The 72,089-nt window shown below is 37.5% G+C and overlaps 3 protein-coding genes across 3 annotated transcripts; 2 read left to right on the forward strand and 1 right to left on the reverse strand.

The window, feature by feature from the left end:
• The first annotated feature begins 4,978 nt into the window (after positions 1 to 4,978).
• On the forward strand, positions 4,979 to 6,541 carry LOC136229697 (uncharacterized). The gene is made up of 4 exons (XM_066018603.1): positions 4,979 to 5,250; positions 5,315 to 5,543; positions 5,648 to 5,800; positions 5,882 to 6,541. Exons 1-4 carry the CDS (start codon positions 4,979 to 4,981, stop codon positions 6,539 to 6,541), a joined length of 1,314 nt encoding a protein of 437 aa, XP_065874675.1.
• A 16,922-nt stretch (positions 6,542 to 23,463) lies between these two features.
• Positions 23,464 to 24,277, forward strand: LOC136229698 (uncharacterized). Its single transcript, XM_066018605.1, has 2 exons — positions 23,464 to 23,675; positions 23,759 to 24,277. Exons 1-2 carry the CDS (start codon positions 23,464 to 23,466, stop codon positions 24,207 to 24,209), a joined length of 663 nt encoding a protein of 220 aa, XP_065874677.1. The 3' UTR covers positions 24,210 to 24,277.
• Positions 24,278 to 24,282: 5 nt separating this feature from the next.
• Positions 24,283 to 37,457, reverse strand: LOC136228919 (alpha-glucan water dikinase, chloroplastic). Its single transcript, XM_066017416.1, has 34 exons — positions 37,272 to 37,457; positions 36,706 to 36,989; positions 35,888 to 35,932; positions 35,643 to 35,752; positions 35,443 to 35,521; positions 35,225 to 35,316; positions 34,972 to 35,128; positions 34,527 to 34,751; positions 34,037 to 34,375; positions 33,816 to 33,926; positions 33,592 to 33,693; positions 33,295 to 33,435; positions 33,031 to 33,119; positions 31,489 to 31,623; positions 31,084 to 31,246; positions 30,893 to 30,982; positions 30,627 to 30,812; positions 30,179 to 30,241; positions 30,031 to 30,093; positions 29,874 to 29,933; positions 29,622 to 29,774; positions 29,399 to 29,482; positions 29,133 to 29,309; positions 28,936 to 29,042; positions 28,567 to 28,780; positions 28,398 to 28,501; positions 28,140 to 28,275; positions 27,626 to 27,751; positions 26,727 to 26,837; positions 26,012 to 26,110; positions 25,470 to 25,643; positions 25,275 to 25,367; positions 24,954 to 25,069; positions 24,283 to 24,704 (listed from the first exon to the last, which is right to left on the reverse strand). The coding sequence occupies exons 2-34, from the start codon at positions 36,964 to 36,966 to the stop codon at positions 24,500 to 24,502; spliced, it is 4,410 nt and encodes a 1,469-aa protein (XP_065873488.1). The 5' UTR covers positions 36,967 to 36,989; positions 37,272 to 37,457; the 3' UTR covers positions 24,283 to 24,499.
• Between the last annotated feature and the right edge of the window lie 34,632 nt (positions 37,458 to 72,089).

Below are 72,089 nucleotides of genomic sequence, written 5' to 3' on the forward strand. Positions count from 1 at the left end.
TCAGAGACAATATATATGGAACAACCGCAGGGTTTTCGGGATAGTGACCGGCCAGATCATGTCTGTCTTCTCAAAAAGAGTCTTTATGGATTAAAGCAAGCACCACGAGAATGGTTCACACGCCTTCGAACATTCCTCCTCTCCCTTGGGTACAAAATGTCACAGGCTGATAACTCTCTGTTCATCAGACGCACCGAAACTGAAAAGACTTACATTTTGTGCTATGTTGATGATATACTCATAACAGGCAACCACCCTGCACACATCACCAACACCATTACAGCCATTGAACATGAGTTTCCCATTCACAACCTTGGCAAGGCAGAATACTTTCTCGGCATTGAGATCAAATATGAGAAAGATGGCATTCACATGTGTCAGGCCAAGTATGTGGCTGACATCCTAGACAGAGTAAAGATGATTGACTCCAAGCCCACACTAACGCCCATGGCCATCACGCCAACACTTTCAAAGGAGCTAGGCACCAGCTTAACCTCTGGAGATGAATATCGAAGCATTGTGGGAGCACTTCAATATCTAACATTCACTCGTCCTGACATTGCATTTGCAGTTAACAAATTATGTCAGTTTCTACACTGTCCGACTGATGAGCACTGGAAAGGAGTTAAGAGGGTCTTACGCTATATTCAGGGTACATCAGACTTTGGCATAGTCATGTCTGTCCAACCAATACAGCACATTCATTGTTACTCAGATAGTGATTGGGGTGGGTGCCCTGATGACCGACGATCCACGGGTGCCTTCTGTGTCTACCTTGGATCCAGCATTGTATCATGGCAGACCCGCAAGACACCCATAATAGCCAGATCCTCAACAAAAAGTGAATACAAGGCAGTGGCAAATGCCACAGCAGAACTTCTATGGCTCAAATCTCTTCTCTCGGATCTTGGATTTCCCTTACCCACCCCGGTTCAGCTATGGTCTGACAATGTTGGAGCAATTTATCTCACCTCCAATCCAGTCTTTCATGCCCGAACGAAGCACATTGAGCTAGATTATCATTTTGTTCATGAACAAGTTCACAAAGGTTTTCTCAGTGTCAGATTCATTCCCACCGATGATCAGGTTGCAGACATACTCACCAAGCCGCTAGCTCCGGCTCGCTTCACGATGTTACGCTCCCGCCTCTTTGTTCGTGCCCGCCATCGGCTTGAGGGGGGGTGTTAGAGATAATGTTCCTATTATCTCTGTAAATAGATTCTTATCTAGTTAGAGTTTCAATTTGTCTATAACCCTAGCTAGGTAGAGTTCTAATACGATTATACTTGTGTATTGTATTCCTATACAAACTACTATTGGCTCACTATAAATACAAGGCCTCTTAGCCATAATCACTAAGGTGATTTAAACCATTAATTGTGTTATTACTTATCTCTCTCTATCTCCATAATCCTCCATATATCAAACTATACATTCAACACATTGGTCATTGCTCTTCTAGATTTGTATTATATTAAGTAATTAAGATATAGATGTGAAGATTTTTATTTTTATTTTTTGGTGTAAAAAATGTTAGTCATTATTAACATTTTGTGAGAACAAGTCCTTAGAAGCTTGATTGATGGGTCCTTTGTCCTCCCTCAATAATATTGGTCCAAATTGACCAAAACCCAGATTTAAGTTTGGTGAATTCTGAAGCCAGTTGACCATATAATTATCTATAGGATCCATAAAACCCCACAAACAACCAAACATTAGCTTTTTAGGATTATGCCTCCAAACAAACCTCGAAAGACATATGAGAATATATATGTCATTCATTTTTGGGTCTTTTACATAAAAGACATGAATAGTAATAATATTTATATTTATAGTTTACTCATTAATGGTAATTTAATTCATAATATATAAAAAATATTAAAACTATTTCAAAAATATCAGCAGTTAAAGAAAATATGAATTTCGAAATTCCTAGCTTTTAGGGATGATTTACTTGTAGAAATGGTGGTTTATTTAATTTGATAAAATTCAAATTATTACCTGACATTGTTGTAAATACTTTTTCAAACCTGAATTTCTGTGTAAATTTCCCTTCATTTTAATGGGTTCTTCTTATCTTCTTATATATGCATGATCTATATCCATCCAACATTTGTTTCGTGCAACAAAAATATTTTTAACACACAAGTAATTCAAACATCCAAAATATAATATATGATTGGTTTAATTTAGAGGGTGTTTGGTTACCTACAGTTCACTTTCTGCTTGTCTTTTCACTTAAAAGGCAGAGTTTGAAGTTTTTTGTTAGACGCCTCCTGTTTGCCTTTTTACAACTGAAAAATAGTTTTTTTACAAAAGCATGAAATCACTGCTTTTTTGGAAAAAACAGTCTTTTCCAAAAGCAAACAACAAACATCAAGTAGTCAAACGGACCCTTAAGTTTACTAGACATATTTACCATTTTTAAAGGAGAACGTTTTAGAAAACTTTTGACTTTTTTTTTATAATGTTATCTTGGTATATCATTTTTTTTTATGCATGTCACTTTCAGTGGTTTATCTTTTTTAGTGTAGCGTTTACTTAATTTTTCTAGAATGAACCTTAGTTTCCCTAATCATGAGTGAGACCTAGCGAAAACATCTCGAGTGAATCCAGGGAAAACATCTTAAGGGAAAGTATGAGAATTAGGGGAATTATTTTGAGGGAAACCAAGGGAACCATTTTGAGTGAGACTTTAGGGGATATATCTTGAGGGAAACCGGGGAAGATCTAAAGTAAACTTCGTAAGAAATCATTTTGGGAGGCCATTTAATGTTGTACACATTTTGTGAGCCAATCGAGAAGCATGAAAGTAAAAAATGTAAAAGTCATGAAACTTAATAAAAAAAATAACTTTATAGAATACTTTACTTTGATCTCTAAGAAGATTTAATTAGAAGGTCAAAAGAAGTAATTAGAAGCCCCAAAGTTCCATCAAATAATTTGAGATTAGAGATAAGGAATTATTTATTATTCTAAAACATTTTTTTTTCTTCCATCAAACAAGGAACCAACCTATATATATAATAAAGTAAAAGTAAAAATATGAAAGGGAGAACTTATATCCAAAGGATTTAATATTTATTTTTCTTTAGAATAATAATATGCATCAAAGCATCTCTCTCTATATTATGTAGCTTTTTTTATATATATTATAGAATATTATATAGCTTTTGAACAGTAGTTAAAAGTTGGAATAATAATAAAGGGAATTCCACTTGAACCTACATCAAAAGAAGAGAATATAATCATTATAGTAGCTAGGAATTAGATTAATGTACGTATGGACCTTAAAATTATGAATTTACAATCACTTGACATAACTTAATTACTAGATTTGTCAATTTTCTACATTATTCCCTTTCTCTTTTATATTTTTCCTTCTTATAAGAGGAAAGATATTAGCATGTTTCACTAAAAATGTACTCAACTATAGAAAATAACATGGGAAAAATGCAAATATTGTAAATTTCTAGAAATTTTTGTTATGATTAGTAATGATAACAAGGGAGAAACTTCTGATCGGAGCTCGTCCCTGTGGGGGGCGTCGTTGGGTTCGACGGGGGAAACTCCGATGCCAAAGTCAGTAGAGAATATGAAGGATAAACCGTATTGACAAAGCTTAGAGAATATAGAAAAGTCTGAGTACCTTGATAGCCTAGAATGGTAGGCTATATATAGTTGAGAAGTTCGTAACCTCTAGGTAGCTAGAAAGTCCCCATTAATGCTCACTTAATGGCGGTTACAAGTTACTCTTAACCTGGCGGGTAAGACAGTTAATGATCCATTTAATGATCCTTTATGACCGAGCCGGCGGCCAGCCGTTACCAAGGTGAATGGAGAGATTCGCCTTAGAGATCCGCCAACGGATCTCTTAGAGCTAGTCCAGGGAGATCCGCCAGCTGACTTCCTTTGCTACGTGGCATACTTAAAGGCAGATATCTCTTTTGGTCCTCATGATAATATCTCGATGTTATCAGAAGCCCCCCCTAAAATGCCTTTAAAGTCCTTTAGGGCTTTTAGACTTCCGCGCGCCGTCATATGCTCCATCATTAATGTGCGCTCTGTTCAACGCCATTTGATGGTTGACACGTGTGGTGGCACACTGTCCTAGGCAAGTTCAAAAGAAACCTTTTTCTCCTTCTAATTTCTCTTCCTTCTTCGTTTCTTCATCTCTCTCCGTTTTCGAAGCTTTTCCTAGAAGTTTTCCAGAGCTCTTCTTCAAACTTCTACGTTTCCATGTAAGTGCCCTTTCTTTTTATCTTGAATGTTTAGAAGTTCATCCTCGTCTTCTGGGTCGACTTCTGAACTTTTTAACTCGTCATCTCCTCCTAAGATTGAAGTAGATTTTAGTTGGACCACTTCATCGTCGGAGGACTCCCAATCTTCCGTAGGTGCGATTAATTCCGGTTTAGCTGAGTTTAATAACTCGGCGCGTAACCATTACTAGACTCGTTCAACCAGAAATCCCTCTTTCTTTTTTCCTGTTTCCGGTGCCGTTCCGGCCGGTGCTCGTAACCGGTTTCTGGGTTCCATGGCCACTTCTTCCCTCCCTGCTAAGAAAAAGAATCCTCGAGCGGAGTCCACTCCATCCCGTATGAATGCCGCGTATTTGGCGAATCTGGCGGATCGCTTTCCGTGGATCAAAAATTACGAAACCCAACTTGCTGCTTCTCATCAACGCCCCTCCAATCCGCCTAACGGCTTCTTTACTGTATTCTGTAGTCATGTAGAGAGAGGGTTTCGCCTTCCTCTTCCCAAGATGATGGCGGATATCCTCTCATACTTTGACATTGCCGTCAGTCAGCTACATCCTAATGGCTGGCTCGACATGGCCCTAGACTGCTATCTCGCTTCAAATTTAGGCGTTGTTTATACGGGCCGTATTTTTAGGGCCTTTCATAAACCTTCCAAGAGGAAGTCAGAATCCTACCTTACATTCGCCAAATTTGGTGTCTATTCGCCCTTTTACGATAAAATGTCCAACGTTCATAGCTGGGATGAGAGTTTCTTCTATGTGAAGATAAAAGAGGATGAACCGTTAGGTTTCCCTTCAGTTTGGAATTCTCGTCCGCTACATATGGCGGGTGACATGCGCATCTTAACAAGCAGTGATGAAGAGGTGGCAGATCTCATGAAGCAGATCAAGGCGGATGCATGGACTTATGCAGATGCCTTAGCCTTCATGATGAGTGACATTCCATTGATTCAACGAGAAGGGGATCAATTTATTTATTCGAAAATTACTCAGTTTGATCAAGGTACCTTTCCGTTACTTCAAAAGTCTTGATTATCTTGATGTCTTCTTTGGCAGGGGTGTATCTAAGGCCAATCACGCTCTTGCAGAGACACGCATGAAGCTTTTGGAAGATGAAGCACGCAAGAAAAGTCAAGCGGCTAATCCTCAAGCCGATACGGGCAAACGTCCTGCAGAGATAGTTGTTGATCCGCCACTGAAGAAGAGGCGGCCCAACACTATGGGTAGTACCAAGATTATGGCGAACGCGATACGATCCGCCAAACCTGCTGAGAAGATTGTTCAGGTAATCCATCTTTTGATTTCCTCTATTGCTCATCCGATTCTAAAGTGATGTATGGATCTTCTCTGTTTGTGCAGATGGCGAAGCCCGATATTGGAGGATACTAGTCCGCCAAATTGGGGGCCCAAGGTTCTTTTGAGAATGAATCCCTTCTGAATGATCTGGATGAGGCCTTGGGTCAGGTGGGAGAGGTACAAAGGAACTATAACCAAATCCCTGGGCCAACTCATGTCCAGAAGGGGAAATCAGAGCTTCTTTCGGTGAGTTCAAAAAGAATGTAGATAATGATAATTCCTTCACCTCTTTTTCGCCCTTGGACTAAATCATTTTGTCTTTTATAGCTGTATGCCCGTCTGCGTACTTTGGAAAATGGACTCCTTCAGAACGTGGCGGACAGGGCAACCATTGAAAGGTTAGAAAAAGATATAGCGAATGCCAATTCCACCATTGCCTCTGCAAACGCGGATCTTGCTTCCGCCGCAGCGGCTTTAGTTCTTCGGGATGAAGAGATTAAAAGTTTAAAGGCAACGATGGCTTCTGATGCCAAAAGCCATGAGGATGCTCTCGGAGAAGTTGAATACACGGCGGGTGTACAGGCGTTTTACTATGGCGAGATGCTTATGGCGTACTTCTCCCTGGCCCATCCCGAAGTTGACTTCACAGATCCTCTGCTCGCCGTCCCCGAGCCAGAAGACGTGGCGAGGTTCAACAAAATGCCAGATGTCAGGGAATACCTTCGCAATTATGTACGGAAATGGATGAAAGGACCCCCGCAGGAGACCAAACCTTCTACCACAGTTGTGGCGGACAATTCTGAAGAGATGTCGCCCAAAGTAGGTACAGAGCCCATTCTTGATTCTGTCCTTCCACTGGGTCCTACTTCTTCGAAGGATAAGGAGGTATCTCCTGGTGGCGGATCTGTGACTGTGGAGAAAAAGGATCCTCAAGCAAGCATCATAGGCGAAGGAAGCAAAAAAGAGGATGCCCCTATTATTATTTAGTTTTTGTTTAAAGATCTTTTTGTAAAAAATCTTCTAAGTACAATCTGGTTAATCCTTTACGCTGTTATTTATTTATTTTACTCTTACATTTACGTAGAGAGGTACTTTGAACATAAGCATGTTTAGGATTTATGTTTGGAGTAGGTGGCCAGCCATACTCCATGGTATGAACCTTTGTGAAGGTTTGAAGCTGTTTTATTCCTTCTTGGAGGAAGTAAAGCTGCCCAGGGGTTCAATTTGCTACCTATCTTTGAGGTGAAATGATCCGCCCATAGGACTTATGAATCCCTCTCTGGGAGGGATAAGAGAGTGTAAAGACCTTGCGTCCAAGGATCGTTTTAACTCAATCGGTGATCAGGATCCGCCAAGTGGCGGATCTACATTGAATGTGGAGAGCGTTGGATGCCCCCCTTCTTTTTAAGACTGGAATATTGATATTGCAGCAGTAAACTATAAAAAGAACATAGATGATAAAACCAACAATGTTTACTAATGGGAGAAACACCTTATTACAGCAAATAGGTCTTTATAAATGAGCCTCGTTAAAACCTTTAACAAGAAAAACCACATGGGAAAAAGCTTGTTAAAGGAAAAAGAGTGCTCAAGACCATGAACATACTTCATTTTTTAACAAAGTATTTGCGGAGGTTTTGGAGATTCCACGTGCGTGGCAGTGTATTGCCCTCCATATCTTGTATTTTGAATGTGGCCGGTCCAACCTTGTCTACTATCTGGTATGGACCTGTCCAGTTGAGCCCCAACTTGCCCTTGCCTTCTCGAGATTGGACTTTGTCAGTTTTGCGAAGCACGAGATCTCCTATCTTTATATCTATAAGCTTGGCATTTTTATCATGGTAAGCCGCGATCCGCTGTTTGTATGCTGCCATGCGTACATAAGATTGGTTCCTGCGATCCTCAACCTGATCCAAACGCTCCCTTAGTCGTTTGTTGTTGTCCTCTTCACAATAAAAGGCTACCTGATCACTGGGGACTTGTATCTCAACTGGGATCACGGCCTCCACTCCATGAGAAAGGGCGAATGGTGTTTCCCCAGTAGCTGTTCTTGGGGTGGTACGATAAGCCCATAAAACACTTGTAAGCTGATCCGCCCACTTCTTGTCATGCTCTACCAACCTCTTCTTTATCCCCTTAACAATTGTCCGATTGGTAACTTCGGTCATTCCATTGGACTGAGGATAATAAACGGAGGCGAATCTGTTCAGGATGCCCAACCCTTCACAGAAAGCCTTGAATTTGTCACAGTTAAACTGTGTTCCGTTGTCAGTGATGATGGTATGTGGAATGCCATATCTTCCCACGATGTTGTCCTTGATAAACTCCACCATCTGTTCTACTGTAATAGAGGAAACAGCCTCGGCTTCTACCCATTTGGTGAAATGGTCTACTGCCACTATTACGTACCTTTTTTGCCGGCGAGTTGGGGGAAATGGGCCAACGATGTCTATTCCCCAGAGGGCGAATGGACGTCCCTCAATGATTGGCTTTTGGATATGTTTGATAGTATGTGACTCATTTGCGTGAATCTGACAATTGTGACAAGATTCTACCAAACTCTGGGCATCTAATTCAGCTGTGGGCCAGTAGAAACCTGCTAACCTGGATTTCTTCAAGATCATGGTGGAAGCTTCATGTGACCCACAGGATCCCTCGTGTAGCTCCTTGAGGATCTGCTGCCCTTCTTCTGGTAGAATGCATTTCAGCCAAGGATGACTAAAGGATTTTCTGTAAAGACCATCATTGATCAAGGAGAAATAGGCTGATCTCCTAACTATCCTCTGTGCCTCTTCCTTGTCTCCAGGTAATGATCCATTCAGCAGATATTGGTGGATGACCGATCTCCAATCACCCTCCACCGTTGTGAGTAGGGACACTTCTTCAAAGGCAAATGCTGGAGCCATTTTTACTTCAAAGGGACAATCCGGGTCCGCCCATTTTTCCTCACAGGAAGCCATTTTGGCCAATTGATCAGCCTCTGTATTGGATTCCCTTGGTATGTGAATCAATTCCCACTTCGTTTCTTTAACTTCAAGGTGATCCAGCAACTTTTTGACTTCTGCTACATATTTGGCCAGAACCTCGTCTTTCACCTCGTAATTCTTGATTACTTGGTTGACCATTAGTTTTGAATCGCTATATATCACGATCCGCTCTGGGGTGATTTCTTGAAGTAGACGTAATCCCAGTATCAGAGCTTCGTACTCAGCAGCATTATTAGTGGCATGGAAATTTAATTTTGCTGCGTATCGCAATCTTATGTAGTGGAGACCTTTGATCACAACTCCCACACCTGCTCCATCCGCCGAGGAAGCTCCATCAGTGTACATCGACCATTCTTCTAATGGAGGCTTGGGATGAGATATCCCTTCGTCAGTGAATTCATTCACGAAGTCCGCCAGGACCTAACTTTTCAAAGATGATCTGCTTTCATATCTTACATCAAATTCGCCCAGGCGAATCGCCCATTCCATCAACCTTCCTGAAGTGTCCGGCTTCTGCAATACCTTTCTCATTGGTATATTGGTTCGAACTATTACAGTATGCGCCTGAAAATATGGCCTAAGGCGAACTGCCGTGGTTACAACAGCTAGTGCCATTTTATCCAGCTTTGAATATCTGGTTTCAGCGTCTTTCAAAACTTTACTCACGTAATAAATTGGGAATTGTTGGCCATCTTCTTCTCGTATCATGACTGTGTATACGGCTTTATCCGTGACCGATACGTACATGTAAAGATCCTCCCCTTTCAAAGGTCGGCTCATCATGGGTGGCTCTGTGAGGAACCGCTTGATTCCTTCAAAGGCATTTTGACAATCCTCATTCCACTCGAATGCTTTTTGTTTCTTGATGACTTCGAAAAAAGGCTGACATCTACGAGCTGAGCAAGAGATAAACCTGCCCAAGGCTATGATATGTCCGTTGAGGCGCTGTACTTCTCTGATATTCTGGGGCGCTTGCATTTTTAGGACTGCTTTGACCTTGTCAGGATTTGGGCTGACTCCTTTTTCGCTGATCATGAATCCTAAAAACTTCCCATATGTTGCCCCGAAAGTGCATTTCTCTGGATTCAACTTGATGTTGTGGTTCCGAAGTACGCCCAATACCTCCTTTATATCTTCTGCATGCCTTTCTACAGTTGTGCTTTTAATGATCATATCGTCTACATAGACAGAATAATTACCGCTCTTATTGTCCGCAAATATCTTGTTCATCATCCTCTGATAGGTAGCACCTGCGTTCTTAAGCCCAAAGGGCATGACTTTAAAACAATAAGTAGCTTGATGCGTCACGAACGAGGTCTTAATTCTATCTGAGGGCTCCATAGGGATTTGATGATAGCTTGACTTCACGTCAGTAAAGGAGTACATTGCGTGACCGGCAGTTCCATCTACAAGCATGTCTATGCATGGCAAAGGATAATTATCCTTGGGGCAAGCTTTATTGAGATCTGTAAAGTCAATGCACATGCGGTAAGATCCGCCAGCTTTCTTGACTAGCACGACGTTCGCCAACCACTGTGTGTAGAGTACCTCCTCAATGGCATCCGCCTTCTGGAGCTTGGCGATCTCTTCCTCTATCACCTTTTGCCTTTCCGGACCATGGTTTCTCCGCTTCTGAGCCACAGGAACTGCATCTTTATCGATGTTGAGCTTATGGGTGATCACATCTGGGCTAATTCCTGGGAGAACTTCGTCCTTCCATGCAAAGACATCTTCAGCTTCACAAAGTACTTTGGTGATTGCATCTCTGATCTTGCCCCGTAGCCCCTTAGCTATTCGTACCTGCTTCTCCTCTGCCATAAAGTACATTTCGGTTTCGCCTAAGGCCATTGTGACACGCTCCTCTTCATCTTCTTCCTTAGATTGAGGGCGAATCATTAAGGATGCCGAATATGTTTCTTGGGCCACCTTTTGACAACCTTTGACCATCACACCTCCCTTGACTGTGGGAATGTAAAGTGTCAAATGGCGAATAGAGATAAGAGCTGCAACTTCGGAGATAAAAGGTCATCCGAGGATAATGTTATAAGCTAATTGTCCATCCAAGATCGAGAACTCCAAATCTCCTCTCCAAACTTGATCATTATCAACAAGCTCACAATCCAAAGTAACTTGGCCTTTCGTCTGAATGGTATGACCTGTCACTCCCAAAATGTCAACCACCGTCGGCTCCACCTGGACGGGATCAATTCGGAGTCTAGCGAATGCTCCTCGGGTAATGACATTACATGAACTTCCCGTATCAATCATTACCCTCTTCATTTCCCAACCTTCGACCATCATGGTGACGACCAGTGCATCCGCATGGGGTGGAATCTCAGGACCTGCGTCTGAGAAAGGGCGATTTAATGATGTCCTATCAAGGGCGGTCGTCTTCGCCTTTTTCGATTCTGGCTGATAACCAGGTCCTCCTGCTATGACATTGATGGTACCCTTTCCTTTCTTCTTTGGGTCCTCCTTGGATCTATCCTCTTCTTTTCCTTCAGCTTGGATGAACCGATCCAATTTACCTCTTTCAATGAGTCGTTCAATTTCTCGAGCTAACTCCCAGCAAGCATCCGTATCATGGCCATTTTTCCTGTGATACTTACAATAATTTTTAGGATTTTTACCTTTATTGGTGTACTCCCCCCTTTTGGCTCGGGGTATGAAATGCTTCGCTTGTGCTGGCTGTTCTCAATCCACATAAGAACTTCACTTTTAGAGGCATTGAGAGGTGTGAAGGAGGTGACAAACGTTGATTTATTCCGAGAATCCCTTCGTTTGTTCCGAGAAGAAGAATCCTGACGTTTGTCCTTGTCCCGGTCCCGAGGGCGAGATTCGCCTCTGTCCTTTTTTGGTGATGATGGCGAACCTCGGCGAATGTCATCCACTTCTATAAAGTCTTTACAACGCTCCATTAACTCTGCCATGCTGATGGGCTTTTTACGAATGAGATCCTCTTGCAAACTTTTACAAGTAGTGTTTCTCACAAAACACTCCACAGCTACGGAGATATCTACATCAACGATTTGTATACACAATTGGTTGAAAGTGTCCACATAGTCTCGGAGGGGTTCATTCGCCTTCTGCTTTAATTCAAAAAGCTTTCCAGATTTCACCACTGCAGGAATACAACCAGCAAATTTAGAACAAAATTCCCTGCTTAATTGATCAAAGCTGTTTATTGATCCTGGAGGTAGAGATTGAAACCACAAATAAGCTGGACCTCCCAGCGTGGTGACAAACATTTTGCAGAGCATGGGTTCGGTGGCTCGGTTGAGCCTGGCCAAGATTCGATACTTTCGAACATGAGCTTCCGGATTATCTTTGCCTGTGTATATTGCAAGATTAGGAATCTTGAAAGCTCTGTCGGTTTCCTCTGCCTCAATCCAGGCTGCAAAAGGCGAATCCCTATTGGCGAATGGATTGTGCCTAGCATTTTCTTCGTTCATTTGGAGTACTAGGGCCCTCACTCTATCATCAAAATTCTCCGGATCCGCCCTGGGGCGACCCCTTCGTGGCGATCTACTTGGAGAAGAAGAAGAAGAAGAACTTGAATCAGATGATGGATCCGATGGCGAATGTCTTCCTGCATTACCACGTCCGCTCCCTCCTCTTCCTCCACCATCTCCTCCACCACTTCCTCTACCTGGGGGAGTTGGACCATTTCCTCCTTGCTGGCCTCCAGACGAGGTGCGTCCAACAGTTCCTGAAGATGGATGTGGCAGTGGTCCACCTATATGAGATGTTTTTTCTGGCCTTTTACTTCTTCTACGACCAGTAGATGGAGGTGATCTGCCACGGCGTGGGGATCCTGCTTGCTTATTTTTATCCTTTTTATGCTTTTTACGAGTGGGCTCCTTAAATCCGCCAATAGATGAATTTGTCCGCGAACGCCTAGGTACATTTGGTCCATCAAGATTAAACCTTGGAATCTCTGATCCGCCATGAGGGATCGTATCATTCCTTCGACTTCCCTCGCCAGGAAATAACTCTCTGATAACCGGTCGTCCGCCACCCGATGCCGTAGTAGTTATCATGGAATCAATGTTGTGAGCTTGAAGGAATGAAGAGCTATGGGCACCTGGTCCCAGACCAAAGTTTAATGGAGGTAAAGATGAGACAGCTGACGTAGATACCGTACTCCAACGAGGAGGAAGAGTCATGAACGCCCGGAGGCGGTTCCCAATTTCAAGCCCATATCGTGCCTCGATATCCCGAGCACACATATCGATGAAAGAAGCAGTGGGCATGTTTCCATCGATATTTGTTACAGGAGCAGTTGTGTTAGTGCGATCAGCACTAGATGGTGTAATTATCGGTGATTCAATCCCAGAGGAGGGATTTTGTCCTCCATCGGTCATGATGTTTCAGTGTGAACGAAAAACCCTTTATTTGATCAAGGATTCCACGTTCACCGCACCAATTGATAACAAGGGAGAAACTTCTGATCGGAGCTCGTCCCTGTGGGGGGCGTCGCTGGGTTCGACGGGGGAAACTCCGATGCCAAAGTCAGTAGAGAATATGAAGGATAAACCGTATTGACAAAGCTTAGAGAATATAGAAAAGTCTGAGTACCTTGATAGCCTAGAATGGTAGGCTATATATAGTTGAGAAGTTCGTAACCTCTAGGTAGCTAGAAAGTCCCCATTAATGCTCACTTAATGGTGGTTACAAGTTACTCTTAACCTGGCGGGTAAGACAGTTAATGATCCATTTAATGATCCTTTATGGCCGAGCCGGCGGCCAGCCGTTACCAAAGTGAATGGAGAGATTCGCCTTAGAGATCCGCCAGCGGATCTCTTAGAGCTAGTCCAGGGAGATCCGTCAGCTGACTTCCTTTGCTACGTGGCATACTTAAAGGCAGATATCTCTTTTGGTCCTCATGATAATATCTCGATGTTATCAAGTAATTTGATGATGCATTTAGTGTACTCTTAGTATATTCTAAGTGATAATATATCTTAAACTTAGTCTTATTCGCTTCTAAAAGAAATAACCTAGTTAACACGCTCCCTCATGCTGAGAGTTAGATATATGGAGCGTGAAGTTTATAGGATTAGATATCTACCTGCATGTGACCTAATAATTAATGACAATCCTATCATTGAATTAGGAGAGCTTGAAACCATATAACAAATGTACCTTCAGAACAGATCCAGAATTCAGTGATAGGAAATGATTGGGATGCTCTATGGTGATCTGTGAGTGCTCAATTGATATTTATTGAGGGTTCATTTGTTTTAACTACTGTTTGTTGTTATTATTTGCTGTTACGGTTTGATGTTTGCTATTGGAAAAAAACTGCTTTTCCAATTCGTTGTTTTTGTAAAATACTACTTTTAAGGGGTAAAAGACAAACATGAGGTCACTAACCAAACACCTAAAACTCTCATTTTTGAAGTGAAAAGGCAAAAGGGAGCATGAAAATGAGCTACCAAACACCCCCTGAGTGTTTTGCATAAAAAAAAGGGATTTAAGTTTCATACACATGTTTCATATAATTTTTTAGAAAATTATGGGGAGTAGTAGGCGTTTAAGCTATTTAATGTGTTACTAATACAGTTGCAAAAACAAAAATATTAAAATGCTAACAACAAAGTATGCCACATATAAAGTTAAACACAATTTTTTTTGGGGGTCAAATGTCTAAAATGTTTACTCTGTATTAATGTAATATAGTTATAAATAACTAACTAAAAATATACGAAATTGCTTCAGTTTATCGACAAACTTGTTTGGAAAGTCTAATGTGACAGTTAAATAACAATCAAACCAACTTTTTCAAATTTTCAGTAAATAGGACTAAAATTGATCTTACTTTGAAACATTAAGGTTAAATTTGTATCCTTTCTTACATTAGAGCTAAATTTATACTTCTTTAAAAATATTAAAATCAAATTTGATCTTTATCTCTATAATTAAAGAGGCAAATCCTAATTAAATAATGTGAGATACTTAACATATCCCATCACTTCAAAATCATTTGAAACGTGAAACAAATACTAATGCACAATAGATCCAACATTGAAACATATCTCTCATACTATATAAACATGACTCACCCTAGTAGGCACCTTGAATGAGAAAGGAGATTACTCACACTTATAAATAGTTCATTACCTTTATAGCTAGTCAATTTGGAATACTTTATAAGATATAAAGGTTGTTTTTGGATTTTATCCATCAGCTTAAGCTGAACTTTAAATCAATTGGTTTCTTGATATGATATAAGAGCCTTTGGACCTAATATAACAATATACTCTTCAATATACAGACGTGTTTTAAAATGGTAATGTCGAAGAACTGAAATTTGAGTTAATATAAACAATATTTACATAGTATTGAATCATTGTATATATACATTCAAATGGTGACCTAGCATAATTTATTGTTGAATTTCAAAATATAATACACGAGACTTTCTACTATACTTTTGAAGCAATACACTCAACTAATCAAAAGAAGAATGCATACCACCTCATTGGAAGATGATTGATGTTAAGAATAAAAGTGTACAAATGACACTAATTAATTGGTCAGGTGTATTGCTCTTCGGATGTAGATGTTATTAAATCGTATCATTAAGTGTCAGCTTAAGCTTTTAGAATGTATTATATATATACAGATCGGCGGTGGCAGCAGCTTGATATTCAGTGTACGAAGTTGATTGCGGATTATCAGAGGATTCAGAAGAGGTGGAAGTTGAGACTACTGATACCATGTTGAATGTATAGTTTGATATACAAGAATAATATGGAGATAGAGAGAGATAAGTAATAGACACAATAATGTTTTGAATCACCTTAATGATTATGGCTCTGAGGCCTTGTATTTATAGTGAGACAATTGTAGTTTGTATAGGAATACAATACATAAGTATAAAAGTATTGAAATTCTACCTAGCTAGTGATATAGACAAATTGAGACTCTAACTATATAGGAATCTATTTACAAGATAATAGGAACATTATCTCTAACAATAAAGGTTGATAAAAGAAGACAGAAAAAGTAAGTAGGGAAGTTTGAAGTTAAGGAATGATTTTGTCCATATCAAAATTCAAATAAAGATTTCCTAAAAGGGACATAAAAACTGAAAAATGTGAGCAACCCCTGGCTGATATTACAAACAATGATTTAAGAAGGTGGGTAACGTTAAATAAGAAGAAAAAAGCAGATTGAAATGGGTGTTTAAGCATGCTTAAGCCATCATTTTCAGGGTCCATCTTCCCTTGATGTATGCATTGCATTTGAACATATATATAATGATGATGTTGCTCTAAAAAGTACAACCCTCGTTCTAATGCTGCCTATTTACACTACATTTTATTTATCTCTTATGTCCTTTGTGTTTTCATTCATTTTATTACTACAAAATCATCTCAAATACACATTTATAATAGGCTTTTTACATGTGAATGCTTAATCTGCACCTCCGACAGATAAATTAGTGGACAAGGGTTCACACAGGTGGTTCCCAGCGATTAGAAGTGCTCTACTATCCTGTTTACCTCTAACCTCATTCTAAGTTTAATTAATATATGGAATTGATTAGATTTGGAGGGATTATCAAACAAATAAACCGAATATAAATACAGATTTACAATGTATCTCTTGTAGAGCAGAATCCGTTGCGAAGAATATCGTGGAAGAATCGGATCAACATGATCCTGTATCACTGGTCCTGAATCATCCACATAAATGTTAATCACGATGTGAAAACAAAGAATCCATGAACTAAAGCGGACATCAAGACAAAGAGGGAGAGGCACAGAGAGTGTGGAGGCTCAGGGGAGAATATGCATCAACCGATTATGGTTAGATAGCTATCAATATATGTCCTCTTTTTAGATTAAAAATCCTAACCATGATCCTCCACTTTTAGATGGGCTTGGCCCGATTCCATTTCAAGCGGATTAATTTATTCGACTCATTACCAGAATAATTCTACCATCTCGCGCTCACATGTAATGGAACATATTCCTAACCTCATCTCAATCTCAGCCATACTATTGCAAATAGTTCGTGCGACTAACATACTATCGAGAGCTTTAGTGCTATATACTCGTTGGAACATATAGTTGCTCGATGTGCATGTATCAAACTTAGGACTAGACACTCATTGGAGATAATATGGTCTTTAGATTTGAACTTGATATGATTTATCCAAGATTCACATCACATTAACATTGATCTCTATAGTTCCTCTGTTTTCACAAATATGCACATGTGCATAAGTGTCCCGATAGTAAAATACTAAAACTCTTATATGTGAACTTCATGGATATCTTTTCCTTCTACTTTACTCCTTCCATCATAATCTAACTCGCTTATCCAGTCAGATTCTTTTTGTTGGAATTATAACATCAACTTAAAGATGATCCTCCCAATGTAGCCACATCAGACTATACTTCTAGAATAAGTTAAGGGTCTTTAGAATAAAGAATGTCGAGATATCATGATTTCACGATGTAAGTCTCATGCTAGGAAAATGTGAGATCGTGTCTTTTACATTCTTGTGGTCGTTAAAGTGCACATGTTATGAAACATGAGTTATGGTGCTCAATTATTTCTTCAAAAGATGAGCATGTCTCTCATCTTAACACCATATAAAAGCATAGATTCAGATGTAATAAAACATCTAACTTTAGTTCACTGCATATAGTGACTACTCTCGACTATAAAGATAGAAGACTTTAAGTTGTTTCAAACTAGCCTTTCAGATTGCAATTAATCTGTTTCATACACATGTAGTGTATGTCATCATCTTGCACCATGATGAAATTGCTTTTATACTTTTTGCAAAACGGCTTTTGGTATTGAACATGCTTTCGAGTTTGTTGAAAAATAGCCTCATCCTTCTATTTGGCATCATGTGACAAAACAAGGGTAAACACTTGTATGAGTGAGCTACTTTTCTATTTGACATGCATTGTAACATATAACAGAACATTAAGAAAAAATATTTGTACTTGTATATTGGAAAAATTCATGAAACGTTTACTAATAAATCATGTTCACAAAATGCATGAAAAATAGAATTATCCCTAGATGTTTAATATGAACATCTCTTTTGACATATTTGGTAAGGGGATCCACACCCATGTCATGAGTCGACACATACTTCATCCTAACTTCTTTGCGTGTAATTAAGTCCCTGAAAAAGTGGTACTTAATCTCTATGTGCTTTATTTTGCTATGGTATCTCTGATCCTTAGCAAAAGCAATATCAGATTGACTATCACTATTAACTACGACCAAAGTATTAGAGGTAGTAACATTTAGATGCTTTAGGAACCTATTCAACCAAACTGCCTCTTGAACTGTTGATGAGTGCGATATGTACTCAGCTTCTATGGTGGATAAAGCTACACACCTCTATTTCTTGTTACTCCATGAGATGACACCATTCCCTAGAAAGAATACGTAGCTTGATATGGACTTTCTCTTGTCCAAATCTCCTTCCTAATCATTATCTATCTATATATCCTCTCATATTGATATCTTTGCCTTGATAATATAGAGAATGGTTTGCAGATGCTTTAAGATACCTTAATATCCTTTTAACAGTTTCCCAATGTGCTTTTTCTGAATTGGACTGATATCTGCTTACCATCCCAATAGCATGACAGATATCGAGTCTCATACACAACATAGCGTACACCAGAATACCAACGATACTAGCATAACGAACATTTTTCATCTGTTCTTTCTGCTTTTGTGTTTGTGGACACATATCAATACTGAGGGTAATGTCCTTAGTCATCAGGCTATCTATAGGCTTGTAAATATGTAGGGGTGAGCAAAATAACCGGTAACCGATTACCAAACCGAAATTTTAGTTTGGTTCGGTTATTTTAACATTCTGGTTCGGTTCGGTTTTCATTTTAGCTCAATTTGGTAATCGGTTATCGGTTCGGTTATTGAAAAAAATATCGGTATAACCGATAACCGAACCGAACTTCATATATAAATATAAAAAATATAATTTTATCTTTATATATATATAAATAAAAAGTCCAACCCTAAAAAATACACTTTTATCTTTGTATATATATATTTTGGTTTAGTAGCCTTTAATTTATTCAATTGTAACTTTTGTACAAGGATATTATTTGAAAACTAATTAAATAAAAATGTAGAAAAAATTAAATATTTTATGTTTTCGGTTATTCGGTCGGTAACCGAACCGAACCGAACCGAAAATTTTTGGTTAAATAAAATTCGGTTACCAAACTTGTTCGGTTCGGTTATGAAAATAGGGAAAATTTCGGTTCGGTTAGTAACCGAACCGAATCGATGCTCACCCCTACAAATATGCTTACTGAATCAATCGATGACCTTATTGACATAGATCTCTTAACATAGAACCAACATGTTCTTCGAACAATCGCTTGAAATCTTAACTCTAAGAATATATATGGCTTCAACCATATCTTTCATCTCAAAACTCGTATTAAGCCAAGCTTTGATCTGGCTCACAAATCCAATGGAATTTCTTGCTATCATGATGTCATCAACATATAATGGCAGAATGATAAATTTTCGACCTAAGCATTTCATGTAGACGCAATGGTCTTCTTCAATTAACTTGAAGTCATTCGAGATCATCTGATTATGAAATTGAATATACCATTGTCTAGAAGACTATTTAAGTCCATAAATTGATTAATTCAACTTACAAACCATTTGCTCACAGCCTGGTATAATAAAACCAATAGGTTGTTCCATATAGATATCTTCGTAAATTTCTACATTGAGAAAAGAAGTCTTCACATCCATCTAATGTAGCTCTAGGTCTAAACTTGCTACATTAGCCAAGATTAACCTAGTAGATGTAAACCTTACAACATGTGAGAATGTCTCATCAAAGTTTATCCATTCTTATTGTGTATAGCCTTTAGCGACAAGTCACGCTCGTGCATTTCAATACTGTTGTCAGCCTTTTTGCTTCACTTTGCGAAGCCACTTGCTCCCAATAGCTTTTCTTCCTTCTAGTAGATCAACTAGTTCCCAAACTTGGTTAGATCTCATAGAGTATATTTCATCTTGCATCACTTTAATCCACTTGTTTTTTCTCGGCAAGAGATAGTGCCTTTGACATTTTCAGGCTTCGCATCATCGCTTGAGGTGATTAAAAAGGCCGTGCCTTTGATACCAAAACGTCGGTGTTTGACTTTTTGCCTTTTAATATGACACGGTTCTTAATCCTGATAGATATATCTCAAGTATTCACCTAATCTAAAACCATTCCTTTAGATTTGTTCTATATTCTCATTTGAGTCAGGAATCATGCTCCCACTTAAATTTGGATCTATCTCATTCGAAATATTTTGAGGTTCAGGATCAAGTTCTTGTACTTGATCATGGTCTTGATCAACTAGGTCAAGTCCTAGTTCCTCCAAATTCCTCCCACTCGAATGGAGAGGTTCATTTGAATCAAGTTCCTCATAGAAAGCCAAATCATGGTCTACTTGCCCTAGTTTAGGGAATAAGTTCTTTAAAAAGACGTCTCTTGAGTCAATTTTCATTACATGGCCTTCCTCATTTTCTCACACTAGGACATATTCTTTTGACACTTATGATATCTTATAAAGATGCATTTTTTTATCTCTCGGGACTAGTTTACCAAACTTGTTCGAGGTATGGTGGGCAAAAGTGGTGCAACCCCACAGTTTTAGCATACTTAAATGTGCTTGGTTCAATAAATTCGTCCCATTATACAAATAATTCAAGCAAGATTCAAGCTCCAAACTTTAATCTAAGAGGCTCTGTAATACAAAATACCATCCAATCCAAAAATTTATTGGCCAATATTTTTTTTGGTAAAAATTGGGACGAGACAGATTATTGGCCAATATATAAAAGATTGGTAGAAAAAAAATCCGGATATTTATTTAATTATTATTTATTACAAAAAAAAAGGAACAAAAGGGTGAAATGAGGATGAGCCATCAAAATACTAAGACATTTTGGATCAACTATTATATATATATATATATATATATATATATATATAAAGACATTTTGGATCAAGGCTTAATCTCCATATTAATCTAGGGAAAATTACATAGAAATTCATCTTTTAAAAACTATTTACAACTATGTCAAATCATAATTTTGAATTATGTCAAACCAATATAATCAGCACTTTTAATATATTTTAAGGATTATAATTTATAAATTAGAAGTCTAGAATATATTTTCTAGGGTCTATAATTTATGAATTGGAGTCTAAATTTTTTAAATTATAATGTAAAATCATAATATATAGAGAATAATAATATCTTAAGAATTAAGTTTGGTGATATAACTTAATTATAATTTTGTACTTAATTATGATATTCATGTAATTGACCCATTAATCTAGTAAATACATGAATATCATAAATAAATAAGTACTAAGTAATCACCAAACTTAATTTCTCTTTAGTATAAGAACTTAAGTGCAACATCAATAATTCGTCAGCAGCCCAGCCCAGCCCAGCCCATTGATGCTCCAACCTTGTTTCATGTTCAAAGTCCATAATTTGTGTTTTTTTCACCTTCAAGCAAAAGCAACATAGCACATTCCAGTCATCTAAGACCATCACATTAAATGATTTAAATGCCAAAAATATTGAGGTATAATTTTTCCATATAACAAATCATTTTTATCGTCTTATATAAATGGCTAAATGTGTATGGTCTACCACTGTAAATCATGAGTTACTCGTGGTTCGGGTCGATAGGTTGGATTTATAAACGAGTCGAACTTGAGCATAGCGAAAGCTCACGAACGGGCTCAGTTATAGGTTCATGACCAAGCTCGATTATAATTTTCATAAACACGTTCGTGAGCAAAAACAAATGCTTCCTGAAGCCAACGCTTTCTCATCCTAGAGAATGATAAGCTAGACCCGGAAGGGATATCTGATATCCAATTAATATATCTCTTCCATGTGGCGCTTAAAGAACCTGAAACAACACACGGGGAAAGAAAGCATGTGGTGCCTCCTCAGTGAAATAAAGTAGTACGACTATATATTATGAACTTTGATCCGGAAAGTCTCACTAAACCCAGTCAAGGATCCAGTTGTTACCATGATCACGCTCGATCCCGAGAATCATAGGCCTAGTGGGCTTGAGGAATATCGGAGCCCAATATCTGGGTGCGCGTACTCTTATCAATAGGAGACACGTGGCCCACCTCGCTTCTCAATTCATAAACGTCTTCCACAGCTCGACAACATTATAAATAGATTAAGTTCAGCTCAAGTACACTCACTGTTTCGCACCGATTTTCTCTTATTAGCCTCTCTTAGCGTTTTCTGTCCACCAATGCGATTTTTAGCCGCATGGGCTCCGCCTAGACCGTATAGATGCCAACTAAGCCGCCTAGGTGTCGCCTAAGTGACGATGAACAAAAGCGTTTTTTATTATTAATTTTATTACAATTCATTTTTTAACATTCTCACATGGTTATTCGTTAATTGTATTTATTATTTTTGGATATTTTAGTTTAATTGCGTTCTCTACTTGTTTAATGATATAGTTTAAGACTTTAAGGATATTGTTTAATAACTTTTGGTGAATTATATTACTTGTGAGCATTATATTTTAGTTGTTTAAATTGTTTCAGTTATATTGTTGTTTTTAACTATATATGTTACAAATATACGTGTTTTTAGATAGTATAATACATATTTTAATTGAATTTATATAACACTTTATTGATTTACAAATACAAAAATAGAAAGTCGATAATTCCCAACTAATCTCTCAAAGGCACTGCCCGTCCGACTAGCTCCTAACGTTTTTTACAACATTGGGTATACTAGATCATTCATTCTATTAAGCTTATATTACGTGATCATCCTCTTAGCTTTTCATAAATTAACTTAGGTATCGGAGCGGAGTAGTTGGACAACCGCGTCCTTTGATCTTGTTTTTGTGAACGTAACCTTTTTAACCTATTAATCGGTTGATATCAATCAGTTAATAAAAATTCAATCTTATTAAACTCTCTTTCGTAGTGTTTAATTGGGAGCTTAAGAAGCTCTCACTAACCCCATAAAAGATACAGATACTTTTAGATCTGCTCTGCATATAGCTTTGTTTGTGATTCCATAGAATTGTTTAAGCATCTCTTCATCCAACAAAAGATGATGGCAAAATTCTTTTAATATGAAAGTGGGAATCAACAAAGTGAAGTTGATGTAAGTGCAGCCACTAATCATATTTTATAATACTCTAAAAATCACAACCTCAATCTTTATTTTTGTCCTTTACTCACAAATTATATTAATATTACAATTTGAATATACTAAACCTATATGTTTTCTGCATACAATGGGCCTAGTCATCTATTCTTTTCATAACTTGAGTTTAAATCTACGGATAAAAATGACTTCAAGTTTTTTTTTTTTTTTTGAGAAGGGTCAATCCAATCCAAATGTATATGGTTTATGAAATGATATCAATTTAACTCCGATTAATATATCATGGTATCTTAATATTTGTAAAATGGTACCAATTTATCATCAAGTTTCATTACCTATGACTAAATTAGTACTATTGCACAGACATTAAGGTTTAAATAGTACTACTTTTTTGACGTTGATGCTAAATTAGTACTTCTTCAAAAATCTAAAGCATCTCCAATAGCTTTTTAGTCCACTATCTAAACATATTATTTATTTATTTATTACATCATCCGGTTCGATCAATCCGAGCCATCCGATCCGACCAAATTACCCGTGACCCAGCTATCAATCCGATTTAATGTCCGGTTCCGTTGTGAAAACATTGAGAAAATGTGATTTTATACAAAATTAATCAAACACCCTTTATTATAATCTTTCCTATTTAATAATTAAAAATGACACTTAGGCTGAGTTGTTTATAAGAGCGCCAAGCCACTTCAATGATCACAGCAGAAAAATGGAGGGTCCTTTCAGAACCTTAGTCACAATCGCACTTTATTTCAGTGTTAGTAACTTTGTTTTTTATGGCAATGCAACTGATGCTCCTAACTACACTGTAACACATACAGAACCAGACTATGAAATCAGACTCTACAGAGAAATCTCCTGGATTTCTGCTCTTGCCCGAGACTCATCCTTCCAGAAATCTACCAAAGATGGGTTTCACAGGTTTGAAGTACTAAGATCTACCTTATTAATTTCATTACATGTTAACTAATTTCTCATTACGTATGCTTTTCTTTCTAAATTAGGATTTACCAGTACATCCATGGATCAAACCTCAACTCATCTCAACTGGCAGTGACTGCTCCTGTCTTAACTAGCATCACCCAATCCTCATCCTCATCCGGGACTCTGTATTATGTAATGATGTTCCTTTCGAAAGCAAACCCTCCTCAGCCGAATCCTGAACTCAGTTTGCAACTGAATAAATGGAAAGCTAAATGTGTAGCTGTTAGAACCTTTTCAGGTTTTGCTGATGATGAGAATAGTAAGAATGAAATGGAGGCTTTAGCAGCCAGTATAAAGAAACACTCAGCTGGAAATACAGTTGCTATAGATAATAACAGTACCTATATAATTGCACAATATAATTCTTCACGAAAACTATTAGGAAGGTTAAATGAAGTATGGATTGATGTCTCAGGTTACAGTATAGATGGATGTTTACCCATCAAAGGAAATATTGATTTGGCTGCGTAAGATTACAGTACTCTTTGCTTGTAACAATAATTGTAACAATCTTCAGACTTGGAATCTCTGAAATCTCTTTGGCTTGCCTTTCAACTGTTCTCTATATTACAATTTTAACTAAAACGATGAAATATGAGAATAATTAATGCATGTAAGAACTTGTAATCGGTAATTTTACAAGTTCTTAATGTTTATTGTTTTTCATTAGTTCCTTATTCATATTTTCCTTTTTCCAAGTTTCTCTTCGTGTTATTTTCTCGTGTATACAAATGGAAGAAGGAAAAAATAACACAAAAAAGTTACATTTGGGGTCTTGTCTGAACCACATAGATTTTACCCTCTCTGACAACGCCTTCAATGTCTTGAGGAGTTCCATAGAGCTCTTCAATTGCACTCCCGGCACGAGCAATGGCAGCTAGGATCGATTGTCTAAAGCTGTGATCAGTCATCAAAGGATCGGATGCGTAATCAATCACAACCTTCTCTTCTTCATCCATTGGTACACTGCAAATATAGAGATGCCAAATCAGAAGCAATTGAAAACCTCAAGACTAGTTTTCGACTGACACAAACACAATAGTTAACTGAGTTTTTTGGAACTTCATAGATACAATGATGGGGTGCAAAAGTACTATGGCAAAGGCAATTGCTAGAATACTTCTCATTGGCTCTCCATTGCTCCTTTTTTTTCCTCCCACATTAAATTTCTAACTAACACGAGAACCAGAGAAGGTAAATTATCAAGGAGCATACCTATCATAAAGGCCTGCACCAGCATAACCTTCAAGATCTTCACCATTGGAATCAGATCTGAAGATAATCGAACGTCGTATGAAAAGTCCAATAGGTTTGCTAGGATAACCCAACACCTGAAACATGCGATATGAACTTCATCAAAATGGTATTTATGATACGAAGTAACCAAACTGTAGATTAGTCCATCATCTTTTTCCTTTTAGAATTTGGAAAATGACAAAGTGGTTTGTGGCAACGCACAATTTGTTCAAAAAGTTGGAATATAAAAATTCCATCCATATTTGTCATCTTTCCGGTAATTAAAAGAGAGATGCTTACCTGAGGGGAGTCCAAATTGTTTTTCTTGGAGATAAAACTCAAAGCTCGTCCAGGATAAGCTCCAACTAGAGTTTCTCCAAGTCCCTTCACCACCTATAGAAGGAGCTTGCTAAATCAATTCTCTCCCACTTTTTTGCTGGCACAAAGTTAGTGAAATTTTCTGTACAAAGGAGCAAATAGCTAATAAAAAAATACCTCAGCATATATCTCTGACGAGTCCCCTGAAGATGGATTGGTTGTGTGGATAACAAATGCGTAATCAGCATTTATTATCTCCTGAACCAGCACAGCCATACAGAGGCGATCATGGTCTACCTTCAATTTTCTTGTGCTGAAGTAGGCTCTTTCATTCCATTTTGAAGCCCAGACCTGGGGCGGGAGTATGTCACAATCAAATGCAAGCAAAAGAAACTATACTTGAACCCTAATGTGTGAGAAATGCAAACAGAATAATAAGGCACCAATTTTATAGAAGCATGGGTAACTTTCCAACCAAGATAACTGGCATACCACTGAAAACACCTAAGGACGAGCAATCATATGTTAACCATACAAATGAATATTTGGATCTTTTAAAGATGCATCACAGAAAATTTTAACGCACATTCTTGTGGTGCATGTATAACAATCGTCATTCGATGGCTTAAGGGTACAGGAACACAATCTTTTACAAGATGCATGATTATGGACAATAGCTAAGGGCTGTTGCATTGGCACTAAGATGCCAGGGGAATTACCTTCTTAATAGCCAACCATGCTTGCTGCCATCGCTGCTCACCTTCATCACCAGGCCAAGGCATACCTGAACCTTTCATCTTATCCTTCAGTTCTTGCACCTGAAATAAGTATAGCCCCTCAAAGCTGTCACCTTCAATTCCAAAGGAAGTTTCGAAAAAGTACGTATGAAATAAGTTGTATTAGGAGGCATGGAAAGTAGACTGCCTCATCAGCAGGCTTCTGAAACTAATGTGAAGGAAGGTGCTTAAAGAATCACAGACAACATAAAACTACCTGAGTTGTACCAAACCTATGATGTGGTCCACCCATAGTTAGGAAGAAAAGAATACAGCAGTTAGGGAGAGGGCAAACTGTGGAAAGTTACTTGAACCAAAATTTACTTTTAGAAAAAGGCAACCAATTGTTAGAATTTTAGGAGGGTGCATTGAGTTGGTCAAGACACTTGGAGAGTTAGGGAAACACAAGTTTGGTCAATTCTTCGTTAATGCACCCAGCTTGCATCAAAATTGAATTATTTGTTTACCCCACTAAATTATATGCCCTTTCGCCCTTTAACCCACCCATGTGAGCCAACTGTTCCAAACAGAATTCCTGATAAACTACAAGTGATAAATTATGCTACAACGAAGTGCGTTTTGCTCAGGATGGCTTTCAGAAGCAGAAAATAAGTGCAAGGTGAATTATGTTTTGGTACTGCCGGTAAAAAGAACTTACCAATTGTGGTGGTGCTGTCAGCTGTAAAACAGTCTCACGAATCTGCTCGAGAGCACTAAACTCTCCTTTCCCCAGATTTTTCTTCAACAATTCCAAATTCTTTGCCACATCCTACAATTAGAGAGGACACATGGGAACAAAATCAGATTGAACATCCTAAATAACTATCATGGTCAAAGCAACAAGCACAAAAAGCACAAGTACTGCCACATGCATCCAACAAGCTAAAATTTCTGCTGGCCAAGACGTAACTCAAGTTATGCACAATGTATGTATACATGTCCTTGAATACAGTTACATCTTGTACATATAGCAATATACTGAACAACGAAGATTATGAAACAGTTACATCTTGTACATATAGCAATATACTGAAGAACGAAGATTTTACAAGGAAATAGACAGCCATGCATCAAGATATGTTCACCCCCTATCATATAATACTTTTTTTTTATCAAATATCACTCACCAATGATCGTCAATAAGTGTTCAGGACAAAAAAGCTGGAAAGTATCATCATAAATAGTACCGGAAGTACATGTTACACACATCCCTTTCCGGTGTTCATGTCAGGATTAGATTTTACTTTCTGCTAAATTCAGAAGGATCATTCATTCAATTTTCTAGTTAGTTTATAAATATTGGGTCTCCCAAAAAGAATTCTCCCATGCACACTATTAAGCAGGAGTAAGGAATATCAGCATCATTTCTGTCAGAAGATTATGAAACAAAAATACAAAGAGATGTATCAAAAGAGAAATTGCTTGCAGACACCTAAAAGAGCCATTTTAACATTCAAAAAAAAATATTAAGTTCATTCTGTACAAGAAAATGGTGGAAAACTGTTGCCGCAAACTTAAAATGTATCAAGCTAATGGATGTTTTGAGATAACCATTACCCGATTTAAACCATCTGAAAGAACCTTCTCAAAAACACCAAATGGTAAGGCAACCGATGTAGGGATCCCAATCCAAGATGGCACTTTTCCTTTCAGGTGTGATATATTGCGGGATTTGGCACCAACCTAGGAAAAGAGATCAGCAGACTTCAACAAATTCGTGAAATGATAATCTACAATATTTGTTTTATTCAATCTCTAGAAAACTAGAAGAGAATGATGATAAGAGGTGTTATAGACCATGAAAATAGAGAGAAATCCATGAGATACCATGTAGATTAAGAGCCTACGTTAATATATTTTACTTAAGAGCAATACACACATATATACAAGGTTCTCCTTCAATCAAGAAGACATTGTAGGCCCACAGCAGCCTACAACAGTCCTATAGCAGCTTAAGCATTCTTTAGTTGACTTAGGCATGCTTACATTTATTACATTGAATTGTTATGTAAGAAGAGGAAAGAAAATAAATCATAAAACATAATTTTAGAAGCCATTTCGCAAGCCTAACCATTTCACTACTAAACTCCTCAGATGATATGGCATATCTACCATTGAACTGCTTCTGGACCAACTTTACTGGTGAAGCACCAACATCTTTCAAGTTAGTTGAACTTGAATCTGATAGGTCACCCTCCTTTAGCTCACTGCAATTTAGCATGAATGATTAAATTGGAGTTATTGCAATCTACATCAGATATGTACAAGCATTTTGTAATGCACACCATGAGTCATAATATGCAGGGACTTTTCCAAATTGTAGGGTTACCTATAGACTATTTCTGCTGAAGTAGGTTTCAGAAGCAACAATTTCCCTTCTTTGGCTTGAAGCTTGTCCAGAATGGTGGGATCAAAGCATGTGGCAAAACAAACCTGCCATTATGTGCATATTAACAGTTGTCTCAAGATTTTGAAAAGATAGTAAACCATGTAATTACCTTGCTGTTTCTTGCTCGGACAGAAACATGGGACAAAACATCTGGCATGTCAGGTGTCAGGACAGCAACTGTACCATCTGGAATTTCTTCTTCTCCTCTGACTCTTTTTGCCACTAATATTGTGGGGCGGTCATAGGATTTATTTTGTACTGAGAGTAATTCATCCACAACAACAACATATCCAGCAGCTTCAACTGGACTAATAACCTGCCAACTGTTCGAGGCCAACCAAATTTCATTCAAACATCACTGTAAGTGTTATGCTTCAAAAAAACCCCATCATTAAAGTTCAGTTAAGGAGACCCAGCCTTCACTCATAGTATTAGAATTTTATTTAGGTATTTATAGGGTAACAAATACTGCACCGACCTTCCAAGATTAGCAGTCTTCCGAAGAACTGGATCAAGTCGATTAAGAAGTGAGGACAAAGATGCAGCTGATCCAGCACGGACAATTTCTTCAGTGAATATGCTCACCTGTAAAAATTTGTTAGTACAAAATAAAGGTAGCTATATGATGTACCATTTAGAAAAAGGTGTCTGGACTTTAGAGAGAGAGAAACATACAGCCCACTGGTCCACTCCAAGCAGTGATCCAAGATATTCTGCTGAAGGCTGCAAAATTTCCTGATACCATTCAGCCTTGCTAGCTAGGGCAAGGCGAGTTCTGTCAAGGACTGCTTTTGCATATAATGCCCAATGATCACTTGTACTGTTTAACATACTTATGGCATGATTCCATCCCTGCAAAGTGTTGAGATTGTAAATCATGTGGATAGGCATAATTAGCCATTTGTTCTGAGATATCCAAGGATATTGAGGTTCAATTTCACCTTCAAGCAATATATCAGATCTTCATTGTCATCTGAAGAAAGTGCAAGATTTTCAACAAGAAGGGTAATGAAACACATTATTTTCTGCAAAATAAGCAAGTCATTAAGACTATATGAATCAGAAACGAAGAAAAAGAAGGCATGCCTTAATAATAAATTCAAATGATCACAGAAATATAGAGCAAAATCTTTAAGAGATATAGATATTGATGATAAAATTTACCTCTGGCCCAGCATTATTTAATTCCTCATAGCCTCTCTCATTAGCTGTTCTAACCGCAGAATCAAGGGCAATGTCCAAAAATAAAACATCCTTCAGACGATCAGTAGACTTAAACAGCAATGGCCTAAGCTCCTGGCGAGCCTCCAGCAAACCCTGAAGTTGAAAGATGAACAAGAACAAATAATCAAGGTTAATACCAACACAAACACCAGTTACACTGATAACCTAGTACAAATAAAATTGTCCTTATACCTCAAGAAGTTCTTCTACATTTTTGTCTTCAACATGTTCCAAAACAAATTGAAGTAATTCCTGCTCCAAAAGAAAGAAAGAAAGGGAAAAAAACAGTTTTATATTGTTGCATACGGATTCTATCTAGAAGCATATTGAAATAAAGTGAGAACGTTACAGGAAATCCAGATGGCAAGCCTGAAATGGGATTTACTTGCACTCCAACCATGAAACCTTGACCCTGAAAGAATTGAACCAAACATTATACTGAAATATCCTAGGAAAAGGAAATCATGCAGGAATCTTCAGACAGGATATGGTACCACCTCAGCTTTGTAGCCCATGCAATTTGCAATAGCAGACTCGAGATCTGCACCTGAATGAACTGCCTACAATCACATTGGAAAGAAATCAATAATATGAAGATAATAATGAGTGTGAAAGAAATATCTCACATGGTCATGATCAGCCATCTGTTCATGTACTATATGACATGTATGTATATATACTGGCATGCATGCATATATGAGCTATGGTTCTTTTGCAATTCTCGAAATGCATAAATAGATAGAGGGCATAAACATATCCAATCAAGAACATCACTTAAACCCATTATTGCCTCACATAAGGAAGGCGTATGTATCATGCGATACTTGGAATATGAAAATGTCCAATACAACTAAGCACATTAACAGCAATAATCTATGAAACATAAATTTATATAAAAACATGGTGAATTATGTATCTTTTAGACTAAAAGTTTAGACAACTAACCTTCAAAGTTCTCATGTAGCTCCCAAGATCACGCAAAAGAACATCCCTTTGATCTCTCCTGAAGTTTGGTTCAGAGTGGATGGCACGGTCATAACTTAAAAGCCTTTCTTTGGTTATTCCATTATCGTTCAAAGTTTTCCAGTATACACTGATGTCAAAGTCATTGGTAATGTAATCAATTAATGCCTGCATGACAAGGTATTCTAGATAAGTACAGAGACTTTGGAAGTCATTGACTCTGCAAATCCAAATTCACATTTCGATACCTGGCAGATTACAACATCATCAGGACTCGTATTGTTGTGCAGCTTCTGATGCCATTCCTCCATCATTCCACCTTTGCAATCATTGTTTCTCTAAAATCAATAAATAAATAGATTATCAAATGCTGAAATCCCCAGAAGAGAAACTATTAAGTGTACAACAATGAAAATAGCATGATGGCATTCATAATTACCTGGATAACCAGAATTTCATCCCGAATACGCTGTCCAACATCACCTTCACCTCCTCGACCGACAGTAGACATAATCATCCGCAAAATCTCCCTATATTGTGGATGACTTGCACAAATATTTTGGAGCAAGTCCGTCAACCTATCCTGTGCCTTGCTGATCTCACTGTAACAGATGAAAGAAGTCTACTCGCTTCAAGAGATCATCACACATTATCACAAGCACAAATATAGAAAGATAACTTGTTCATTAAGCATCAGAGGAAGGTTAGAATTAGACAGATCCAGTTACTTCAGTATCCACTTTTTCAACAAATGAAATATCACAAATTTGGATCTCAACTGTCTGAAGCTCATAAGGAAACATGACCCATCTTAATATCAAGCCAATAGACCTGACAAATTTACCGTGGTTTGACATTGTAGTTTTTGTTCCAAATGAGCTGTCTCGTAGCCATAAACCTCATCCACACCAAGATCCCTGCGAGTCCCAATTCACCAGCATCCTTTGCTTGCTCCACCAAATCTGCTGCAATATTAAATCTAGGAAAACAAAGAGAAGTATGACTTTTCAGTCCCTGATCTAAGAAAAGTATTAAGGAAGAGAGAGAGATGGATATAATCTCTAATGAAATCAAAAAAAATAATGCAGCAAAATTGCATAGTATATCAATCAACCAAAACAAAAATCTTAACTTTGATTATATAAAAAAAAAAACTAAATGAGAGATAGACCTCATACTTCTGGAAAATAATTGAGTTTGCACCAAGATGTCAGGAATTTTCTGATTGTTATGAAACATATGCGCAAAATAAAAAAGATTTGTACCTCTTTTTGTTATCACCTTATCAATAGGAGTTAAGGTAAAACAGGGGAAAGTAAAAGAAGACAACCGTGATCTTCATCAACTAAAATTCCCGATGCCAAGAATTAGTCTACTACCAAATCCAAATTTGTCTCTGATGCATACACACTTGTTTTGCTAAAATTGAATGTAATAATACAAGAGGAAAAAAAAAATCAATGCTAGTACATAATAACAAGGTAAAATGGCTAGAAGCAATAAGATTAATCACAAAAGAGAAATTCAGGATAGTACATGTTGCACTCTATTTTCAGAATTCTATGCAGAACTTGCCTGCGCTAGATATCAACAATCAACAAATGCAGGTTTCTAAGGAAATGAAGTTTCAGAAGTAAAAACAAGTTTCTAATAGAAAATTAGAGACAATGAGACCAAGATGAATGCGGGTGTGTTTTGATTCACTTTACTTTCACAATAACTCGAACACTGCGATCACAGAATGTTCGTATTATTGCATTTAGGAAATATTGTTTTATGTTTTTTTTTTTTTTGAAGAATATTGTTTTATGAATTGCAAAATTTTGTGCAAGAAGCAGAAAGCACTGCAAGCCAAAGCCATTCGGGCTAAGCATCCCAACATTAGAATTGACAATTGACTACTACCAAAGATTATTCAAAGAACATAAGATGGTTCAGAAGCTTAACTATTACAGAGAATTACAAAATTTCAATCTACAAAAGCAAAAGAAATAAAAATATGTCCGACCAAAATGATATACGAGAAACGAAACTTTGAAGACACTGCACCATCAAACGAGTAGCTGTTATTCTATTCAAGCCACCATATACATCGTAATACACAATTAGAACACTTTACACGCCCCTATATTAGTATTTCCTTGATTGTTTGTTTTCCTGCTATCAAACATCTAAACAATAGCCTTTGGCATTAGACACCAACATTAGAAGTCTAGGGAGAAGAAGTCCCTGGGTATTGAATACAACACACAAGCTCTGCTGACTCAACTGAAATATCCCCACCACTTAAGTATATGAAATATGCACGTGTATGAGACAATGTGAATTCAGGATTAAGTTAGACGCTCTCCAGAAAATATAACTAAATCATGGGAAGAACACTGACCGGTGCATGAAGGACTTCTGCGCCTCACTCTCCAAGTCAGCAATTTTATCTAACAACAATTTAGCTGTACCTCTTCCATCACCAGCATCCTTTTGAAATGAATAGTTAAATAAGTCATATAATCAACTTATATTTCGTATATCAATATTATCATATTATATATTATATTAATCTAGCTCATTAATGTAAAAAAAGTTGATGAAAGAAGGTGCAGAATGCAATCCTTTATAAAACATGTTGTTCGTATAATAAATTGAAAGCAACCTTTTGGACTTGCTTAGTTCCAGCACTAAATTCGATATAGAAGTCTGCGCCATTATTTTTTATCCATTTTCCATCAGCCAAAAGCACAAAAGGCATCCCTGCAAAACTATCTTCTTCAATCTCCAATTCGAAGGTTTGGACCTGATAAACAAATTGAGAATATGTTAATCATACTTCATTTGATGAATGGAGCAATACAATCTTTCCCTTAAAATGTGTACTGGAAAGGTGATATGCACTGTAGTGTAGGGATTCTTAGCCCAGTGACAACAGATGAAATCAATTCGTTTTGCACACCTGGTAAGGAATGTCAGCAGAAGAAATTATATTCGTAAGTTGTGTTTCAGCAGCCTGGCTCAGAGCAACTGAACCAGAAGGCAATACATTCGAAGGTGGTACCTGCAAAACATTTATACATTTTTATAATTACAAACAAAAAGCCGTGATAACATATATAAAAGAGGGCAAACAAAATCCAAAGGCCCAAAGTGTCTAGAATGAAAAGTCACAAAGAAACTCACCGACCACTCTCTTTCTTTCCTAGATAAAGCCCAGTGAAGAGTGACCGGCTCTTTGACATCAGTGGCAACATAGAGTTTTGTCTTACCAGCAGCAGGCTTAGTCACGAGTGCCTTCATAAGTAATAAGTTTGAAAATCATAATAATTTATGAAAGTAAAAGAAAATAACTGTAAATCTGAGAGCAGGGGAAAAATCAACAGTAAATATTTATTCATGCTGACCAGAAGTTCCCCATCAGCAAGCTTGAAAATCTTCTTGTTCAGAACAGCATCACCAACTAGTTCTTCCTTTTCTTTAGCAAAAAGTTCCACTGCCTTCAAGGCTTTTGGCTCCACTGAAACTTCTTCAACAATAGACTTAGCTTTATATTTGGTAACAAGCTGCGCTAAGTCCCTCTTTTTGCGCTGAATCCTTCCAGCACTAAAATATCTTTTTTTCTGCAGCTGATTTGAGACCTTGTTCTGAACCTCTCCTTTAACGATTTTCTCCCGAATCTCATCCAAGGAAACACCTCTTTCCAGTTCTCTTTGCAATGCTTCTCTTGCCTCCTCAAATTCACTCTATATATGAAAAGATCACAGGAACAAATGCCAATGATAAGCAATTATAAACACTCACTACAAGTGCAAGGCTAAACCTGGTAGCTTAATATATTTACTATGGCATAAGCACTAAATATTGTTACTCAGGAAAAAAGAGATGGTAATTTACCAATTGCTGCTCTGGAGAATATGAGGGTTTCCCTGCCTTTTCCCATCTTATATATGATTGGATCTGGACAAGATCCTCAGGTATCTTGCTTTTTATTTCAGAGACAATTGACTCCTTAATTTCTTGTCTTCCATGTTTCTTAGTTAATCTTGCTCGTATGTCCTCAACTTTAGTACCCCTGGCTACTTCCTCCAACAGCTCAGTACGAGCAGCTTCATATTCTTCCTAAGATGAGGAAAAATTATTACTATAAACAGAGAAAACGCATAAGCTTCGAAAGGCATACAATGATATCAAAAAAACCATGTATCCAAAATGTTGTCATTTATATCTATCTGCATATAAAAACAAAGCTTCTCTCACACAATTTTCCAAATGAAATTAGTTGAATAAATGTGTTAACACTCAGCATCACATGTTGCAGTACAAATCCTAGAACACTCACCTTCTCTTGTTCTGGGGAATACATTTGTTTACCCTTTCGTTCCCATCTAAGATATGATTGAATTTGTACAAGGTCCTCAGGGACTGAGACATTTGGAATTATCAACTTTTCGTTTGTAGGTAACTTAATGTGAAAGTTCTCGCCGTTATTTTTAAACCTGAAAATACAAAATCAACCAAACAAGAAACATAGTACATGAATTTACTTAGCCCATTGTGAGACATAATCTAGGAAAATTTGACAGCACACTCACCATTTATTCCGGGCTTCATCAACTATAAGAAACTCTAAGGCTTGTATTGCGGGATCATCAATCTCTATTTGGAGGTAAGAGCTCGAACCAGACTAGAGACAGAAAAAATTGCATTAACAAACAACTAGCTAATTATTTATTTACGTGTATAAATCTTTTGTCTTTTCAAACAACATATGATTAATGATGTCAACATTTGTACACTTCTGGGAACATACATTAATAAAAGGACTTCTAAGGGCTCTGTTCTTATAATTTTTGGTCCCATCTGGATGACGAGAAGGAAGCACCCACTTTCTAACAAAAGGAAAAAGCAACATAAGAAAGAAATAAATATGCAATAAACTGTAGCCACGTCAAATGAAATTTCAACAATTTGAATGTAAATGTCAAAGCTTGCAACCAGAGTTGGACTTACTCTCTTCTATCACGTATCCCGCCCCAGTGTAACAGCAAAGAATCACTACCATAGGTTATCTGAATATTTACTTGCGTGATAGAACCATTAGTAGGATTACTGACAGAAACCTGGTCAATTAGAAGGAAGAAACTTACATGAGGACGACATTACCCTATATCAGATTTACAATATATAAAATTATAAAAAACTGAGCTCAACTTATTGGAGCCTTGTTCATATGTACAGGATTGGCTGCAACATACCTGCAATTCGATATTTCCATCAAGGTTGAATTTTCCCAGAACTTGCTGCAAAGAAAGATTTCATCAAAATATATCAGCCTAGTACTCATGTGCATGTAAACCCATGCTGTCTATCTTTCTGAATTGAGAAATGCTAGTGACACTCTCTAGTGTGACTCTTCTTGTCACACTGTAGTCTATTTCATTGGTTGGTTTTATTATCTTTCAAAATAAATAAAGAGAATATAACCAACCAATGAAGAGTGATTTACAAGAGTGAGTAAAGCTAGGATTTCTTGAATGAATTTGATGAGCTTCTTAGATAGAGAAGTATTGGTCTGTAGCAGCATAATTTACAATCACGTTTCAAAGTAAACCAGATGTAATTGTAAACAGAGCCATTTGAAATACATTCATGGTGCAAAGAATGCAAAGGGGCAAGACCGTCCATGATCCAACTAAGAGACACGGTTGAAAAACATCATGATCTGTAAACCGTCGATAAACATCATGATCTGTAAATTCAAGGCACATGCTGTACTAGCTCTGCTTTACAAAAGAAATCTCCATAAATAACTTGACTAACAAGGTTTCAATGGACAACCTAGAGCATTTGGATCCGCGATATTAATTAGTTCAGCATTAAACATCAGTCTGGTCTCAATGTGGTAGTGCTGCTTATGTTAATTAGAGTGTCTCCTCCCCTAATTCAAACTTTCCTAATTCACTAATTTTTCTACAAGGTTAGACATATATAATTAACATCTGAAAACCATAAACCTATTAAAATCATTAAAATCCAAATTGAACAGTCGCAGTGATCAAAATGTGGAGGTTACCTCAGAAGCCGGATCCATAGCTAATACTGCACGTGGCTTGACCGTAGCAGGAGGACGAGTTCCAACAGCTAATTTCGATTTCCGCACTTTCAAACTGTTTCCATAAAAAGTAGTGGATATCGGCGACGTGCGTAACGTCGGTGCTGCAACTCCTTGGCTCACAGAAGGAATGCCAGGAGTATTTAGCTTGCTTCGATATTCTAAAACCGCTGGACGAAGCAAACTCTGTTGGAATAACTTGTGGCCTATGCTATTACTCATATTCCTTGATTCACTTCTTGTACCTGAAAGCTCCCAAAGTGATTAAAGAATTCAAAAAACAAAAAAGAAAATAAAAGATTATGTCACACGAAAGTAATATTAGAGATCCTAACAAGATACAATCATATAAAACGCTGAAGATCAATCAACAAGCATGATAGAAAGTGCTTAGCAGCAAAACAACTAAAAATTCTAGCATTAAAATTCCTTCCATTCGTCATTTCCTGGTACATTAATTTTCCAATTTTCTCCGGAACCAAACGAAACATGAAACTAAAATGGAGAAGGGCGGATCAATCATTTACCTGTATTGGATCAAAACTGTAGAAAACGCATAGAAATCTGATCTTTTCAAAGAAATGATACACAGTTCGTAGAGCTGAGAGAGCAACTCAGCAATGGCTTTTCCTTTTTTCTTTTTTATTTTTTCTTTTCTTCTATGCTACGTACAGATTGAGTGAGAACTGAGAAGTGGAGGAACCCCGGGAGCGAAACCAAACGGACAATTAATATGAGATGGCGCTTTATCGTGATCAGTTGACACGTGTACAACTATAATATGACCACGTAGCGGAAAAAGCTCTCTGTGTAAGAGATATCACGTGCGAAGCGTAGGGTCCGTGGCCGGTTTTGAAGACTTTGATATTTAAAAAATTTGTGGCCCTCACTGCCCTTGCTTTCCATAAAAATTTCATACCTGTTCCGAGATTTTTGTCTTCTTTTTCTTTTTTGAATTATTATTTTACAAATGCTTCATTTTTGGTACAATTATTTTATACATATTACATATTGATACTCTTCTTGACCCCATTTCCTAATTTCGTAATATTATACGTAAAAATAAATTTGAGCGATCGATAGTGTGTTTTGTGTAATTTATAATTAAATTATTCACTCAAAACAAGATTTAATTAATTATTTATTATTAGTCTAAAATGAATAAAATTTATTTTCATGTATATAGAAAATTTATATTTAATTTTAAAATATGGTTTCTATTTTTCTTAAATAAAAAAAAAATGAAAAAAATAAAAAAAAAAATTAGTAGGTCTCGGCGACATACCCCTGAAACTATTTTTTAGGATTTCGTTCATTTTATCCGGCTTTTGCGACGTACACCGAACCGCATTTAAAGCTAACCCACGAAACTTAAACCTCCTACTTACATCTATACTTATCCTACATTATCTCTAACCATAAAGTAGTTATCTCTAACCATAAAGTAGTAGAGTGATGTGGTATGGAAGTTGATGGAAGTTAGGAGGAAGTTAGTGGTGGTTAGTGGAGGTTGAGGAAGTTAGTGAGGTGACAATGTAGTGGGCAAAATCTGAGAGAAAAATAAGGGTTAGTGGATTGATTAATTACTCAAAACCCCATCCTAAATTCTAATGTTTAGTTCTTAAATTCTTCATTTGTTCTTCAAGTTCTTAGTTTTAAATTCTCTTTTCTACCTCTTTTAAGCTTCAATTCAAGTCTTTAATAATCTCTTTAATTATTCATCAATTCAATACATCAAAACTCCCCTCCTAAATTCCAATGTTTAGTTCTTAAATTCTTCCTTTGTTCTTCACATTCTTAGTTCTAAATTCTCTTTTCTACCTCTTTTAAGCTTCAATTCAAGTCTTTAATAATCTCTTTGATTATTAATCAATTCAATACATCAAAACCCACCTCCTAAATTTCAATGTTTAGTTCTTAAATTCTTCCTTTGTTTTTCAAGTTCTTTTCATTCAATTTAGCATTCCTACGTCTCAAGTTTTCAATTCATTAGCTATAATCATTATCTAAATTAATTTTTTCATATTCGTCCAGTTATTTTCCAAGCTCAATTCGTCGATTTAGAGTTTGTTTTTGCTTTCGATTTCTTCTACATATTTGTTCATGACTTCCTGAAGTTCAATTTAACCTTTTGATTTGCCCAATTCCATATCCAGAAACTCCGTTTACAAGCCAATCTTTACACCTGAAATTGTTTTAGACATTCTGTTTCCAACTTTTATCATAATTCGTCCAGTGATTTTCTAAGCCCTTCTTTGTCCATTTAAATTTCGTTTCAGCTTTCGCTCTCTTCTAAATATTTGTTTTTGACTTCCTGAAGCTCAATTTAGCCTTTTACTTTTCTTGATTCCGTATTCGTAAGCATCCATACGGTCCCTCTGTAGTTGAAGGTCAGGTCCGCTCCATACTTACCTACTACAAGTGAGAAATTTTCTAGATCAATTCTGATCTTGCCAACCGACCGCTGCACCTGAGGACCTCAAGCCGACAACAAAATTCAACGTCCATGCGAGATAGCTATTGTGGTTCCGAGTTTGTCATTGAATTTCAATTTTTTTTATTTGCATTTCAATTCATATATTAATTTGTTTTCTCAATTCAATTGAATTATCTATATGCTAATATAGAGATATTTCAATTGTAATTAATTTCATTATTTTATATGAACACATGTAATCATCAATATTTATATCAATAAATACACATTTTCACCAAATCTCGTGCCAATTTCGCATTTTTAATTTTCTTTATTTTACTCATCTTTCACTTAATCGCATTAGCTTAAATAAAATAATTATCTAGTAAAGTTTATATAACGGTGCTAGAGACCCAAGATGGACTTTTTCAATTCTTGTGCCTCTTGTCAATTGCCTCTAGTTTTTAAGTTTTGGCGCGCAAATCCATAAACCTAACCCATTTTTAATTGAGAAATAATTTCTTTGGCACGCCCGCACCCTAACCACACGTGATAAGTTTGAAATTTAGCATATTCGCAAATTATCGCTAATATTTACAAATTCAGTTTTTTAATTATTTTAAATCATTTCTTTTTAAAATAAATAATCACGATAATAATTTTTAACGAAGTGAATTAAATTAAATTTGTAAATTGCACAAAGCAAATAATTTTTATTTAAAAACTTTTAAACCACATATATTGTTTTTACAAATTCATCAAATATAATTTTTATTTTTATTAATTAGTTAGTATGTTTTTTTATCCTTCTAGCAAGTGGATGGTTTAGTTAGAATTATTTCTGAAATTATTGATTGTAATTTGATAGAAAATACCTCATTCTAATCTAGAAATGACAAAAGGATCAAGCAATCAATTACAACGATTATTGAGGTTCGTTAATCTTTCTAATTATTAAAAATAATTCGTAATATTCAAATTGTTCATTCGCATTGTCCAAATAATTAAACGTATGAAAAAGAAATACTAGAGGGTATTTTAGTAAATTTAAGGTGGGATGTAACCTTTGTTTGTACTCATTGATAGATCCAAGAAGCAATAGATTCAATTCTGAATCTCATGGTCATGGATGGGCTTTATTATGATTGAATTGAAAATAATTGACGCAATTATCTTATGATATAACATCCACAATAATAATCAAACATTCCCATCCTAAATTAGATCTTTAAAAAAAATTGATCAATTCGATCCAGTCCTAGCGTACGTAAAAGGTTTTAATTAGGAAATAATCAACATAAAAAATATCTAATAAGTCTCGAACCGAAAAATCGGACATAATATAAAAAAATGATCAATTATAAGTTGTAGGTAGCTTTAGATAATTTCTTTTTCAATTAAAATATGATGAGATATCTCGAGGATCGTCTGCTGAGTTCTTTTATCCTCCACTGTGGAAGGCTCTTGGTATACATTTTAATTGTTAACTTAGTGAAATAAAAAAGAGAGCTTGGAGAGAGAAGAGATTTTGAACCTTTTCTTTGGTTATCATCTACCGTATTTATAACTTTTACGTTGTGATGAAAAGATTAGGATACCCTTAATTCGATCCATTTATCGGAGGATCTAGGTTTCCATGATTATTTGGGTGCTTCTAAATCATGGATTTAGCTTGAGGTCTAGTTTGTTTTGGGCCTCCCTTGTGGAAACCACTTGCCACCTCAGGAAGTCTCCTCATCCCAAGTGGCGGAAGAGATGATGGCATTTTGATGCGAATTGATTCGTCTGGTCGAGGACACATGGTAGGAACCTTACAATGTGGAAGTGCATTAATGCGTTTGGAGGATACTTAGAATTAAAGATATTTGATTTTTTGGTGTCGTTTTTCAAACTTAGGAACCATGACCAAAGTGACGGTTTGTCTTTCCATCAAGTATTATAAATAAGACATCTTGGCTTTTCGTTAGGTCATTTTCTTTCTTATCTTTTCTAGAGATACCTTTGTGTTGCTTTGAAGGAATTTGACATCTTTAAGACTTGTCGAGTATGATTCTAGCTTCCGGGAGTGTAAAGTCATCAAAATTTTGTCAATCGTGAGGTCAGTCCACTTTGCATTTCTTCACAGAATTTTAGTTTGTCATTACTTTAAGGTGTGTATTATTTGAGTAAATAGTTCTCTACAAATCACAATTTTCTGAAATTTTTACCATGAGTATGTCCAGGGAAGCATCTAGCACGCCTTCGACATTTAAGGAGCCATCATCTGAGAAGGGGATTTCCAACAAACCTTTGACATCTTAGAAGCGGTCAAAGAAGAAGAATGAAAAGAAGGTCGACCTTGGAGGATGAGGTCAAGTGAATCGTTAGGGAAATTTTGTGGTGCCCATAGTTCTCCATGAGGTGTATAAGAGGGCGACTAACAATTTGAAGGCAATGTACCGCCACTTTGTTGACAAAATATAACTGAAAGGTTTAAGGTGAAAGGAAACTTTAGAGGGAAAAGGTTTGACCCTTTCAAAAGGCCTCTGAATCCGAAGTTCGGGAGACTTGGATGATGCATACAATATATATAATCATTAAGAAGGACTTGGGTGCGATCTCGATAATATACTAAATAGGGATGCCACATCGCCTATCTGCAACTAGATTGACCGAGAGAGCGAATGATCCAATACAACAAAACGAAATGATTGTTTATGAGGATCAGCTGGATGTCGACATGTGATTGTCACTGTTGTGGGGTGGTTCTTTTTTTAACTGTTGTAGGAGTTTAACTTGGCTAATGGGAAAATAATTGGTAATGGGTGGAGTATGATGGTGGCGATGTATTCATTATATCGGGAAATCAAGGTTCAATTGACAAGGTTTGTCTTTAGGAAGTTCTTCACTCCTATAGTTGGGTAGAAGTCCAAGCATATGCATTGGGCCACGCAAAATTTAATATGCTATGTTGGTTATCGGATAAGCCATCGGAATGGAGACATCATTACTTTAAGGTGGAGACTACGAACTTGGCATTCATGTACCCTGTGAAATAAAACCATGACCTAACGTCCCTAGAAAGTTGGTTGGTCGAGAGTAACTTGGCTACAAGGGAAATGGATGTGTTTCTGTGGTTGAAGGGCATCATTTGTTCACTGAAGCGTGATTTCAAGGAGTTCATTACCAGCTTATTGGAATCCTACTAATTATATATTCTAAGTGGCAGATGGGGTACCTCGAGGGTATAAAGGAGGAAGACTTGTTGAAATATCTAAAGGGTAGGGGGTTGATAGTGGGAGACCTAGAGGATTTAGAAGCCACCAGAGTAACTGTGGCAGGGCATCAGTAACTTATCAAAAGTACATGTGTGGAGATGTATATGTTGTGACTATTTTTACTTCATATTTTCTTTTGAAACTAACATTGTCTTTTTGCTTATGTTTTGTAGGTGCAAAGGATGTTGAGTACTTGAAATTATTCTCTTTGGACCTTGATCGGATTGAGTTCAATTTTGAATTGATGCATCTTGGTCAGACATATACCACTTGTTTTCCCAAAATAAGGTGACTTCTAGCAAGTATACTAGGACGGAATTCAGATTATGCCTCCCTAATCTTACATTGCCAAGCAACAAGAATCCAACAGTCTATTCATATGACATTTCACACAAGTCTCCACGAATTTGGCTCAAATTTTTCTCGACTCATGGAAGAGAACAAGCAATGTCTAACCGAATTAGGATGATTCAAGCACAAACTATACCTCAATAATTTATCTATGACAACCACAACTTGATAACTATGCTATTTCACATAAGCGTCGAGTTCTGGATATTGACTATGAACTCTGCCCCCTGAAGGGATCGAATCTCATAGAATTTCATCACCCATAATCGTATGGGAGTATGCATTTTCTATTTAGCATTCACATCTCAATTCCCTTTTGTTCGCACTCCCACACATTAGGTATAAGTCTCGCACAATGGCCCTGGTAAACCACATGCTTTTTGTCAAACCGAAAAGCATCACAAAATATTTTCGTTAAAGCATCGTAAAATTTCCATCTGTCAATTCGTAGGGGTTAGGATCTTTAGCATCGCTAGCCCGCATCATGAAAGACTTGCTTGTTGGTCCCTTGTAGGATTTCAAGTATAGTTCCAAGGGGAGGTTAGGAACTATTTAAACTTTTTCGCAATTAGGGCAGACTTCTTTTTCTAAGGAAAAAGGTTTTAACAGCGGCGCTGAGTAAACAGCAAGATACTGGCTTAGTCAACTGGTGACTAGGTCAGTTTCTCAGCTTGAGTCAGGAGATAGCACTTAGAGTCTATTTCTGAGCTCAGACGTTTAACGCGCACAACTCAACTTGACCTCTTTACTTGGTCAGTTTTTGGTTATTTTAAGCAAGCAATATATATAAGGAGTTAAAGGTAAGAAATACTTTACTCAGCAGATTTATCCAGGTTCGGCTTCTTCTAAGCCTACGTCCTGTCCCCGGAACACGTTCCGAGATTTCGAATCCTCTACTGAGCTCTTTAAAGGTAGAGCCTCAAACCTTTTACAATCTTAAAAACCGAGTATAACAAGAGTACCTTCCTCTATACCTCTACTCAGTCCTAATCTCACGCTAAGTACTATAACCGAGTACTCAGCCTCTCCTTTCTATCTTCTAGAAATGATAAGTGTTTGTCCTATACAAAGATTTGCTAAGACACTTTAGACGATTGAAATAATCACTCTAGACTTTTACACAGATATAAGAATTGTAGTGTAAGATTTGCTTTGCTTCTTTGCTTGCAGAACTTGTGTAGAAATTTGGTCAGCGTAATGGCTTGATCAAGTTCTGTGTAGAATGAAGCATCTGATGGCACTATTTATAGAGACGTCTAGGCATCGGTCATTTCGAATTTCGAAATAACCGTTGGAGGGAAACGGCTTCCTGTCGTTGTCATCCTGACTTGCTCAAAGCTCTCGGCCAATCAGATTTGTGTATCTTCTATCCTCGGTCAGCTCAGCAGACTGTCTCTCCTTTTATGGTAAAGTCAACTGGACAGCATACTGTGTCGTCTGAACTTTACCCGAAGGGGAAATACTTTGTCTGGAAGTTTTCCTTAGCCAGCTGCTGTCTTGTACTCTTTGTCGAGTCTACTCAGCAGCTTCATCTTGAAGTTATTCCCAAAGGTCTTCTAGATCCTTCTCATGCTGAGTTGCATTCTGTCCAAAACGGCAACGTTTTGACAAACGCGGGCCGAGTTGTACTGAGTTGTTTGACTTGGGCTTTAACACTTGTATTGGGCTTGGGCCTTTTAATTCTTGTGTCTTATAAACAGTTTTAACTCAACATTGAACAAACACATTAGAAGAATAAATCAAAGCATTTAAACTTAGTGTGTTTAGAATATTTTACTTAAACAATTTTGTCAAATCAAAATTATGTGGAAAGGTGTTTCAACAAACTCCCCCATTTTGATGTTGACAAAACTATTCAGCGAAGAACTCAGTATTGAGCTCCCCCATGATAGTTGACCTATTTCAACTTAGCAAACTCCCCCGTAAGGGTTGAGCTACTGACTTAGTTTTACTCTAAACATTTAAAGGTTTAATTCGAGTAAGTCTAAGGTCAGTTTTCAGATATAGGTCAGCTTATTAAACATATTCTATTTACTCAGTATTAAGCGGAAGGTTTAATCATATAGAGTGCGCTGAGTAATTTATTGTTCAATGGATTCTTAACAAACAATGTTTTATAAGCACATAGGACAATGTCAAACATGTTATCAGTATTTGATTCAGTCAATAAGATTTATAAGTATAAAACATAGCTGATTTAATTGAAGATACGTAATGACTCAGTACACAGTAACATATATTAACATATATCATAACTCAGGAATAGGAATAAAAGATGCAAATATGATATATTGATAGTAGTCAGTGTTTTCACAACAAAACTTATAGATAAGGCATATAGATTACATCTGACTTAGTCTATACTGAGCTAGCCTATCTATTTCTTTTTCTTGTGTTGCGACTGACTTCGCTCATGCTGAGCTCTAGCTGCTTGTTCTTTCTCCCCCGTTTTGTCAACATCAGGAGGAGGAAGTCTGAAAGCATCAGTTAAGACATCTCGAGTCAGTTCTTTAGACAGCTCCTTAAGTTTCTCAGCGCTTTCGTTGACGCCGTCAAAAATTGCAACTCCATCAGCTGATACCTCTTCGGGTACGTTGAGTTCAGCAGCACTGAGCATGTTTACGCTAAATGCTTGAGCTTTGCCTTGCCAGATGAGAGCTTCAGTAAGACCAACAAAGATTTGGTGAAAGGTCTTTAAAAGGGCTGTGTCATAATACTGACGTTGAATATTGTTATAACGAATGTGGTTGAAGGTTTGTTGTATGATAGACTGCATCTCATTCTGTTTCATTACGTCAGTATCCATTTCTTACTTATTCAGATTCAGCAAGCGAATAGCCTCACCAATTTGCTCTACTGAGCACTGATTGTAAGAAACCATTTGCTCGTTGGTCTTGAGTTGCTCGGTGTGAAGCTGAGCAAAGAGCATCTTGATTTCAGATGAAGTGGCATAGTCGGGATTCACAGCTGACAAGTTCTGGATTTGTTGTTGTAAAGAGTTCAAGTGTTGCACAGTTGTCAGCTGGATTTCAGCCAGCCTGGCGATTGAATCCTGCTTTGCTTGCTGTGCTTGAAAGGTAATGATTACATTCAGCAAGTCCTTGAGTCCCTTAACTTCGTTGAGAAGTTGAGTGACCTGGGAAAGCTGAGTATTCTCAAAAGTTGAAGACCCAGCAGCAGCAGGAGTGGACTATTGAAGGTCTTTGATCAATGCTTGCACTGAGTCAATGATCTTTTTGCCGGACTCAGTGGCATTCAGATAGCTTTGTGAGCCTTCAGGGACATCAGTGTGACCGGAAGGAAGAGGAGTGAAAGGAGTGACCTGGTCAGTGACTGGAATAACATTTTCAATCTGCACTTGAGTGTTAGGTATAGTTGATTGATCGGCAGAGAATTGAGTTGGAGAAGTGGTAATCCGAATACTGTCTGTGTTGACGGCAGAAGTGTGTGTAGTCAGCACCATGCTTGAAGAAATAGCATTCACAGTAATCGGCTCAACCTAACTGGTTGAGGTGGCGGAAGCATTTTGGTCGGCATGTTCCTGTTGAGAAGAAACAAAGGCTTGCTTTTCTAATGACGCTGATGTAGTGGAGGTTGGTTGGCGTTTGAAAAATTTGAGCTTTACTGATGAGGGGTCCTTGGTTGTCATTGAAATGACAAAGTCAGGAAGAGTTGGTGGTGGCACAAAATCTTCACTGACAGGCTTCTCACTGGCCTTAACCAACTTTCTTCTTCTACGAGGTGGAGTGACAGTTTGACTAGGATTTCCTGAGTGAGAAGGAGAAGATTCGTGTTGCTCATCATGAGGCTGGTCAGCTTGTTCTTGGACTGGATCAACATTGTGTTGATCAAGTACTTGCTCATCTCCAGCGGCAAACCCAGCATTGGCCTGCTCAGTCTCATGTTCACTGGCTGTCTCCTCAGAGTCCTCAGCATCATCTTGACTGCTGGCCTCTTCTTCTTCTTCTTCTGTACTATCACCATCAAGTTCTTCCTCAACTTGTGAGATGAAATGATCATCCAGTTGTACCTCATGTTCTTCAGACTCAGTTATTGTACCTTGACACTAGGTGAAGTGAGAGTCACCCGGTATAACAAAGTCAGTAGGTATGGCGTTGAGGGGAGTCAGTGTAGAAGGTTTCTACTTCTTCTGAGGTTGCTCAGTAGTTTCCTCAGTTCCAAGCACACCTTGCCTGCTTCGTTTCTCAGCTGACTTACCAGCTGACTTCTGTCTTTATGCTGGAGACTCAACATTTTTGGAAGGAGTCTCAGCAGTTTTGTCTTTTGCGGGAAGCTGGGGCCTTAGTCCTTCTCCCTTTCTTTGGCTCACCAGTTCCCTCAGCTTGTCCAGCAGCAGCATCAGCTTTACCTTTCTTCAAAGGCTGTCCAAATTTCAATGCTCTCAGCGAGGCAGTTGTTATCTCAGATCCTCGAGTCTTCTCCTCACCTTCGAGATCAACTTTATGGTCGATGAGGATTCTTGTGATGATTGATCCTAGCCTCAGCGTACCAGAGCTGGGTAGGAAGCCAGCGACAAGAAAAACTGGCATATTGATTGGAGTGTACGTCAACATATGCCATATAAAGCATTGCTCGAAGTTTGTGTTGGTCCCTGGTAATTAGTTCCAATGGGGGGTTAGGAACTAATATAACTTTTTCGTGTTTTAATTGACCTGACCAGAAGTTATTTTGAAAGTTTATTAACTCAGCCTTTGGTCAGCTTGGTGAGATATATCACAGGACAGCTTTAGTCAGATGTTGACCAAAGTTGTTTCCTTGAGAGTTAGGAATTGACACTCTTGGAGGTCAGCTTCTAACTCAGCACCACTTACTTACTCAGGATCAGCTTAGGCAATTTATATGCTGAGTAAATAAAGCAAACAACAAATGCAGTTATAAGAGAGAGTTTAGAGATTACTCAGTATCACTTACCCTGGTTCGGCCTCTCTGCCTACGTCCAGTCCCTAGAGTCCTCCGGGCTTTTTGAATCCAATACTGAGCTCTTTAATGGTAGAGCACAAACCAATTACAAGGCAGTTGAATATGCAAGAGTACCTTCCTCTATTCGTCTACTCAACTCCTACTAAGTGCTACAACCCAGCACCTAGATTTCTCTACTGCTGAAATGCTTACAACCAAACACTCAGCTTTACACTCTCAATATTCCTGTTGATCACAGACTTGTTCCTTTTTGAACTAAAGAACACTTTAGATGATTACAACTCAATCTATCTTTTACACATAGAATAGAAACGTCGGTGTAAGATTCCTTTTTGTATTTGAGTGCTTTTGAAACTTTCTCTCTTGTATTTTTCTTTTGATACTTCCGTATGTTTTAAGTTCTTCGATTGTCCTTTTATAGAAGAAAATCTGTGGACTTGATTGTTTTGAAATGTCTTGACCGTTGCTACCAAAACGGCTCTTTTGGGGAACAATCTCTGGAAAGATTCAGACTGCACCACCATTCCCTTTCTCTGTTCTCTTCAGGCGTCAGGTTTGTCTTCTAGCGTCTGGTTTGTTTGTTTGTGCCAGTTGTCTGTTTCCAATAATCCAACGTCCCATGACTCTCAGAATTAGTCTTTTAGGTGTCTTCGAGGTTCCAATTATTGGTGCAGAAGATTTGCAGACTTTGTCTTTTTGTGAACGAATCCTTCATGCTGTCCTGACTATTACTCAGCTTCGTTTGTTCTTTTCGAATGTGTCACGGTTTATGCTGAGTTCCTACAAGGTCAGCTCCATTTTATTTAACGCTCCTGAAGAAGTCTTCAGCTTTAGTCAGCTTCGTTTTGTTCCTGAATTTTAGCTCCACTCAGCTTCTATTCTGTCATGCTGAGTTCCTTTCTACTCAGCTTCGTTTGTGCTGACTTTTGTCATGTCTCTACTTTATATATTTTTGCACTCAAGATTTAACAAACATATTAGTACAATTAAATCAAAGCATCTAAATTTAATTGCCTCTTAATCATGGATGATTTTGTCAAATCAAAATCTTGTGGAAAGGTGTTTCAACAAACTCCCCCATTTTGATGTTGGCAAAATACATAATTACGGAACTCAGTTATAAGTTGCCCCATGATTGATATTTTTGAAATGACTCCCCCCCATAAGGGTTGCATTCATTTTATTCTAAGCCTTCCAAGATCTAATTTCATTAGACTTGTTATATTTGTGTATACTGACTTAGTTTTGGAAAGATGTTGTCTCTTAGTTTAGTTTTAGTGTTAATGCGGTTAACCTTTTTGATTTGTTTGTTCAAACTTGATTAGTCAGATCAGGAAGAAAAAACTGATATTGTGATATTGGATTTAAACAACAACAAAACAAAGCATGTTAACTTAAACAGTAGAGAACACAAAAAAAACAGGTAACAGGATATGGTGACAAATCTCTAGACACAAACTGGCTAGATTTACTTCTTCTTGCTTTGAGCTGAGGGATCAACATAAGCAATGCCTTTTCCTTTGCTTCCAGACGTAGACGCAGTTCCTAAAGGCTGAGGCTGAGTTCCTCTTTTACTTGTCTCCCCCGTTTTGCCATCATCGGGGTGGTAAAGGAAGGTCTTATTCCTGGCGGCAGAGCCGAGGTAGTTAGAGTAGCGCTGAAGCCGTTTTGTGCTTTCACCCAAACTGTCAATGACAGGAATGCTATCGTCCTGGATGTGCCTGGGGATCCGAAGAGAGCTGATGATCATGCTGAGGAGACATTCATGGGCTTTGCTCAGGCAGGAAATTGAGCTGGTGACCTGACCATAAGATTGATGGAATAGTTTGAGCAGAGCAGAGTCATAAAACATGCGCTGGGCATTGTTGATCCGCATGGCCTTCATGATAGCTTGTGAAAAGCTCATGAGTTCTGTGTTAGATACGGGATCAACATCCATCTGGGTTCTATCAATGTTAAGGAGTCTGACTACCTCACTTAATTGGTCAATGGTGCACTAAGAGGAAGAGGATACTAAGTCACGTGTACTCATCAGCTCAGCTTGAAGCTTAGTGAAGCATTGTTGGAGTTCGGTAGAGGTGACAAACTCAGTATTGCTGGATGGATTGGATTTAGTTAGCTCAGCATATAGCTTGGTGAAGCAATCTTGCAACTGAGCAGATGTTGCAGACTCAGTATGGGCAGTTGCTTTAGAGGGGGTCAGTTCCGCTGCTAGCTTAACAAAACAGTTTTGAAGCTCAGTGGAAGTGACGTACCCTGGATTGGCTTCAGACAGTTGTTGAAGTTTCCCTTCAAGAGAGTTCATATGAGTGGCCATTGTAAGCACTAATTCAGTCAGTTTGGCCATTTGCTCTTGGGTTGGTTGCTTAGTTTGGACTGCAGTGATAATACTGACCAGATCTTTTAGGCTACGTAGTTCATGCAGAAGCTGAGTGATACCTGTCATGTGAGAGGACTCAGCTTGAGTGGATTGGTAACCTTCAGCTTGAGTAGGATGAAAATCTTGAAGCAAGGACTGAGCAGACGCAATGACCCGACGGCCAGACTCAGTTGCATTCAAGTATGCAAACTTAGCAGCATTGGACTCAGAGGCTGGTGCAGGATTTTCTGATGGAGGTGTTGGTTCCTTGCCATATTGAGTACCTGGACTTTGATGGATTTGTTGAGCTGAGTCATCAACATTTTGTGTTGGAGGTGGAATTGAGGTATGAGTTGGCTTATTTTGAGCAGTTTGACTTGGATCTACAGGGTTTTTGGCATGTTCCTCATCCTGAGTAACAGAGGCTTGCTTTTCCGCTAGATCTTCTGGTGGAGATTCAGTTGCATTTGAAAAATACTGGAACTGAATTGTAGAGAGGTTAGTTTCAGGCTCGTTAATGGGAAAGTCGTTCATGAGATCAAGTTGCTTCTGCGCTTTCTTCTTTAATCTTCGTCGGGTCTCAGTTTTTGGCGGTGAATGGTCAGTTCGAAGACCTTCACTAGACTCAATAGCAACTGTCCCCTCTTCTGCAGGTTGCTCAACATTACCTTCTTTCCTTTTCTGCTCAGCATCATCATTGGGGTATTCTTCTTCTTCAGTATTAACTTGTTGGTGCTCAACATGTTGCTCATCTTCCTTTTCTTGGTCAATCCCATGACCTTCAGGTTGAGTGGAGGCTAGTGGGACAACTTCTACTATCTTTAAAGAGTTACCCTTTTTCTTCTTCTTTAAAGGGGTTTCAGGAGTTTCTTCGTGCTCATCCTCAGGCTCTTCTTGCCTCTTTCTTTTCTCAACATACTCCTTACCCTTGTCAGATTTAGCTTTGTGTCTTGATGAAAGCCTTACTTTCTTTGGAACAGAATGAATGTCCTTGGAGCAAGTTTCTACAGCCTTCCTCTTCTTCCCTTTTTCAGGCTGAACTATCTCAGGTGACTCAGTATGAGCCTCAACATGTTTTGCAGGCTCAGCTTCAGGTTCCATTTCTGGTTGCTCAGCTTCTTCATCTTCCTCAGCATCTCCAGCTCCTTCATACCCCTTCAAGGGTTGATTATACAATAGTCCATTCAGTAGGACTGCAGTGATTTCACTTCCCAACAAACTCGTCTCATCCATGGTCTCTATTTTCTTGTCCTGTATAATTTTCGTAATAAGTGAACCCAAGCGTAGTTTCTTACCGCTTCGTTGAAATGCTCCAACTAGAAACACGGGAAGATTGAATGGAGTGGAGGTCAACATGTGTCAGATAAAGCACTGTTCGAAGTTTGATGCGGAGGAGGCTGAGCTGAGTTTGGGAAAGATGAAGTTAGTCAGCATGAAGTGGACCATCTTTTGTTCTTTACCCATACAGGTACTGGGTATTTCCCCTTTATGATCTTTGGGTTTACAGAACCCCTTTAGCTTCTCAGATGTGGCTTTTGGTATTTTCTCCTTTGTTGTTCTAAATTGGATTCCTTTGTCTGGTATCTCTAATAGTGTGGCTAGATAGGCAGGGGTTATAACGATTTTCTGACCTTTCACAGTGGTTTCCAAATAATCAGAGTCGTCTGCATCAACCCGTAAATTCGAGTAGAATTCTCGAACTAACCTGGGGTAGGTTGTTCCTGGGAGAGAAAAGAGACCTTTCCAGTTGTTTTTCTCGATCCATTCACAGAATGGCGTCTCAGACGATACGAAGCTTGGAGAGAACCATCGGCATTTTAACACCTCCAGATTGTTAACTTTCGAGTGGACCTTGATCATCGTCCTCTCCCTTTCTATTGAAGGACCAGCATGGTCAGTGAGTTGGTCTGTGTTTTGAGCTTTTGGGGTTTTCTTTTTGCTGGGAGACATTTTTGACGATTTTGAAGTTCTTAGAGAGGAAGAAGTTTGGATTATAAACGTAAGGAATGACGAGTGGTTCTTCTATTTTTATATAAATTCATGAAGACCCTAAATCATTATCTAGCCGTTTTTCTCCTAGGGACGTTCAATCGACAGACATTTTGTCAATTATGACATCTTCGGCGCATGGGTTTTGCCATTAATGTGCGCCTTCCCAAGGTGTCAGAGGTTACACGTGTAGCTTCACTTTACGCGAGTGGGTTTTGCCTAGGTTTCGCTGGAATTCGAAGCGTCCATGATATTGAGTGCTTAGCGTTTGTGAAGACAATTTTCTATCTTTGATTGACTCAGCATAAGTTACATACTCAGCATGTGTATTTACTCAGCATAGAGTGATTTATTTATCTACTCAGCATGGGATGTTTACTCAACTTTTATGCCTACTCAGTATCGTTACTTAACATGTATGCATAGGGTGGCTTTTTCATTTTTAAGCTTAGTTGGGAACAGATATTTTACTCAACATGGCATTTGTACAATCATTTAAAGTGTCACTCACATGGCAATCATTCAATACAGATTTAGTTAGAGTGGATTTGACATACCAATTGCTTCCCTTAGTATGTTGAATTGCTCTCGTGCCAAGGGCTTTGTGAAGATATCTGCAAGCTGATCGTTTGTTGGCACGTAGGTCAGCTTGATCTCATCTTTTAGTACATGGTCTCTGATGAAATGATGCCTTATGCTAACATGCTTCATCCTGCTGTGTTGGACTGGATTTTTAGATAGATCAATGGCACTTTTGTTGTCGCATTTGATCTCTATTGTCTTTGTTTTGACTCCGTAATCCTCAAGCTGTTGCTTTATCCATAGGACTTGTGCAACACAGCTTCCAGCAGCCACGTACTCAGCTTCAGTTATAGACAGAGCAACGGATGATTGCTTCTTGCTAAACCAAGATACTAGGCAGCTTCCGAGGAAATGACATCCTCCTGAAGTACTTTTTCGTTCTAGCTTATCTCGTCCGTAGTCAGCATCAGTATATCCAATGAGTGTGAAGTCATTTGAGGTTGGATACCATAGACCTGCATCAACTGAGCTTTGCAAGTATCTAAAAATTCTTTTTACAGCAGTTAGATGAGATTCCCTGGGGTCAGCTTGATATCTAGCACAATAGCATACTGAGTATTGAATGTCTGGTCTACTAGCAGTGAGATAGAGCAATGAACCTATCATACCTCGATAGAGTTTAATATCAACTGACTTACTCTTTTCATCCTTGCATAGGACAGTATCAGTACCCATGGGGGTTGATATTGGTTTGCAATCTTCCATGCTGAATTTCTTTAACATTTCCTTGGTGTACTTAGACTGACTTATAAATATGCCATTCTTACCTTGCTTGATTTGAAGTCCAGGAAAGAAGTTGAGTTCACCCATCATGGACATTTCGAACTCAGTTTGCATCTGTTGGCTAAATTCTTTGCACAAGGATTCGTCAGTAGCACCAAAGATTATATCATCAACATATATTTGTGCGAGTAGGGTATGTTTGCCCTTTTTCTTAATGAACAAGGTTGTGTCTGCTTTTCCTTTGACATAGTTTCCGGTCAGCAGGAAGTTAGTCAGCCTCTCATACCAAGCTCTTGTAGCTTGCTTTAGGCCGTACAAGGCCTTTTTGAGTTTATAAACGTGGTTTGGAAACTTTGGATCTTCAAACCCGGGAGGTTGATTAACATATACCTATTCGTTTATAAACCCATTAAGAAAAGCACTTTTTACATCCATCTGATATAGTTTAAAGTTCATATAACTGGCATAGGCACACAATATATGTATTGCTTCAAATCTAGCAACGGGAGCAAATGTTTCTCCATAGTCTATACCCTCTTGCTGACTATAGCCTTGGGCTATAAGTCGGGCTTTGTTTCTAATCACATTTCCATGTTCATCTAGCTTATTTCTAAAGACCCACTTAGTTCCTATGGGCTTTTGATTCCTAGGTTTAGGTACTAAATCCCATACCTCATTTCTGGTGAATTGATCAAGCTCTTCTTGCATAGCATTGATCCAATACTCAGCTTGCTCAGCATCAGCAAAGTTCTTTGGCTCATGTATTGATACGAATGCAACATTGCTGAGGTATCTTCTAAGTTGATCCCTGGTCATTAGTTTGTTGTTGGCGGCATCAAGAATGGCTTGTTCTGTATGACCTCTTAGGATCTTTATTTCCTTGGGCAATGTTGAGTTGTTTGGAAGAGGTGTTTTTACAATCTCTACAGGAATAGATTGGTCAGCAAATGATATTTCAATTTCTTGCTTACCTTGGGTCAGCTCCTGTATGTTTGACACTGTGGCTTCTAGTTGATCAGCGGAAGCTGACCCTGGTTCATCTTCTTCAGGCTGAGCTGACTTACCTGTAGGGTTAGTCTCATCGAACTCAATATGTACAGAGTCTTCTACAATCTGGGTTCTTTTATTGAATACTCTATATGCTTTACTGTTTGTTGAGTACCCTAAAAAGATCGCCTCATCAGCTTTAGCATCAAATTTAGCAAGATTGTCTTTTGTATTGAGTATAAAACATTTACACCCAAAGGCACGAAAGTATCCAATGTTGGGCTTTCGACCTTTCCAAAGTTCATATGGGGTTTTCTTGAGTATCGGTCTGACTAGAGCCCTATTCAGTATATAACATGCCGTGTGAACAGCTTCACCCCAGAAGTACTTTGGAAGCCTATTTTCACTCAGCATTGTCCTAGCTATTTCGACAATGGTTCTATTTTTCCTTTCAACAACCCCATTTTGTTGAGGTGTTCTAGGAGCAGAGAAGTTGTGGTCAATACCACAGGTTTCACAGAATTCATCAAACTGTTGGTTTTTGAATTCTCCACCATTGTCGCTTCTGATGTGAGCTACTTTTAGGTCTTTGTCATTTTCAAGCTTTTTGATCAATGTGGTGAACATCTCAAAGGTTTCATCCTTGCAACTCAGCAAGATGATCCAAGTGTACCGAGAGAAATCATCTACAATAACCAAAGAAAATTTCTTACCTCCCAAGCTGAGTGGCTGGATAGGTCCGAAAAGATCCAGGTGTAGTAATTCCAACGGCCTTTTGGTTGAGACGATATTTTTGCTATGAAATGACTTTTTAGTTTGTTTACCCTGCTGACAGGCTTTACATAGTTGATCTTTTTCAAACTTTAATTTGGGTAATCCCTCAACTAATTGCTTTCTAGCTAATTTGGCAAGAAGGTCCATGCTGACATGCCCAAGTCTTCTATGCCATAGCCAGGAGTTGTCCTCTTTAGACACTAAGCATATATTTTTAGAAAACTGTTTTTCCAAGTTTAACATATATACATTTTCTACACGAGGGGCAGTTAAAATTAATTCATTTGTATTTCCCTCGAGTATTTGACACTTAGTATCATCAAATACAACCCTTCTGCCGCTCTTGCAAAGCTGAGCTACACTCAGCAGATTGTATTTGAGACCTTTAACTAAGGAGACAAACTCAATGGTTGGGTTACTTCCGATAGTACCTGAGCCGACTATCTTACCCTTCTTGTTGTCTCCAAAGCTTACACTTCCACCTCGTTTAAGCTCTAGTGTGATGAACTGATTTTCATCACCTGTCATATGCCTTGAGCATGCGCTGTCTATATACCATAGTTTTGACTTCTCCACACATGTCAAGCTGACCTGCAGTTTAAACTATTCATTTTTAGGTACCCAATTCCTTTTGGGTCCTTTCTTGTTAGTATAGATAGGTGCAAAGTCATATTTTAACTTGTGACGGCATACTTTTATGGTGTGGCCTGGCTTACCACAGAAGTCACAAAAAGATACCCTTTGCGGATTGAACTGAGTATAGTCAGCATTATTGTGTTGGGCATGCCAACATACTTTTGTGGTATGCCATTTTCTTTCGCAGAAGTCACATTGGACAGTCCGCTTGTTATTCCAACACACATCCTTTGTGTGTCCCCTTTTTCCACAACATTCACATTGAGTGACTTGCTTATGCTGACTATTATTTGCGTACTCAGCATGGGCTTTATTTCTGTTTGAGCCCTTCCCTTGACTCTGTAATGTTGTGATATCCTTTCTAAGTTTCTTTGACTCAGATTGAACCTCCGTGACAAACTTATGTAAGATTTGCATGTTGGTATGCAAGTCAGAGTTGTCCTGGAGAAGATATTGGAGGTCACTCAGCTTGACCTCTTCAATCTCATCACAGCGCCTGCTGAGTGCCTTAATCTTTTTGTTACACTTCTTAGTTAGTGTATATAAGTCACTCAGGGCATTTACCATTTCATTTCTAAGCAAAAGTAAAGATGTTACCTCATTGTTGTGATTCTCTTGGTCAGTTTCATCAGAAAGGTCAGCATGCTCAGATTGGGATTGGTCAGCTCCATCATCTGCCATAAAACATATGTTGGCTGTTTCATTTTGCTCAGCTTCAGATGATGTTGACTCATCACTGTCACTCCATGTGGCTACCATAGCCTTTTTGCTTCCCTTCTTTTCTTTCTTGAGGTTGGGACAGCTTGACTTGATGTGCCCGGTTTGATGAAACTCAAAACATGTGACAGATTTCGAGATGTCCTTCTTGTACTTGTCACTTGACTCAGCTTTGTACTTATCATTTCTTCTAAATGATCTTTTGCCATTTCTATCATTTCTCATGAACATCTTTTTCATCTTTCTGGTGAACATGGCCAATTCCTCATCATCAGTTGACTCCGCTTCAGTTGAGTCAGCTTTCATGACAAGGGATTTTTGTTTCTTATCTTCTGATTTTTCTTTCTCTTTGGCTTCAAAGTTTTTCATAGAGATTTCATGGGTCAGCAGGGATCCGATCAGCTCATCATATTTGTAGGTAGTCAAGTCTTGAGCTTCTTCTACGGCTGTTTTCTTTGCTTGCCAGCTCTTGGGCAGACTTCTCAGAATTTTCTTTACCTGTTCTTCTTCAGTGAAGTTCTTTCCAAGCCTTTTTAGCTCATTTATAATGTTTGTGAACCTTGCGTTCATTTCTGAGATGTCTTCATTCTCCTTCATCTCAAACAGTTCGTAGAGTCTCATATGTTGATTGACTTTAGACTCCTTAACTTTGCTTGTGCCTTCATAGGTTACTTCAAGCTTCTTCCAAATCTCCTGTGCTGACTCACAACCTGAAATCTTATTGTATTCTGCAGCATCTAACGCACAGTGAAGCATGTTTATAGCCGAAGCATTATTTTGTAATTTTCTGAGGTCATCCTCTGTCCACTCAGCCTCACTCTTAACAATTTTCTCATTGTTAATAGTTTTGTATGGCACATGTGGACCTTGAACAATTGCAAGCCATGCACTCATGTTTGTGGCTTGAATAAAGTTCTTCATCCTATTCTTCCAGAATATATAATTTGATCCAAAGAATAGGGGTGGTCTAGTGATTGATAATCCCTCAGGGAGTATCTGTGTTGTTTGGTTTCCAGGAAGGAAACGAGTGCTATTCTCACCCATTTTTAGGGATCAGCTCAAGATTGTTAAATCTTAGAGTAGTGAGCTTTTGCTCTGATACCACTTGTTGGTCCCTGGTAATTAGTTCCAAGGGGGGTTAGGAACTAATATAACTTTTTCGTGTTTTAATTGACCTGACCAGAAGTTATTTCGAAAGTTTATTAACTCAGCCTTTGGTCAGCTTGGTGAGATATATCACAGGACAGCTTTAGTCAGATGTTGACCAAAGTTGTTTCCTTGAGAGTTAGGAATTGACACTCTTGGAGGTCAGCTTCTAACTCAGCACCACTTACTTACTCAGGATCAGCTTAGGCAATTTATATGCTGAGTAAATAAAGCAAACAACAAATGCAGTTATAAGAGAGAGTTTAGAGATTACTTAGTATCACTTACCCTAGTTCGGCCTCTCTGCCTACGTCCAGTCCCCAGAGTCCTCCGGGCTTTTTGAATCCAATACTGAGCTCTTTAATGGTAGAGCACAAATCAATTACAAGACAATTGAATATGCAAGAGTACCTTCCTCTATTCGTCTACTCAACTCCTACTAAGTGCTACAACCCAACACCTAGATTTCTCTACTGCTGAAATGCTTACAACCAAGCACTCAGCTTTACACTCTCAATATTCCTGTTGATCACAGACTTGTTCCTTTTTGAACTAAAGAACACTTTAGATGATTACAACTCAATCTAGCTTTTACACATAGAATAGAAACGTCGGTGTAAGATTCCTTTTTGTATTTGAGTGCTTTTGAAACTTTCTCTCTTGTATTTTTCTTTTGATACTTCCATATGTTTTAAGTTCTTCAATTGTCCTTTTATAGAAGAAAATCTGTGGACTTGATTGTTTTGAAATGTCTTGACCGTTGCTACCAAAACGGCTCTTTTGGGGAACAATCTCTGGAAAGATTCAGACTGCACCACCATTCCCTTTCTCTGTTCTCTTCAGGCGTCAGGTTTGTCTTCTAGCGTCTGGTTTGTTTGTTTGTGCCAGTTGTCTGTTTCCAATAATCCAACGTCCCATGACTCTCGGAATTAGTCTTTTAGGTGTCTTCGAGGTTCCAATTGTTGGTGCAGAAGATTTGCAGACTTTGTCTTTTTGTGAACGAATCCTTCATGTTGTCCTAACTGTTACTCAGCTTCGTTTGTTCTTTTCGAATGTTTCACGGTTTATGCTGAGTTCCTACAAGGTCAGCTCCATTTTATTTAACGCTCCTGAAGAAGTCTTCAGCTTTAGTCAGCTTCGTTTTGTTCCTGAATTTTAGCTCCACCCAGCTTCTATTCTGTCATGCTGAGTTCCTTTCTACTCAGCTTCGTTTGTGCTGACTTTTGTCCTGTCTCTACTTTATATATTTTTGCACTCAAGATTTAACAAACATATTAGTACAATTAAATCAAAGCATCTAAATTTAATTGCCTCTTAATCATGGATGATTTTGTCAAATCAAAATCTTGTGGAAAGGTGTTTCAACAGTTTATTGCTGATGTAGTGCAGTTGATCTTCGGGTAGATGAAGTAGGTCAACAAGTAATGAGCCATCTTCTGGTGCTGACCTATAGATGAAGCTGAGACTTCTCCTGAGTGGCCCTTAGGTTTGCAGAAGTTGTGTGCATACCCAGTGCCATCCTGATCTCCAGATCTCCTCAGCCTTGCTCCCTCAGTTTTTAATTTGAGCAGATTGCCTAAGTAGAGAGGGTTGATGAAGATGGTTTTCTCTTTCACCACTGTACATAGATAGTCAGTGTTGTCATTTGCAACGCGGAGGTTATGGTAAAACTCCCTTACCAGGTCAGGGTATGTGTCATCCCTAACCAAAAACAGCTCCGTCCAGCCATTTTGTGAAATCCACTCGCAGAAGGGTTGTTCGTTTTGTACGAAGTTTTCTGATACCCATCTTGAGGGCTCAACTTTCCATTCACGGACGTTTTCAAAAACCTTTGAGTAGGTCCTGACTTTTACAGGCTTTCCCTGACCAGAGGTTTGGCCAGCTTTTCCTTTGCTCGGCGAGGTGACTTTGGTAGGTTCCGACACAGAGGTTTGCCTGGAAGTGTCATTGGAGCTGGGCTTAGAGTGGCCAGCACCGGAGATGTTGTAGGAAACCTTAGTCATAGTTGAGGATGGAAAAGCTTAGAGGGTTTTTTAGAGAGAAAGAATTTCTTTGCCAGAGAGTTCGATAAGCGTAAAGGATAAAAATGGGGAATTACCCATTATTTATAGAGGTGAGGAATGGATCTTATCGAATCCATGTGTCAGTTTTGCCTCGGGATTGTGAACCGACAATAATCCTGGCATTTATGACACATTCGGTGCGTACGTCATCCTAGGTGACTATACGCGTGCTTTTGCAATGATTCTAACGGGTATAACACTCAGCGTTTAGAATACTAATCGTTTGATATTCTGAGTGGTCAGTATTGCACAATGGGATGATTTCTAAGTTTAAATTTAAACTAACTTACTCAGTGTGCAAGTTTACTCAGTATTTGCTGTTTAATTAATTTCAATGAGTACACAGCAAAAGCAATCATTCAGCATAGTAATTCACTCAGCATGCATATTCATTTAGTTCAGGAATTTACTGAAGAGGATTAAACATACCAATAGCTTCTCTCAGTATGCTGAACTGCTCACGGGCCAGTGGCTTCGTAAAGATATCCACAAGCTGCTCGTCCGTTGGGACAAAGGTCAGCTTGATCTCACCTTTGAGTACATGGTCTCTAATGAAGTGATGTCTGATGCTGACATGCTTCATTCTGCTGTGTTGAATTGGGTTCTTTGAAAGATCAATTGCACTTTTGTTGTCACATTTGACTTCAATTGTCTTCGTTTGAACACCATAGTCTTCAAGCTGTTGCTTAATCCATAGGACTTGAGCAACACAATGACCAGCAGCAATGTACTCAGCTTCAGTGGTAGACAAGGCTACTGACGCCTGCTTTTTGCTGAACCAGGATACCAGACAGCTTCCTAAGAAGTGACATCCTCCAGAGGTGCTTTTACGTTCCAGCTTATCCCGTCCATAGTCAGCGTCAGTGTATCCGATGAGTGTAAAATCATGAGTATTGGGATACCATAAACCTGCGTTCACTAAGTTTTGCAAATATCTAAGGATTCTTTTTACAGCAATGTAATGAGATTCCTTAGGGTTAGATTGATATCTAGCATAGTAGCATACTGAAAACTGAATGTCCGGTCTACTGGCTGTTAAGTAAAGTAGAGAGCCTATCATACCTCGATATAATTTGCTATCTACTGACTTACCATTCTCGTCAGCGCAGAGGACAGTGTCAGTGCCCATAGGAGTGGATATTGGCTTGCAATTTTCCAAGTCATATTTCTTTAATATCTCCTTGGCATATTTGGCTTGACTGATGAAGATGCCATTCTTTCCTTGTTTAATTTGAAGACCGAGGAAGAAGTTGAGTTCTCCCATCATGGACATTTCAAACTCAGTCTGCATTTGTTTGCTAAATTCCTTGCACATTGATTCGTTAGTTGCACCAAATATTATATCATCAACATAAATTTGGGCCAGCAGGGTATCTTTACCCTTTTTCTTAATGAATAAGGTTGTATCAGCTTTGCCCCTGACGTAATTTCTAGTCAGCAGAAAACTGGTCAGCCTCTCATACCAAGCACGTGGTGCTTGCTTGAGGCCGTACAGAGCCTTTTTGAGTTTATAAACGTGTTTAGGGAATTTATGGTCCTCAAAACCTGGAGGTTGATTAACATAAACCTCCTCGTTTATAACTCCATTGAGAAATGCACTTTTGACATCCATTTGGAATAATTTAAAGTTCATGTAAGATGCATATGCACATAGAATTCTAATTGCCTCTAGCCTTGCCACTGGGGCAAAGGTCTCACCGTAGTCAATACCTTCTGCTGACTGTAGCCCTAAGCTACAAGCCTTGCTTTGTTCCTGACTATATTCCCTTGTTCATCCATCTTGTTCCTGAAGACCCATCTTGTTCCAATGGTCTTTTGACTCTTTGGATGAGGCACTAGCTCCCATACATCGTTTCTTCTGAATTGATCGAGCTCCTCTTGCATTGCGTTCATCCAGAATTCATCGTACTCAGCTTCAGCGAAATTCTTCAGTTCTTGAACTGAGACGAAAGCAACATTGCTGAGGTACTTCCTGAGTTGATTCCTCGTCATCAGGGTATTCCTAGCAGAATCAAGGATTGTACTTTCTGAGTGCCCTCTAGGAATCCTTATCTCTTTAGGTAGATTCATGTCTTGTGCTGTCTGTGTTTCAACAATCTCTGCAGAAGTAGATGGGTCAGTAAAAGTAATCTTAGGTTCACTCTTACTCTTGGTCAGCCTTTTCGTGAATGACTCAGTAGCTGGATCTTGGTCAGCGGTTACTGAGTGTGGATCATCTTCGGTCAGCGGCTGGTATCTACCTGCAGGGTTAGTTTCGTCGAACTCTACATGTACTGACTCTTCTAAAACTTGAGTTCGCTTATTAAAAACTCTGTATGCTTTGCTGTTTGTTGAGTAGCCCAAAAAGATAGCCTCATCAGCTTTTGAATCAAACTTTGCTAAGCTATCTTTGGTATTTAAAATAAAACATCTACAGCCAAAGGCACGAAAGTATCCAATATTGGGCTTTCGTCCTTTCCAAAGTTCATAGGGGGTTTTCTTTAATATAGGTCTGACTAGAGCCCTATTAAGAATATAGCATGCTGTGTCAACAGCCTCTCCCCAAAAATACTTTGGAAGCCTATGCTCATCCAGCATTGTCCTGGCTATTTCAACCAGAGTTCTGTTCTTCCTTTCTACAACCCCATTTTGCTGAGGTGTTCTAGGAGCAGAAAAATTATGGTCAATGCCGCTGGCTTCACAGAATTCAACAAACTTTTGGTTTTTGAATTCTCCACCATTATCACTACGGATGTGAGCTAATTTTAGGTCTTTTTCATTTTCAATTTTTCTAACCAAATTTGAAAATGTCTCAAAGGTTTCATCCTTGCTGGTCAGCAAGATGACCCACGTATACCGAGAGAAGTCATCTACAATGACCAAGGAAAATCTTCTTCCACCCAGACTCAACGGCTGGACTGGACCGAAGAGATCCAAGTGTAGTAACTCTAACGGACGCTTAGTTGAGACAATATTTTTACTGTGAAAAGATTGTTTGGTTTGTTTTCCAGCTTAGCAAGCGTGGCATAATTGATCTTTTTCAAATTTAAGTTCAGGCAGTCCCTCAACCAATTGCTTTCTTGCTAGTTTGGCCAGGAGGTCCATGCTTACATGACCAAGTCTCCTGTGCCATAGCCAGGAATTCTCTTCCTTTGATACTACGCACACAATTTTTGAAAACTTTTTCTCTAAGTCTAGCATAAAGACATTATCTATGCGAGGGGCAGTTAAGATTAACTCATTTGTTTTACCCTCGTATATTTTACATCCAGTAGCATCAAATATAACTTTTCTCCCATTGTCACATAGCTGAGCTACACTGAGTAAGTTATATTTGAGTCCGCTGACTAGGGAGACAGATTCAATAGTAGGATTACCTCCGATGGTTCCTGACCCTACTATCTTACCCTTCTTGTTGTCTCCAAAACTTACGCTCCCTCCTCGTTTACGCTTAAATGTGATGAACTGAGTTTCATCACCCGTCATATGCCTTGAGCATGCGCTGTCAATATACCACATCTTTGACTTCTCAGCACATCTCAGGCTTACCTGCATTGTAACTAGTTACTTTTAGGTACCCAATTCTTTTTGGGTCCTTGCTTGTTAGGTGCAACAGGTAAAGCATCATATTTTATTTTATGGCGACATACTTGGACAGTATGGCCATTCTTTCCACAGAAGTCACAACTGACCTTCTGTTTAGGATATTTCACTGACTTGTCAGCACCCCAGTGCTGAGCGTGCCAGCACACCTTAGTGGTGTGTCCTTTCTTCCCACAAAAGTCACACTGGACTTTTCGCTTGGGATTCCATCTCTGCTTAGTACCTTGGTACTGAGTTCTCAGAGGAATGTTTCTTTTATTTGGAACCTTTAGTTGGTTCTGGATAGTTGTGACGTCCTTTCTCAGTTTCAATGAAATTGATTGGACTTCAGAGACAGACTCATATATGATCTTCATGTTATCATGCAAAGTTGAATTGTCCTGAAGAAGGAATCTGAGGTCACTCAGTTTGACCTCTTCCACTTCATCACAGCGCCTGCTGAGTGCTCTAACTTTCTTATTACACTTCTTGACAAGTGTGTAGAGATCACTCAGGGCATTAACCATATCGTTTCTGAGTTGGGGAAGAGTAATTACCTCATTTGATTGCTCTTCGTCATCTGATGCGACGGATAGGTCAGCATGCTCAGAGACGCACGGCTCAGCAAGTTCGTCAGCCATGAAGCATATCTTCGCTGACTCGGTGGCCTCAGTTTCTGTAGATGAAGACTCATCACTGTCGCTCCATGTAGCCACCATTGCCTTTTTACCGCTCTTCTTGTCTTTCCTCAGTGTGGGGCAACTTGACTTAATATGGCCAGTTTGATGGCACTCAAAGCATGTAATGGGCTTTGAGTTGTCCTTTTTGTATTTGCTGTCGCTTGAGTCAGCTTTATACTTATCAAACTTTCTGTAAGGCTTCTTAGAGTATTTGTCATTTTTCCTGAATAGCCTTTTCATCTTCCTTGTGAACATAGCCATCTCCTCATCATCAGTTGAGCTCCTGTCAGTAGAGTCAGCTTTCATGACAAGGGATTTCTGCTTCTTGTCTTCAGATTTTTCCTTCACCTCGAAGTTCTTCATAGATATCTCATGGGTCAGCAACGAGCCGATGAGTTCGTCATATTTGTAGGTGGTTAAATCCTGAGCTTCCTCAACTGCTGTCTTCTTTGCTTGCCAGTCTTTAGGAAGACTCCTGAGTATCTTTTTGACTTGTTCTTCCTCAGTGAAGATTTTCCCAAGTCTCTTGAGCTCATTAATGATGTTGGTAAACCTTGCATTCATGTCTGAAATGTCCTCATCATTGTTCATCTCGAACAGCTCGTACAGTCTCATCTGCTGATTCACCTTGGACTCCTTTACTTTATTGGTTCCCTCGTAGGTGACTTCCAGCTTTTTCCAGATCTCTTGTGCCGACTCACAACCTGAGATTTTATTATATTCTGCAGCATCGAGCGCACAGTGAAGCATATTGATAGCCGAAGCGTGATTTTGGAGCTTCTTAAGATCATCCTCTGTCCATTTGGCCTCAGCTTTTACAACTGTTTGGCCAGCCACAACTTGGACAGGTACAAATGGGCCTTGGACTATAGATAGCCAGGCACTCATGTTTGTAGCCTGAATGAAATTTTTCATCCTATTCTTCCAGAAGGTATAGTTTGACCCGAAGAATAGGGGAGGCCTAGTAATGGACAGCCCCTCAGGCAATATCTGAGTTGTTTGGTTTCCAGGGAGAAACCGAGTGCTATTTTCGCTCATGGTTTGGTCCCTTGTAGGATTGCAAGTATAGTTCCAATGGGGGGGGTTAGGAACTATTTAAACTTTTTCGCAATTAGGGAAGACTTCTTTTTCTAAGGAAAAAGGTTTTAACAGCGGCGCTGAGTAAACAGCAAGATACTGGCTTAGTCAACTGGTGACTAGGGTAGTTTCTCAGCTTGAGTCAGGAGATAGCACTTAGAGTCTATTCCTGAGCTCAGACGTTTAACGCGCACAACTCAACTTGACCTCTTTACTTGGTCAGTTTTTGGTTATTTTAAGCAAGCAATATATATAAGGAGTTAAAGGTAAGAAATACTTTACTCAGCAGATTTATCCAGGTTCGGCTTCTTCTAAGCCTACGTCCTGTCCCCGGAACACGTTCCGAGATTTCGAATCCTCTACTGAGCTCTTTAAAGGTAGAGCCTCAAACCTTTTACAATCTTAGCAACTGAGTATAACAAGAGTACCTTCCTCTATACCTCTACTCAGTCCTAATCTCACGCTGAGTAATATAACCGAGTACTCAGCCTCTCCTTTCTATCTTCTAGAAATGATAAGTGTTTGTCCTATACAAAGATTTGCTAAGACACTTTAGACGATTGAAATAATCACTCTAGACTTTTACATAGATATAAGAATTGTAGTGTAAGATTTGCTTTGCTTCTTTGCTTGCAGAACTTGTGTAGAAATTTGGTCAGCGTAATGGCTTGATCAAGTTCTGTGTAGAATGAAGCATCTGATGGCACTATTTATAGAGACGTCTGGGCATCGGTCATTTCGAATTTTGAAATAACCGTTGGAGGGAAACGGCTTCCTGTCGTTGTCATCCTGACTTGCTCAGAGCTCTCGGCCAATCAGATTTGTGTATCTTCTGTCCTCGGTCAGCTCAACAGACTGTCTCTCCTTTTATGGTAAAGTCAACTGGACAGCATACTGTGTCGTCTGAACTTTACCCGAAGGGGAAATACTTTGTCTGGAAGTTTTCCTTAGACAGCTGTTGTCTTGTACTCTTTGTCGAGTCTACTCAGCAGCTTCATCTTGAAGTTGTTCCCGAAGGTCTTCTAGATCCTTCTCATGCTGAGTTGCATTCTGTCCAAAACTGCAATGTTTTGACAAACGCGGGCCGAGTTGTACTGAGTTGTTTGACTTGGGCTTTAACACTTGTATTGGGCTTGGGCCTTTTAATTCTTGTGTCTTATAAACAGTTTTAACTCAACATTGAACAAACACATTAGAAGAATAAATCAAAGCATTTAAACTTAGTGTGTTTAGAATATTTTACTTAAACAATTTTGTCAAATCAAAATTATGTGGAAAGGTGTTTCAACCTTGCTTAGTTAAAACAATGTTTGCTCACACCATAAAGAACTCGTTTAGTCCAAACTCATTCGCCCACCTTGCATAGAGCTTGTTTAGTTAAAGCACTACTGCCCACTTCGCAAGGCTTTTGCTTAGTTGAGGATCTCATACCAAATGTCACGGGACCAGGTTTGAGTCAGACCTCGTGCCATGCCAAGACTTCCCCCAAGTCTTGGCCAGTCTACTCTTAGCGAAAGGGTCTATCCCCTTTAAAGCATCATGCCAATACATCTGTTGGTATTCCATCCTAGTTCTCCATTTATTCAAATCTTTCCCTAGAATGGGCATGCACTATAGGCTCTCTAGGAGCCCATACTGTCCATAGTATGCCCTTGTGGATGAGGTTGGATCGCTTAAGCCAGTAACGACAATTGACTCAAGGGGTGGCGGAGATCCAATGCTAAGTATAGTATCTGTTTCCTATAGTGTTTCTTATACCAACTCGTCCCCCTCCATTAGAGTATGTCAATATTGTCACACCCGACCCAAAACAACCTCAATCGGTATCGGGCGTGAAATAGAAAGACCACAATCAACACCTATGAGTCTCCAACTTATCCAAATATCATAAATTTCAAACTTTTGAAGTATTCCTCCTAGATATATTATAAAACGAATTCATATATCCACTACATTCAAGTCCTAAAATATAACCCAATACAATCAAATTTCCAAATGAAAGGCAAATGTCCTAACTAAAGACAAAGTCAATGACTTGATACTTCAACCTTGTTTATCAACTCGTAACTTCTTCTATACGTTGCTCTTTGTCGCCCAAAATATTAAAACATTTAAAAACGTGAGACAAAAATCTCAGTAAGTACTTATCAATTACATAAATTAATTATACTCAAAATAACTATATTTATAGTTTAATTTTCAAAATGCATCATATAAAATTCATATTATTAAAAATGAACATTTCATGGATCAAACCATAATAAAATAGTCAAATGATACTTTTAACAAAATCTGCAACTTAAAATATCAAACTTGCTATCATTTCTCAAAATAACAAGCGTAGTCAAAACGTAAATCACTGTATTAAATTACTTAAGATAAAACTCATGTTCAAAATAGCTATATACATTTATTTGGTTAAAATCTCAACTATACAAAATAAATAGGTTTGCAATTAACCATTTACTCAAATCAACCGTAAACCAATAAACACTTCATAAACCGTATTTCGATAAATACTTCATAAATCGTATTTCGATAAATACTTCATAAATCGTATTTCGATAAATACTTCCTAAACTGTATCTCCATAAATACTTCACAAATCGTATATCAATAAATACTTCACAAACTGTATCTCAATAAATACTTCGCAAACCGTATCCATCCGAGAGATAATCCCCGTATGTATCAATCCTCACAATATAATAGAATCGAGATATCTCATAATTTTGTCTAACCCTGCATGGTCTTACTCAACACTTCTTTGTCATGCCCTATTAGGTCTTTAACTATGTACACAGGTCGTATTTCTCACTAAATACAGACTTTAATTAAAGCCACCTATCCGGATTACTCTTGATGGATACTAAAAATATTATAATTTCATAATATAATTTAAAATCATAAATATATATATAAAACTCATAAATCAACATCATAAAGTTTTCTCAATAGCTTTACTTAATCAATTTCCAAAATATTAAATCATACTTATTGTTGAACTAAAATCACCAATAAATAATTTATTGATATGTTTATCAATAATAACTTCAATTTCTTAAAACTAAAGACATAAAATCATTATATATATATATATATATACTTTATTTCAATAAACCATTATTTCATCAAAGCTACTATTTTAACAATCTTTAATTAAAACTAATATTTACTTTGAGAAGTAAATTTATAGAAAATCACTTGATATATACTTATACATTTGTTCATAAATCAATTATCAATAAAGTTTCTCAATACACTTCCTTTTTTTTAAATTCAACTATTCAAAACATCAAATCTTACACAACTAGTAATCAAATATATTAAAGTTTATCAAAATAAAATCTAAATCATGTATATATTAAATTATATATTATAAGTTAAAATTAACATGCAAATACATATATAATTACTTGAACTTAACTTTAAGCTCATGTTAAAACTAATTCATAAAAACTCCAATTAATCAAATGCATGTCAAAAATCACCACAAAAATTCAATTTTCTAGAAAATATAGAGTTATATATATATATATATATATATATATATATATATATATATATATATATATATATAAACTCAAAAGGGTAGTTGATAGTTACTTACATTAGCCATAATTGAGAAAATACACACATTAAAGCTCAAATATGCCCCTCCAATCAGTCTGGCTCGAACCCATCATAAAAAATTCCAAATCAAAATCACACTGACCATAATGTTTATTAGGATGTCTAAAAGCTACTGTAAAAAAATCGGCTCGATCGGACCATGGAATCTCCGGATATTAAATGATCATTGAAGATGGGTATAGTTAAGAATTTAAGGGAGCAAATGAGAAGATGAAGAAATATGAAAATATTTAAATGAATATTTGATTTTTCCTACTCTTGATATCCGAATTCAGGTCTTGATTTTTGGGATTTAGCTTCCCAATGATGGAAAATATCCCCTTTGGTTCCTCTAAAATTTAACTTATTTTAAAACTTACCCTAAATTAGCATTCAAACTATATCCATAATACTCAATTACTCCACTCAATAAATAACTATAATGTAATATAATCTTATGGTATAATAACTAAAATTAAGGACACGGATGTGACAGATATGCTCCATTCTCCACTCCATATCAAAGTATTCTTGTTGCCTTGCTAATGCTTGGGGTTGAATTTACCTATGGCCCCTCAATCCTCACAATATAATAGAATCGAGATATCTCATAATTTTGTCTAACCCTGCATGGTCTTACTCAACACTTCTTTGTCATGCCCTATTAGGTCTTTAACTATGTACACAGGTCGTATTTCTCACTAAATACAGACTTTAATTAAAGCCACCTATCCGGATTACTCTTGATGGATACTAAAAATATTATAATTTCATAATATAATTTAAAATCATAAATATATATATAAAACTCATAAATCAACATCATAAAGTTTTCTCAATAGCTTTACTTAATCAATTTCCAAAATATTAAATCATACTTATTGTTGAACTAAAATCACCAATAAATAATTTATTGATATGTTTATCAATAATAACTTCAATTTCTTAAAACTAAAGACATAAAATCATTATATATATATATATATATACTTTATTTCAATAAACCATTATTTCATCAAAGCTACTATTTTAACAATCTTTAATTAAAACTAATATTTACTTTGAGAAGTAAATTTATAGAAAATCACTTGATATATACTTATACATTTGTTCATAAATCAATTATCAATAAAGTTTCTCAATACACTTCCTTTTTTTTAAATTCAACTATTCAAAACATCAAATCTTACACAACTAGTAATCAAATATATTAAAGTTTATCAAAATAAAATCTAAATCATGTATATATTAAATTATATATTATAAGTTAAAATTAACATGCAAATACATATATAATTACTTGAACTTAACTTTAAGCTCATGTTAAAACTAATTCATAAAAACTCCAATTAATCAAATGCATGTCAAAAATCACCACAAAAATTCAATTTTCTAGAAAATATAGAGTTATATATATATATATATATATATATATATATATATATATATATATATATAAACTCAAAAGGGTAGTTGATAGTTACTTACATTAGCCATAATTGAGAAAATACACACATTAAAGCTCAAATATGCCCCTCCAATCAGTCTGGCTCGAACCCATCATAAAAAATTCCAAATCAAAATCACACTGACCATAATGTTTATTAGGATGTCTAAAAGCTACTGTAAAAAAATCGGCTCGATCGGACCATGGAATCTCCGGATATTAAATGATCATTGAAGATGGGTATAGTTAAGAATTTAAGGGAGCAAATGAGAAGATGAAGAAATATGAAAATATTTAAATGAATATTTGATTTTTCCTACTCTTGATATCCGAATTCAGGTCTTGATTTTTGGGATTTAGCTTCCCAATGATGGAAAATATCCCCTTTGGTTCCTCTAAAATTTAACTTATTTTAAAACTTACCCTAAATTAGCATTCAAACTATATCCATAATACTCAATTACTCCACTCAATAAATAACTATAATGTAATATAATCTTATGGTATAATAACTAAAATTAAGGACACGGATGTGACAGATATGCTCCATTCTCCACTCCATATCAAAGTATTCTTGTTGCCTTGCTAATGCTTGGGGTTGAATTTACCTATGGCCAAACTCCCCCCTTATACTCAGCAGATCAATGAGGAAAATATTAATTCAATCAATAAAACCCCTTGTCGACCAGTTATGTTCTTATCGGTTCACCTAAGTTTATCATTTTCAACGTGATATCTTTATCTTACTTTTAAATTTTTAATTTTGTATTGAAATTTTTTGTTAAGGTATTATTTGATTGATTTTTATATCTTAATATGATTTTAAATTTTCTATATTTTTTGAGAAATTAAATTTTATATTTGGTAATAATATTTTTTTAGATATTAATTTTATTTTTTATATATAATTTATAAAAAAATAAATTAAGATCAAATAAATATATATAATTAATATATATTATTTATTTATTAAGTTATTTTATCTAGGCAAAAAACATCATGAGGCCCCTGATCTTTCATTGTTTGGTGCATTAAGCCCTCGATCTTTTATTTAGACACATTGAGCCCCTGATCTTTCACCATTTGATGCATTAAGCCCTCGATCTTTCATTTAGACACATTGAGCCCTTGATATTTCATATATGGGTGTATTAGGTCCTTCCATAAATCAATTAATATATAGGTTTATTAAGGGCATGTTTGGTATAACAACAAATGATGTTCTAAAAATAACAAATTCTAAAATAAAAAATATATTATACAAATTAATAAAAATAATTTAAATAAAAAATAAAAAATTTATTGAACACAATAAAACCTTGTTTTTCGATAATTATGTTCTAAAAATAAAAATAATGTTAAAATTGAAGCACATTTTGTGGAAATAAGAAGGGTAATTTTTCAATAACAAGTAAATACAAACAACTGTTCATGAAAAGAGCTTTTCGTGAAAAGCTCCAAAATGTTGCAGTGTCCAGAGAAAATGCGAAACGCTGCAGTTATATAAACCTAACCAAACATGCCCTTAATAAACTTATATATTAATTGATTTACAGAAGTGCCTAATACAACCATATATGAAAGATCAAGGGCTCAATGTGTCTAAATGAAAGATCGAGGGTTTAATACACCAAATGATGAAAGATCAGGGGCTTAATGTGTCTAAATAAAAGATCGAGGGCTTAATGCACCAAACAATGAAAGATCAGGGGCCTCATGATGCTTTTTGCCTTTTATCTATAATCATTTGATTGAACCAAGTGTCATATGATCTAACTATAAATTTGATTTATATTTGATACGACATTGACGGCTTAGCAATCAATAACAGTTCATCATAATTTTATCGAATATTAATTATTATAATTGGCTAATAACAAACAAGTAACATCACCTATAATTGAACTAAGGTCATGTTTAGCTCAGTTGTTAGCTGTTGTCATTGTTGTTAACCGTTAATTGTTGTACACTAGTGGAAAATGGTCATTAGTGACTCCTCAATAATGACGATTATCATAATATGCGTC

Source organism: Euphorbia lathyris, chromosome 5, assembly GCF_963576675.1.
Source record: "Euphorbia lathyris chromosome 5, ddEupLath1.1, whole genome shotgun sequence".
Classification (NCBI taxonomy): domain Eukaryota; kingdom Viridiplantae; phylum Streptophyta; class Magnoliopsida; order Malpighiales; family Euphorbiaceae; genus Euphorbia; species Euphorbia lathyris.

Bases quoted from the DNA above. Each gene is read 5' to 3' on its own strand.
- LOC136229697 (XM_066018603.1), top strand. From the start codon at position 4,979: ATGTCCAACGTTCATAGCTGGGATGAGAGTTTCTTCTATGTGAAGATA. The intron at 5,251-5,314 runs GTTTGATCAAGG...CTTCTTTGGCAG, and splicing joins ATTTATTCGAAAATTACTCA to GGGTGTATCTAAGGCCAATC. The intron at 5,801-5,881 runs GTGAGTTCAAAA...TGTCTTTTATAG, and splicing joins GGAAATCAGAGCTTCTTTCG to CTGTATGCCCGTCTGCGTAC.
- LOC136229698 (XM_066018605.1), top strand. From the start codon at position 23,464: ATGGAGGGTCCTTTCAGAACCTTAGTCACAATCGCACTTTATTTCAGT. The intron at 23,676-23,758 runs GTTTGAAGTACT...TTTCTAAATTAG, and splicing joins ACCAAAGATGGGTTTCACAG to GATTTACCAGTACATCCATG.
- LOC136228919 (XM_066017416.1), bottom strand. From the start codon at position 36,966: ATGAGTAATAGCATAGGCCACAAGTTATTCCAACAGAGTTTGCTTCGT. The intron at 33,120-33,294 runs GTTGCTTTCAAT...TCATTTCAAAAG, and splicing joins GAACTAAGCAAGTCCAAAAG to GATGCTGGTGATGGAAGAGG. The intron at 31,624-33,030 runs GTCAGTGTTCTT...TTGTTTTCCTAG, and splicing joins CAGAAGTCCTTCATGCACCG to ATTTAATATTGCAGCAGATT.